This window comes from Camarhynchus parvulus, chromosome 7, assembly GCF_901933205.1.
Source record: "Camarhynchus parvulus chromosome 7, STF_HiC, whole genome shotgun sequence".
NCBI lineage: Eukaryota > Metazoa > Chordata > Aves > Passeriformes > Thraupidae > Camarhynchus > Camarhynchus parvulus.
The window spans coordinates 25,418,192-25,489,702 of record NC_044577.1 but is presented as its reverse complement, the minus strand read 5'-3'; the positions used below and the strand labels follow the sequence as shown (position 1 = coordinate 25,489,702).

Genomic DNA, 71,511 nt, shown 5'->3' with positions numbered 1-71,511 from the left:
TCTTTGGCTCTAGGCTGCAAACAGTCAGCTCCTACTGGCTACCAGTTGCTGGTGCTTTGGATCTAGGGCTTGCACAGGTAGAGTCAGAGCGGATATTGCTGTGCCCAGGTGCTATAGATGTCCCTAACTGAAGCCCAGATAGCTTTTTTCCCAATAGGAGCTGAGAATACACATACATTTTATGTGGCGATATGGCTGCATATTGTCAGAGGCTCTAGGTAAATGCAAGTTTTAAATCACTTTTTAGTGAAGCTTTAATGCTGTGGAAATCCGTGGAGGAAATAGAGGGAAAAGATCATACTAGATACAAGAAAAGCTCGCTCGTGTTTGATCTATCTCTTGTACCCTTTGGAAGCAGATATATTTATTTGCAGCACAATCTCAGCTCCACTGAAGTCAGCAGGAAGTCTCCACCATGTTCACAGGCAGCAGGCTGTGCCCGGAGGGCTGATGGGCTGAGCAGCTCTCCTCCTCTGCTGCAGAGCGAGCCTCTAATGCGTGCCCTGGCTGCTTGCTGTGCTAAACACATTTATCTGAACCATGGCAGCAGAAGAAGCCGTTTTAGTGATTAACCCCCTTTTACTGCTATAAAACTAATCAAACTGCTTCTTTTTTATTTACTAGTGGAGTCCGTTTTAAGCTCCCAGATGCTCAGTTGAAGTGGGGGAAGGTAAGTTTTGCACGTTTAAAATGGAGTATTGTATTCATTTAGGGAACAGGAGGGGAAGGGAACAGCAAGTGATCCTTTCCCTGCCTGGAGACTGACAGCCCCCAAAACAGAAAAGCCTTTGTTTGCTCCTTCATGGCCACAGTGCCCACAGCTGTCAGGTCCAGTGCTCACATACTGGCCAGCCCCTAATATTAGGAAAAACCACAGTATCCAAACAGTCAGGGACAAGCTGAGCAGATCCATCAAAGCAGAGCACAGAGACAACGCAACAGGTCAGGCTGTTGAAATCAGGCAGCTGAGTTCTTGAGATGGGACACCCTGAAAATCCAGGAGGGTTAAGGTGCTCAACACATCTATAAGGCTGTGAACAAATTTTCAGGGGAAATAAGAATTTAGGAAAGCTTTCAGATGTTATGGAGGAGGATGGTTGAAGGTACTGATTCTCTTTGAAGTGGGTTAGCAGCATTAAACGTGCACTTTAAAGATCTGTTAATATCTGAAACTGTAACAGAACTCACTTTCAAACGTCCTTTGCTGTCCGGGGGACATGAGCAGCTGCTCCCTCCAGCAAATTGTGTGGATGGAAGGAGAGGTTGGGAGGTGAGGAAGTCCTAAACCCTGTGCTTAATATTCATATGAAAAGGTCCCAAGAGGTGCCAAGCTGAGTTATCCCTGCTGCACTGACAAGCAAGAAGCACTGCTCTTCAAGTTTCAATAGTAAGAGGCCCTTAGAGCATAACACATCCCATCCTCTGGATTTCTGGCAAGAGCAGTTCAGATGAGCACCCCTGGGAATTAACAGCTCCCTCAGGGCCACAGAGCCCACCTTCCCCCTGCTTTATAGCCCAGAAGAGCGCTGGTGAATCCTCTTGGCTGTAGCTGGTGGCCTGCTGGAGGGGTTAAAGCTCTTTCCTCAGCTCTGGTTCAAGCAGAACCTTGAGCCAGCACCTAAACAAAAGAGCTTTGCCTGCAGCTCCCCTCAGCCAACTTCAAACTGCAGCTTACACAAACAGTCCCTGGCAGCGACCGGAGCAGCGCCGCTCCCGGGCGCACAACCAGGGCCTGCCCTGTGCCAGCTCTGTTAGCTGGGGAGGGCCCCTTTTTGCTCCTCACATTTTCTAAAATACAGGGCACTTCTCCTGCCTCCCTTAGCCCCCAGGAACCACGACAAACATCTACTAGAAATATCACTGAGACTTAACTCGTCAGAGCCACCCCACTGCCCTTGCTGCCCCTCAAGCATTGACCACAGCATTTGTAGCAGCCCTGCTGCTCCTGTGTTCCAGCTGGGGAACCACGTGCAAAACCAGTCCATCAAATACTGCCTTGAAAGTATTAAGGTCATTCCCAAGATTGGGACCTTTCAGAGAGACTCCAGCAAGCAAGCTGAGGGCAAAGATTTGCCTTGCAAGGGCCAATTGGCAAGAGCTCAGGCAGTAAGGTAAGCCCTGACCACAACTGCTGGCTTAGAGTGAGCCATTTGGAGTGCTTGCTAATAAAATAGAACAAAATTAAGTGAAATAAAATAAAATAATCATTAAAGTGGCACAGAGGGGCAGTTAATAGCCCTCCTGTATTTTAAACTCTGGAAATATGGAAGACGACTGATTTAGACCCTGTGTTGTTCTGTCCCCATTGGCTGCAAATGTCAGCAAAACTGATGAAGACAGCAGTGGGAAAGCAGCTTTGTGTGTAACAGTAATTGGTTCTGAACTGCTTGACAATTCTAATAGCTTTCAGCTGACTTGGACAAAGGGCCAAGTTATGGACACTACAGCAACAATGGAGTGAGATAAGGCAGTATGAAAAGGTGACAAATATATTATCAGCCTTCTGCATGAAGAAAACCCTACCATCATTTTCACAACTTTTTTCAGATGTCAAGCAGGTGCCCACAGCAGGGGAGAGGGGTCTGAGAAGCCCTGGTAGCACTCAGGAATGCCTTCCAGGAGCCACGGACAGGGTTTCAGAGAGAGTTTGCCTAAAAGCAGCTGGCACATTGCTTGCTTTTGGGCTTTGAGGCCAGATAGAGGCTAATGAGGCAATGGAAACACAGGTCCATCACCACTGAAATGAGTCTTCCACAAGAGGCAAACCCACTGGGAGTTTGTGGTCCATGCTCCTGCACTGCCCCCTGCAATTGTCCATCTCTTTGTTGCTGCTCCCTGGGACATCCCAAAGAGCACACCCTGCTCCTCACACCTCTCTGTGATAGTTTTACATGTTTTTCTCTCCCTTTTTTCATTTGTTCTTGTTTTTCACTCCACATAACAGCTTCTAAGCCCTTCTAAGCCAACTTCCCAGCTGCCTCCTTGGCCTCCATCATGTATTTTTCCTCTTGCCATGTCAAAAGGCATTATGGGATTTGGCTGAGCTGAAGCTACACAGGGCTAGCTGGCAATCAGCCATCAGCAAGCAGAGGGATGGCCCTCAATTTTCCCTCAGTAGAGGCATTAATAACTTTATCGTCTCTCCAGCCATAGATTTCTACATTGAGCTTATGGAAACTTCTCTTGGAAGCCTCCATTTGTCTGCCTAACGTGTTGATATGGACAAGAAATTCAGATTACCACAGGCAGAGAGAGGGACTGCATGAATACAGTTGTCTTAGGAAGCTATGTTAAAAAGCTAGAATGTTATATTTATGTATGACTGAAAGAAAAAAATCTGTAATAAAATAAAGCAGTCGTTACTAGCTTCAAAGGAAAGATTTCTGGGGAGCTGACAGGTAGCAAATACATTTATATGCATTGTCTGATGTCTGGCACGTGCCCCTAGAGAAACAAAGTCCATATTTTTACATGCTCTGTTCACTCTTTGGGAGACACTTCTTCCTCAGACTGACATTTTGGTTACAGTCATTCCCTGAGGCATTTTACAGGAAAACACAGGAACGTATTTGATTGTTCAGGAGGTGCTGAACTTTACACAGACGAAACTTGGAAACACAAAGAGCTCACGCCTGGGAGCTCCAACTGCTCTGAAAGAAGCAACACTGCTGGGCTCAATTATTTAGAAATGTAAATTTGGGATGGCAGTAATACCAAAACAGGGAGAGAAGTTAGCACTGCTGGATTACACTAACCTCAGCTGCAAAGTGTACTGGAACTTCCCAGTAAAGTGCTAAAATGAAGGTTAGAGAAGACTTCTGTGGCAAAAGCCTGTGTGAGGATGGCCACCTTTCTTTGGCTGTATGAAGCCAAACTCTGAGAGTGCCATTGGGAAAATGTCCTAATGAATGTGAAATACAAATGTTATAGGAAACCCAGGGCATTTCCAAGGTCCCAGTCCCAACAATGAAAATGGAAGAATCAGTCACACATTTTGGATCGTGCCTTGGTTTAACTGGCTGAGCTGGAGCAGTGTGAGGGTAGTGCAGGCACAGACACTTTACCCCTTGTTAGCCCCTGCAGAGGCATGGGTGTGAAGGAGAGGGAATCCAAATAACAACATTTCACAGGTGAGAAAATGTGCCCAGTCAGCCTTTACCCTGTGCTCAGCATTGCCAAGCCACAGAAGAGCACCAGGCAAATAATGTCTTGTGCTGCCAACAGAAAAGAGAAGTACACACCCTGTGAAATGCAGTCACTGGAGAGCTACAGCAGCACAAGGAGCTGGGCAGGCCAAAATCCCAAACCTGCCATCCTGGAGCAGCCCCAGAGATGTTTCACGTGGGTGCAGTGGGGAGTGGCCCCAAGGGGGCTCCAGTGCTACCGCTGAGAGGCAGCTCTGTAGTCAGAGGAAGGTTGAGCTCCCAGGGGAGATGCATCCTGCAGTGCCCAGAGGAGAGGGAGCAGCTGGACAAGCTGGCCAGCTTTGTCCAGAAGATGGGCCATGACCCAGGAAAGGTGCTGGATCACCATCACCCTGCACTTGCTTAAATGATCACTGGGTTTCACCTGCTTCAGGCAAAGCTGCAGCCTGAAAAAAGGCACAGGCTGCTGGCCAGCATGAAAGGTTTTATTTGAGCCCAGTTTGTTCCATTGACAAGCAAATGCTGAGCCTTTGGCCCCATCACCTGCATTTACCCTGTCAGACCTGGAGTGAATGGGAAGGCATAACACAGCACCATGAATTTACAGAAACTGGAGAAAGGGGAGGGAGTCTCAAATGTAAAATCAAGATATGGCAAGTCTGTGTAAAATACACATTTCTCACTTGCACACGCACACACGCACTCCCATATGGTCTCTCTCATTGCATCTTCCAATATATTCTCCTTCCCAGTAAAATCTCACCTCCCTTCTCCCCAGCCAGAGAGTGCAAATGGGTTTGTGAACCTTAGTACATCATTTACAGCTGCTGTAAATCTGGAGCAATGTACACTATCAGATGTGCAGCTTTCATTTATAAAGCAGGATTTATGGTTTCACCCCTTAGATCTGCAGATGGGTTTTATTGTGATTTATGCCTGTGTCATGAAGGACCATATAAAAGAATTACCTGATATTATCGAGGGACCTATTCTTTTTGGCCCTTATCTTTCTTCTGAGAGCAGAGACTACTTAATCACTGTTAGCTATATACTGAATACAGTGTCCTTTGTGAATTATCCATATCCCTGTTTCTAGTATTATTAGCTTGTGATGTTAGGACTAACCCAATGAAATAGTCACAACAGATGCTGAATTGCAGCTATATATACAATTTATAAATGGCTCTTTGGTGACTGTGTCAGTAAATTTAATTACAGTCTTTTTAAAAAAGACATTACATCAACATTAACTGAATGCCAGCCTCAAACTGAGGTATGAAAACGGCTCTTTGAGCCCTCTGAGTAAAATATTTAGGTTTCTACTATTATTGTCAGAGGCTACATCTCAATAGCATAAATCATAGGGAAAATTTCCCATTTCTGAGAAAGGTGGAGGCCAGATTTCTGAAAGCATTCAGCCATCTAAGCACCACTGATTTTTAAGGGCATTGTAACACTCCAGGGGATCTTGCCTGAAGAAGGAGAGTGACACCTAGTAGAGTTTCACAACATCCCATTTATTAGGCTCCCATGGTTTTTACCAGGCCTGGAGACCCAAGGGTACCTTGTCCAAATGCCACTTAGGTTTCCCCATGTTGCCTCCAGTGTTAAGACCCCCAGAGATCACACTGATAACCTGTTTTTCTTTGAAAGCTACTAAGTCAGAGGAGATGTTTTGGTGTCTTACATGCACTAGAATCACCTTTGATGGCCTAGGTCTGACAGCATTAAAAGGATTTGCCAGGAGATGCTGCAGTATTTCAACAGATCTGTTTACTCTCAGTTATGCAAACAGCCAGGTGAAGGCCCAAAATCACGAAGCTCCAGCATTGTCCTATTCTGAAAGCGCTCCTTGGCTATATAGGCCTGATAGTCCTTTTCTCTGCTTTTGATCCAGGAGAGATGGGAAATTTCTGCACTCAAAAACTCCTATAAGCCTGGAGCAAGGCACTGTTTTGATGAGAGGTCTTTGAATCTCCTTTGAATCCTGCTTCTTGCTGATCCCAGCATTAGGAAACTATACAAAATGTGGTATTGCTGCTGCCTTTCTAGCAACTGCAGCTATGTGTTGTAAGAGAAGGGCCCAGGTGTGCCTGTGGCCCCAGCTGCACAAACAGCTCTTGACAGGGACTGGGCTTGAGCCCAGTCTTGGTCTCAAGCACCACAGACCCCCCATATAAGGGCAAACCCCACATCTAATCACACATTCATCTAGATGAGAGGATAATTGGAACAATTGCCCTCTTCCCCCTTCCATTTCTACCTCAGCAGTACGAAATGCTCCCTGGGAAGAGGCTGGGGCAGTCAAAGGAGGAATCCCTCAGAAAGCACCAGGCTGTGAGGTGCCACTGATGGAACTCCTCCATGTGCTCTCGGTTGGCCCTGACTGGTGAGAGCAGCAGCTCTTTGCTGTGCTGCCCCATTTCAGGGAAAGCTTTCAAGTGATTTCAAGGAGCATTTTCCTCCCTTTGTCCCCCAGGATGTTTGTGAGAGAAGTGAGATAAGGATTGTAGGGAGCACCTCCTTATCCCATGCTCCCTAAAGCTTTTTGCCTTGCTGGGAAAGAACTTACCAGGCATTCACCCCTGTTCTTGCCTTGCCTGCCTGATGGTGGCTTCTTCTTCACCCGTGCAGGAAAAGCCCCAGATTTCTGGAAACAAAGTTGAGAATTTGGATCAATCTAAGAGATTGTAGAGAGGATGTCAGTGTCTGATGGAATGGTTCATTTAAATGAATTCAGCTTTAGGAAATGACTCTCATGATTTGAGTCCTGAGGGCTTTTTAACTTCCACGTGAAAGCATGCAATGTGCCAAGACTTTGATCTCAAGAGCTGGCACAGAACCCACAGATTCACCTGATGGTGAAACATCAGGCACTGGGCTCCCCTTGCTGTGGTTCATGTGTGGATGCAGCCTCTAGAAAGTCCTTGAAGGAGCTCAAGGTGGTCTAAGTTGCTCCCCTTTGTCTGAGGTATTCTTAATGCACGCCTACCAGGCTGAGCCTGTGCAAGGAACTGGGGAAAGAAATGCTAAATTTCTGGATCCCAAAGAGCTGTAGATTCACATGACATTCCTGAGCAGCTCAGCCTGGATGGGGTGGGAGTACTTTTGAGACCCAGAGATCAAAATGACTGTAAACATCTGGAGAGCTTTAAACCTTTGGAGTTCGTACACACTGAAAGTCTGGCAAGGGCTGCATTCAGCATCACAGTATTAGATTTAGGCATCCCACTTCAGCTTTAAATCCTTAAGTAGCTCTAATTCATAACACTCAAATTTCCTTCAAGAATTTTCTTATTCTGTGTGCAACTTCCCACTGACTGTTCCATTTACTTTCAGGTTGACAGCCTAAAGCACCTCAGTTTAGATACTTAGCTGCTAAGTAATATATATTTTTCATCAAAGCAAGTAAAAAACTTAAATGAGGTATATAAATTCTTACCAAAAATTCAGCTTCCAGCAGTTATTGTTGCATCCATTAAAAAAAAAAGTGTAGGCAAAAGTCTTTTAAAAGTGCAGAAACTAATTTCTTCTTCAGATTCAAACAGCAATTTTAGAACTACATGACCCATTTTTTGTGCTTTCTATTACATCTCCCTATTTTTTCTCACACACGAAAATTTAAAAGCGAAAGTCTCAGCCCCAGAGGAGCATCCCACATAGCACAAGCACATGAAAACAAGAGACGGTCATGCTCGGTGTTTTGTAGCTTCCTAAATGGGCCTAGAAACATTTACAGCCTTAGCTAATCACATTACATTTGCTTAATTAATGGGAAGAGCCTATGCTCTCAAGCTGACAGGCTTTGATAGATGAATACAGCTGCCCTGCTTTCAGCAGCATGTGTGACTGCTTAATGGGAAGAGGGTGGGGGGCAGCAGGGGGGGCAAAGCGATGAAATAACTGCTCTGTGTGCATCCTATTCGTGCTTACTCTGCACCTGAGATGGAGAGGTAGCTCCAATCCCTGTTTGGGTTAGCTGTACCTGAGACCCACCGTCCCTGCCTGAGGAGGCAGCCCATTCCCCAGCACAGCCCAGACCCATCAGCATGTCCTGGGTCACCAGTCCTGAGGGTGCTCCCACCCAATCTGCTGTTTTAGGCAGCTTGGGACAACCTTACTATGAAAAAAAGATGTCTGTAAATGAGAGCTAGAGGGTGGGGAGAACATCAGTGTTTTCCTAAGCAGAGAAAGAGAAATCCTGCTCTAGGTGGCACAGGAAATCACCTGCCTTTTTCAGAACTTCTCCTGTACTTAAATCAGAAACCAGCCTTGTCTCCTGAATTATCTACCCCGTTCCTGTCCAAGTGACTCCTCGTGTGCTTGCGTTGCAGTACACGAGCCTGAAACACATGATATCAGCAGCTGCCAGGCCAACTGCTCAGATGATAATTGAGCCAGTTGTACACACTTTTGTACATCATACCCCATTGCATCCAACTCTTACTCACCCTGTTGCTGACTGCTTCTTGTCTATTTTCTCCAGGAAACAGACTTTATCAGTGTAATTTGCAGAAAACCCTCCCAATCCCAGCTGGAAAGTCACATTCTCTCCCACCTCCCTTCCACCACTTTCTTCAGGGCTCTAAGTTGCTCAGCAGGGCCAATTAGGAATTCAAACCAGGTAGAAAGTGAATACAGAGTAGTGATAAGAGTCAGTGGCATGATTGATGATGCTTATACATATGCTTCTGGCTTGAAAAGCAGTGTCTGGGTTGATTCCAGGAGTTGGGTCTAATTTCAAAAGGATTTTCTGACAGAAGAAAAAAAAAAGGGTTAGCAGCACATGCTACAGAAAGCAACTTCCACAGATTATTCCATTCCTAAAATATCAACCAATTACTAAGAGCAAAGCATGAGAGAACTAACAAGAGCTTTTACTCATACTGATCCTCCTGCACATTTACAGAAATAGGGCTGAGACTGTTTTTTCCTGTGGGTTTCCCAGCATTCAGAGTTGAAGTGGTCTAAGGTTTTAAATTTACTTTGTTACATATGTTAGGAATAAAGGCTTAAAATTTTGAAAACCTGAATAGCTATTAATCACAGTAAAAAAGCAATCACTGAATTTCCCACTGGATTTAAATGAATCTGTGCAATTTTTGGAGACAACAAGAGATTTTTGTACATCAGCCTCTGATTTTTACTGACATTTGCTTGCAATGCCTGTGGGTCTGTGTTTGTGCACAGCTTTGACATAGTTAAACCAAAAAAAACTCATTCCCTGCCTGTCCTTCCTCATCAGTCAATGGCTCTTCAGTACTGTCCTGGCACATCCCCTTCTGCCAGCCATGGCAGGAAGGGAACAGAAATCCTATGGAAAGATGTTGACCCAGATTTACCCTGGAAGCTGCCAAGCCCAGGAGCAACAGAAAATGAATGCGGGGCGAACGTCGAGGAAGTGTGGGGACCTGCCAGCTCCACAGTGGCACAGGCAGTGAGCTAGTGGATATCTGGGAATGTGCCAGGCAGGCTGCTGGGCATCCGGACATCCTGGGAAAGGCAGAGGGACACTGTGTTCCATGAGCAGCAAGCCCAGTGCATTGGGATGCATCTGCCTCCTTCTGTATGTGCAGAGGATATTCAGAGCAATCTAGTTTGGGATGCTTTAAAACATGCTTCTGGGCCCAAAAGAGTGGTTAGGGTTGTACAGGCTGTGGAGTACTGGGAGAGCCCCAGAGGGCCAGTGCACAGGCATTGGAAAAGTGGTTAAAATGGACAAGGGAGCTGGAAGTCTCCACTAGTACCTGGTGCTGTGATGTGTATTTGCACAGCCCAAGCTGAGGCATTTTGGATTAGAGTCTCCAGAGCCCCTGTACATTCCCTGGAGAGTGGTAGACTTTCCTGCAGCATGATCTGCAGCAGAGCCTGCGTTACAAGGGAGAGGAGCTCATCTCACCCAGCAACTGCAGAGGGAGCCGTGGTAGTTTGGACTCTTCCCTTGCACCCCTAAGCCAAACACAGAGTTAAATGCTGTGACCTGCATATCTGTCCAAGAGGGAAAAGCCATAGTGTTGATGTGTTTAAGCAGATATCTGGATGGGACAGGACATCCTTTGTCCTAAATGTAACCCTCACTGGACTGTATCCTCGTGCTCCAACAAGAACCACTTCCCTCTGGGTCACACCAGCAGGACAGCTGCTCCTGGCCTTGTTCTAGCTCTTGCCAGAAGTGCAAAACACGGTTTTCATATAGTCAAGTGTCTGAATCATCCTGGGATCTGACTGGCACTTATTACCCTCAGTCTGTGTGTGGTGCAACTGGTCCATGGCTCAGATGTGGGAGTTTCATCCTGCTGAGAAATGTTAACCACAGTAAGACGTCCCACCTCTCTAAAGTTGTTTGCTCCTTTGGTGACCTCTACTTCTTTGCCTTTTAAATGGGACTATCCTTAGCAGACCTCTTCAAGTAGGTTTTGAGTTTTCAGGGTGCTGCCTGTTCTCTTATTTTGTAATCACTGAGCCACAGTCAGATGGATAATCACCAATGCTTCATTTAAGGCATTGTTCCATGTGGCAATTCATTAAAAAAGCCCCAGGGAACAGGAATGAGGTTTTTATTTTAAAAGTTCTAATCTCTGGGACATGCACACTGTTCTCTCCCAACCCAGATTTGTCACAGCTTGCTGCTATGAAGTGCCATTCTCTGCTGTAAGCCATCTTCAATGTATTGTCATTATAATTCACTACAGATTTTTTCTTCAAGTGACACTCAAGGAGGATTGGAGGATGACAGCACATGGCAGAGTAAATATAGTTAGGGAAACATAGGAAGAGCTGACTTTTCCCAGAGAGGCTGTGGCTGTCAGGCAGGAGTTTCTTTTTTGTGTCTGAAATGGGATTAAACCAAAAGGCTCATGGGTTTACGGCCATTCGTGCTCTGGTTCTTTGTAAAAACAAGTAAAACTCTATCTATTTTCAATACACTAGATTAAGATCTGAGCTCACATTTTGCAGGGTTTGGGCATCAGAGCAAGTCCCTGGCAGGGCCTGGTGTGCACAAAGGGATTTGAGAGGCTGGGGAGAGCCGCCCACACTGCTGCCCTGGGCTTTCTGGTGTGGTTATCAATGACCACTTTGGCCCTTTCCAGGCTGCTGCATTGTATGAAGGGACGGGGTGGGGGGGTCCTCCAAATTTGGTTTTGGGGTTTAAACAATCTCCCTCTGCCACTTACATTTCAGGAAAGAAGCATTAAGTTCTTCTGTGTAATTACTGCCTGCCCTCCATGTGAAAGGCCCCTCTAACTCATCCAGCTGATTGAGACTCCTCCTGCCTTCAGAAAAAGCCCCTGCTCTGGTGCCACCTTACAGGCACAGCCCTGAGCAGAACTGCAGTTTAGATACAACATTCAAAAGGCTTCAGCAAAGAAAAAACATTAAATGCCAGTAAGTCTTAAACAAATGGAGAATCTGGCAAAACTACAACAGAATACTCCAAAGTACTCCAGAAATGTGATGCAATGAAGAGAGGCTCTTATACCCACCATGATGGATAACATGGGTAGAAGATGGAAAGGTAACAGCTGGAGGAGTAAAAGCAACAGCTAGGAGAAAGGCCGACCAGGAGAAGGAAAGTATGAAAGGAAAATTATCCAGGTGCTGATTTGTGGAGGCTCTTCTCTGCTTGAAAGCACCCTGCAGCAGCAATGCCAAGCATTTTTTGTGTAATGCATGCATTGGTGAGCACTCTGGATTATGTTATAATGGCCTTCCCTAAGTCTCTTAAGAGTAGTGGAGTGTATATTTAACTGTAAAGATTTTATGAGGATAGCAGGTTGGGTGGACTATAGCCCCTGTACAAACCAAGCTTCTTGCTGTGCTCAGCAGATACTACTTGTCCTGACACTGCTGTGGTCTTAGAGATTAAATACATCTCTGTTCAGTTTTGGATGGCACAAATGCAGAAAACTCTTGTTATAGGCTACCTCTGCATGTCACTGTCATATATGTGTGGTCTGGTATTGCTGAGCCAGGGAAGACAGGCTCCCTGAGTGAGCAGGGCACTGTGCACAGCAAACAGAAAGGTGATTATCGAAGCACAAGAAATAACAAGATTCAGAGTACAGGCAAATAATAATAGCAAAACCCTCTTCTGTTTAAGAAAACTCACACCCATAAATAGACAAGTGATAAATTTACCTGCATAAGTGTCTGTCTGGTTTTCAGGAAGGTGTTGCCAGATGAAGACAGGAATAAATCTTGTAGCAGAATTGAACGTTTTATGGAGAGGTCATTTCTTAATTGAAATTGTCCAGAAAGAAGAATGGCCATGAGTTAAGGTGTAATTGCAGGGCCACATGCCTTTTGTATGAATAAAGGAGCTCGTCACAGCTTTTCTGTCAAAATGATTACTGACTTGAAAATTATTGGTGAAGTTGGCATTTTTTGTGGAGTGTGTCTCCTCATACATAAGCATTCTCCATTTCTGTTGCTAGAAGCCTAAACCAGTGCAAGGTCTTAGACACTTCTTTCCCTTATGATGTCTAACTGAATCATATCTGATTTATATTTTGTGTTGCTTGTTGAAAAGTCAATATTTTTTCTGCATTTCTCTCCACTGCTCTTGCCTGCCCACTGCTTATGAAGGGAGAAGCTGAGAAATAAAGCAGCTACAGAATGGAGCCTCCCAGTACCCCTGAATGGACAATGTGCTTTAACAGTGACTGAGGGCTCCTTTGAAACCAACAATAAAAGCATCTTTTCTGTCGAGGAGTACAAGGCTCACAGAGGCAAGAGACTTTAATGACACCATTATCTTTCAGGCAATTAGGACTCACTGGCACAATCCAGCACTGGTAGAGGCACTGTTTTGATTGCACTGCAGTGGCTCAGTGAAATGTAGACTGCTGAGACTTAGCAACACCATAAATCGCTTTTAATCTCAAACCACCATGGATCAAAATGTACCAACACAGGCATAATCAGAATTCACAGGCATATTTTCTCTTTTAAAAACATATGCCTGGGAACAGAGGCCTCCCCTCCTCCCGTCAGCTCCCCACACACACGGGCTGTGTGATGCTGATCCTCGCGCTTCTCTCCCGACACGCTCGCCGCAGAGACGGGTCTGAGCCTGCCAGCTGTGGGCATGTTTGTTGTCCCTTGTGGATTATATTTTAATGACATACCCTAAGCCTCTTAAACTTGAACAAATGTGCATTTAACTGTCTGTGCATTTGTGCCAGTTTATAAGGTAGAGGGTCAGACAGCTTATCCCCCAGCTTCTCTGTGAGGGCACTGTCCAAGAATTTTAATGGAGCTTTCAAAAGCCTCCCGTTATGCAAGGTGTCTTAATGGAGAGTCCTCCTGCCTCTGCAAGTTCCCTCTTGTTGCTGGACACAATGAAAGGCAAGCCATAATCTCTGTGGAGAGTGCCCAGATTTTTTCCTGTCGCAGTGTGTAGCTGGGATGCAAAGCACAGCTTGCTCTGCTCCCCTGCCACAACCAGGGGGATTCATTTCATTAGTTTGGAAAGCTATTTTAGAGCAAAGGGAGGTTATGTAGGTCATCAATTCATCCCTGCTGCCTTGAAAAAAGAATTCATTATGAAATTTCACTTTAATTAATGCAATGCACCAGCTTGTAATAGTATTTCAACAGGACATCTGGTAAAAGCGCATTAGCTACAGTTTAATGTTAAGACATAATTGAACAGAACTCCTCTTGGAGCTTGGCTTTTGCAATATGTTTTACTTCTGCTTCTTCTGCAAGCTGCCAAATAAAGGAATTGTGGGACTCCCTCATCAGAGGGTGATGGATCCTGACCCAAAGCCTGTTTGACATAACAGAAAGGCTCCAGTTAACATTTGCAGGCTCTGAAGTGCGTCCCTGAGGAACAGACCCAGCATCCATCCTGTATTTACATTCCAGCTACTACTGGTACCTCCACTGATCCATAATCCCAAATTATATAAAGTAACAGCCTTGGTGTTTTGTTCCAGTTCTGTTTGAAAGGCTGTGATCAAATGGGCTTTATAAACCATTTTCTACTGGCTTAACTTAGAGCCTTTTCCTGTTCTAATTATATGTCTGCATAATTGTTTGTTTTAATACTTATTTGATTATCTGCTCAAATTAGTGTCAGTGCAGCAGCTTTCCAAATGCAGCATTAAATATTCACATCCAAATGGGATTTCTTTCTGCCCTTTGTTTTGCAGTGATCTGGACTATAAATGTGAACTCTCAAAAGATTACAGTTATTTAGTAAGTACTAGGTCGTGATTATTTACATCTAACTAACAGGCTAAAGAGTGTTTGGAAGATTAATATATTTTGAAAAAGTTTGTGAAGTGTTTGAAATCTGTTTGATTTGAGGCTGCTGTCTCCACTTCTCCTTTTCTTTTTTTGAGTAAGTGTTTGAATAGCCAATAACAGTAATAAAAAACATCCGCCACCAGCACAAGTGCACACTGTAGTTTCTCTATTACACTCTCCCTCTTCAGCATTTTTTTAACCATTGTGTCTGGGACAGTTTTACTCTCAGCCCTCGCTGAGAAGGGACACAAAGACTAAGATGTTAGGGAAGCTTTCTTTGTCTGCTGTTTGGTTGCTCTTTGGGTTCTTTTCTGCACCAATAGGCAAGAGAGGGAGGCAGGACTGATCTGGAAAAGCATAATGTCCTTACTAAAGATCCTTACTAAAGACCCCAGTGCATTCTCAGTGGTGCTGAGCAGTCCTGCTGCCAGCACCTGCCCTGCACACACATGAAGGGGTCCTGGTGTTGCGTGGAGGAAGAGAAAACTCTACAACTTTTAGTTATAGAACGGTATGTTTATTCAGCGCTGGACGCAGGCTAGAGAGACAGAGACTGCTCTCTTTAAAAGGGCATGCACACTTTTGCCAACTCACTGGGCTGCATTGACTTCCCTGCTCATCCCAGATGCCCCCCACCCCGTGTGTGTGTTTGCTGCTGAACGTTTTTGCAAGGGGCAGGTGACTGACAGAGGCTGGGCTGGGACAAGGCCAGTCCACATGGCAGGTAAGGTCATCTCTCATCACAGATGCTCTCCTGAGGTTTAATCTATATATAAGCCACCACTTAATTCTGATACCACCTGAAAACATAGACAAATTGTTCCTGCCCTTAGCTGGTCAATGCAGATAATTCATTTCTTGTAAAGCCAAATTGCCCCAAAGAGATGCTAAGATCCCCTTAATGATAGAGGCATGCAGCAGACACCAGCCCAGGCCCACACAATCAAATTCAAGGCACTTACCTCTCTCCAAGGAGCAGCAGCAGCTCTGTCCCACCTTTACAGAGCCTGTGCTAAAAGGCTGTTGCAGACAAGAGGCAGCTGGGCAGTAACAAAATGTTGTGCTGTGGCTAGACTGACTTTCCAGTGATTTTCCAGTGCTATAAGTCCCATACCAGTCACAGTAAGAGGAAATCCAACTTGGACTGTTGGTAGACCTGACTAAGCCTGCAGTTTGGCGTTAGTTGGCAATAAAACATAAACAAATAGGCAGCAGCCTGGGGCATTGGTCAGGCTGGTGCTAACTCCTGTCTCAAGAAACCGAGGTAGTGTTTTCCACACAGGCATCAGTGCCATTATTTACATGGCCAGGTCTGGTGGCCCTCTGGTTGCTGGGAGGAGCAGTCACTGGCATTAGATAGTGCCATTTCTTTGTTGTTGGCTTAGGACAACAATACCACAGGACCTGTCATTTTAAAAATAAGCAGTAGCCTCCAACCCTCGGAAACCTAAACCAGCAACTTATCTGTGGGCTCACACAGCTTCCACGTGGTGCTCACAGGTTTGATTTCCTCAGGCAGCCCATCCCTGATCCAGTCACTGGTATTGAGGGCTCCATGGGACAAGCAGGAGTCAAGCATTTGTTCTCTAAGAAAAACAAAAGCACTCATGTAAATAAGTCCAAAGGCATTTTACAAAGGGTATTTTTCCCCTAAATAAAGTAGAACTTGTGACCTTTTCCATTTTTAGTTTATCTCTATGATGTGATAATATGAATCCTAAATTAGGAAGGAGATAGATTGCTTAGGGGGAAAATAATTTGAAAATACTGAGAAAATGCCACTTATGAAAGCAGCCTATATCTAGTAGGTATTTACAGATTTTACCAGGGGCTGAAGCTCTTGAGATAGCTGGCCTTAGACCTCTTCTTTTTGCATTTAATATTTATCTTCAGCTAAGTCTATGTTAATTATAGTTTCACAACTTGAAGCAAACTGGTCACAACTCCCAGCAGTATTTGATGTTTGGGCATCTCACTAGCCGCTGTTCTTTGTCTACATTTCAGACGTCTGTGCTCTTGTTTCTTCAGCCTATGGAACAGGATCTGCTGCTTCTAAGAGTCCTGACAGTGAGAGGTTGGATTGTTTCTTGAATGCTTTAAGATCCTGAAGTGAAAAATCATTAGTTCTCTACTTTCATTAGTTCTAGTTCTCTATTCTTTTATGGTAGCAGGTGTCAGTGAATTTTTCCAGAACAATTTTTATGTGCTAAAGTAAAACAAACAAAAACCTAGCTGAGTGCCACCTTTGTCTTTAAGTTTTTTATGCTTATGGTTTGCTTTCCCTGTCTCCTGCGGAACCTCCTCTTCCCCACAAAGCACCTTCTGCCAAAGGCTGCCCAGACAGCCCCAGCACCACTCTTACCCTGCTGCCCAAAGGGTGCTGGGGAGACAAAGAGACTTCAAGCCAAGCAAGGAAACCATGGGAACAAATCTTTGTGACCAGCTCTGTGGGAAACTCAATGCCAGAAACCAGTATAAGCTTTTATGAAAGTTTGGAGACTGGGATGAGACAAGGCAAGGCAGGAAGCTCCCAGGGGAGGGTGAGTAGCACCCTGTCCCCAGCTCACATCATTGTGCTTTGTTCGACCTCAACAATTGGTGTGAGCAAAGCCCGGAGCATCAGCCTTAACTTCGAATTTCCTGCTTGCTGTCGGCTCCATCCCAGGGACTGTTTGAAACACAGCTCTTATTATGGAGCTGGCAGAAAAGAGCTCCCTGCTTTGTGGGGACATGGGCTATTGAGCTGCAGAGAGGCATGCCCAGTATCTGCCTGGGTCTGGGCTGGCTGGGCCTGACTTCTGTAATGAGAGGAGCTGCTGTCAGAGAAGCCACATGATAACCACCTCTGTGTGTGGCAGCCCAGGAGCAGCTCGTGACTCGCTCAGCTGGGCTGACTTCTCAGCAGAGATTGTCTTAATCACAAGCTGTACAATGTCTCTTGCCCAGATTTGCAGAGGATTTGGCTTTACAGAACAGGGTCCTGATTCACAAAGCTCCTTCCTTCGCCTCTTACTCCTGCTCTCTTATTGACCAAAGCCAGGATGTTGCCTGAGTCCCTCTCTGTGGCTCCTGGATCTGACCACATGCCCAGTGCGAGCTCTCAGACAATGTTGTACATGTCCTGGTCAGCATGAGAGAGGCCTGGGAGGAGGGATGGAAACCAGAGGAGCAGTAATGTTTGTGGCAAGTCAGACTGCTGTGTTTGGCTTGGCATGATGTTGCTGATCCCACAGGATCCCCGAATTCAAAAGAATTAAAAATCTGTCCCAGAACTGCCCGGATTAGGGGATTTTGGCTGTCTCTCCGCACTCGGCACTGCTGAACTTCCTGCTCCTGTCATTAGCAGTAACCCCTGCACTCACCCACCTGGCAGGTCCCACTGCTGGGTGTGAGCCTTCCTTCCCTGGCCCCTCCCTTTGGCACAGCAGGGACACAGTGCCCACACACTTCTTCTGCCTCAGGAAGTCCTGACCTGCCTGACCTGCTGGCCGCTCATGAGTGACTTCTTGGAGCTGGAGAGAAGCAGCAGTGATTTACCACAGTGGTGGGAAGCCACCTCAGACCAGAGCCTACCTCTGTGCTGTAACTCCTCCTGCCTCCCCATCATGGGATCCAGCACATGCAGGCATCTCTCTCCCTGATCTCCTGCTGCAAGCAAGTCCTGTGTCATCCCAGAAACCATCTGTGAGATCATCTATGAAATATTTCTTTCCCTTGCATGCAAGAGAAAAGGAAGCAAAAGGCCTGCATAATATTGATGGAATCCCTGATAGCCAAATATTGAATTATTTACAGCCTAATTGTGCAACTGATACTCATGAGATTGCCTGGGCTGCAAAATGCATTTCATACATTTCACAAAATTGGTGACTTCTACTTCAGACTTTGTCTAGATGCATCATCACCTAAAGTACAGGTGACATCACTTTGCAGGAGAAGAACTAGGGTATCTACAGACACTTGAAATATCCACTGACTCAAAGCACCTACTGGCTGCCCAAGGTACACATGTGGAGCCATTTCAGGTGCTCAGGTGAATCCTTGCCTGGCTGGTGGCTGCTGCTGCAGAAGGGCCCAGATTTCCCACAGGTCTTGTGTTACAGCTGAAACTCACAGGTAAATGCCATTGATACCCTCAGGCACCTTCAGATGGCATTAAATACATAAATGCAAGACACTCAATTTAGCCTGTGTGACTGCTGGAGACCTCGCAGCACAGGGGGCAGTGACCAAGAACAGCAACACTTCCCATGCCAGAGCATCCTTCCTCTCCTTTTCACTGTGCACTGTAATGCAGTCCTTAATAAATGCACTAAAGCTCCTCCTTCCTGCCCAGCCTGCAGCAGATAGAGTAGGCTGGCCACTGAACCCAGCCCACAGAAAGCAGATTTCCAGACACAGAGCTCTTCTGTCCATTCCAAGGTACACAGGTTGATGTGGCAGCTGTCACAGGGCCTTGGCTATTTCCCTAATGCCAAACTTCTCTCAAGCCCTCTCTCTGCCTCATTAATAAATATCTGAACTCTGACATCTGGAGTAGACCATAAGTCTCTTAAAGTATCTTCTGTATTCCCCATTATATTCTACTCTTAGCAGAGCTTTGAGGGGGATCACCTTCTTCCCAAGCACTTCAGCAGCATTTAAGGAGCATCCCTTGAAATCACTGGAGTTGAATAAGCCTCTGGGCAGCCCATTTTGGCCTGAGGATGGTAACAAGCTAAAACAAAAAATCTGAGCCAGCATTACAATGCTGTCCTCCCAATAATGCTCATTTCCTCTCCAGACGAGACACACCATGTATGTCTAAACCCCTCAGCCTGTCCTAATTTGCAAATTCTAGTACAGCTGTAGGTTAAAAGAGCCAGCCAGAATTAATTATTGCAGATTAAGGAACCAAGCAACAAATGGCAATGGCCTCTTGTCAAACTGAAACATCTGATCCAAACCAAGCAATTTCAGCCCCTTGTTAAATACTTGCTTCTCTTGTTCACCATCTCCAGTGTTTTGCTGCTGAGCACCATCATCTGAACATTATTTATATGTACCCAGGCTACCACAGAGCAGCTTTGCCAGTGACAGCCCTGGCCTTGGCTGAGGCAGCCAAAAAGCAGGTTTGTAGGTAGCCACCACCTGCAGGCCTCCTCAGCTGTGGGGTGGTGGTGTTTGGTTTTGCTGTTATCAGGCTTTTGTGCCATTTAGAGTTGGCAGGCAGAGAGGGACAATTAAACTCTGCCCATGCCAAAGGAATGTGTATTTATTTCAACCAGGTACTTATTTTCTTCCTTCCCACCCCCTTTTTGAGAGACATGAGGTCAACAGACAAACAGGTGACTTGGCTTGTACAAAAAATGTCCTACACCTCAGAAGCTGGTAAGAAAACAAAGCCAGTGGCTGCCTTATAGGCAGGACCAGAGAGAGGAAACAGCAACATGATTTACCTGATGGCAGTGGTACAGATGCTATGGGATCCCAGGTCAGGGAGGTGATAATACCTTTGCAAAGCCAAAACTTAGGTGGCTTAATACTTTTGCTTTGTTGTTCTACAAATATTATTCAGTGTCTAAAATAGAAAAAGGGAGTTATTCAGTTATTAAATACCAACAAATCTGTAAGGTTTTACCCCTCTTTTTTTTTTTTTGTTTGAAACTGTGTGTTGAAAGCAAGGTCAGCTCTAACATCAGATCATGTTAGGTCACTTGGACCATCAGCTCTTTGGCAATGAGCCCCACGTGTGCCCTTACAGGATCCTCCTCCAGACTGCCCCTGACCACAACAAGAATGTCCCCATCCACTGGATGCTCCATAGAAAAATATAAGCCACCCACAGCACCAGTTGTGTCACCAACTGGTGTCTCCCTACCAGGTCTGTAGGTGCTGTGCTCTCCCCTTATCAACGGCCCTAAATATGACAGGGTGGGTTAGGTGGCAGAAGGCTTTGTATACCTTGCTATTTTCGGCATCCTAGAATTGTCAGAGATACAATCCCTGCTGGAAAACACTCCTTGCTATAAACAAGCTGATGAACATAGAAGAAAACAGCCATGCTTTCCCCACTGGCCACTACTCCATATTCTGTTGTTAATCTGCTCCTTTCCCCTCCTCCTCCTCTCCATTATTCTGCAATAGCTGTTAGTTGCTAAAGGAATTGAAGAAACAATTAAGAAGCTTTAGAAAAAGCAGATAATTTCTCACATGCAGTGCTGAGTACACAGCAGATGTGACTCAAGAGACACACATGCTGTTTTCGGGCAAGCATTCCCAAGGGTTTAGATAAAAATAATAAGGATGAGGTGTTTCAGCAGAAATCAAGTTATTTTTAAGTGGAAGAGCTCTAGGGGGCATTAAAAGAGTTCCCTGAAATTGCCATCATCTTCTTCTGTGTGGGATCCCATAGCATTAGTAGTGTATAATTAAAACTATTAAGCCAGCAGTCAGGCTAGACAGGGATTCTGGTAGGGAAGTGGTTACAGGGGTGATGGTGAAATGGGGTGGTTGCAAAGATCATCAGACAAGTTCTGATTTATTGGAGGTTTTCAAAGCAGAACAAACAAAATGCCTACAGGGAGATTGTCTTCCAGAAGGCAGAGGCAAGTCTCAAGGACCAGAATCTGAAGTGGATGGCTTCAGTTGCTGCAGTTCTGTTCAGCCAGCACAGGGAGAAACGCTGCCATGGTCGGGAGCCACATCTCAGCTGACACAGCACGTTGCTACTTCACTGAAGTGCATGGCCCACATCCAACCTAAGAGTCTGTGAGAGACACTTCTTTCCAATATCCCTCTGCTTAATCCATCCCCAGCACCTGTCACCACACCAAAGGGGACAGAGGCAGCAGAGCCAGCATTACCCCAAGCAGCTTGCTGAGCCCAGCCACAGGCCTTTGCCATCTTCTGGGAATGATGAAGACTGGACAAATTAAGAACGTGTTTCCATTACCCTCATTCACCTGAAAAATAATCAGCAGCCAACTCACTTCTAAAAAGTGGCCTGGCAAAGGGTTAAGAAATGAAATCTGATGGCAAATAGACAAGTATGGTCAACTAAGTTTGTGATAATCATCATCTTGGATGGGTATCTTCAATATTCAATACCAGGATTTTCTGTGCTCAGACACATAAATCCCAGGCATTCATACTCTACCAATATTCTAAATCATGCCCACAAAGCATATTTGAATAGGATTCAAGCTGATGAAAAGCAAGTTGCTACTTTTAAACAGATTTGGTGACCACATGAATGGAGCCAATGGATTCAATCCAGCACATGACATACCATTAAAGACAAATCTGCTACTGCAGTTCTTACTGCCAGGAAAGGTGTGAAAGAACACGTGGCCCCTCCAGGATGTGCACAGCCATATTTCTGGTGCTACAGATGGCAGTTTGAATGCTTGCAGGGTTTTTGCCTTGTCTTTTCATAATGCATATTTAGTCCTTGCTGTTTTCAGGGAGACATTTTAGATACAGTCAGCTTATGAAGAGACCCATCCCACTTGAATCATTTTAAAAACACCTCTTCCTTTCAAGTCAGCGACTTGGCGAAGGAGGGAGAAGAAGAAACATTGAGCCAAACTCCATAAACAGATTTTGTTTCCTGTGTGTGTGAGATGAGCCTGGGAAAAGCAAAACAATTAATCTACCCCTGAGTGGCTTTGCAGGGAAAGGTTAAGGAATAATAGAGTGATTTAGATCACACCACTTTACATGCATTTATGAGGGAGAAATTCAACACCCAAATAACGAATTCAGTTCAGATTTTACTTCCTTTCTCCCTTCCCCTCCACCCGCCTCCCCCAAAAATGACATACCCTTCCATTTGTAAATTACTTTAATTTAAATACTTCCAGGTTAACAAAATGTCTTAAGTTTGACATGTCCGAAGTTACAAAACAGAAACAAAACCTCTTGACAAAGGGTAAGAAAAAAAATATATAATCCAAGCCCAAACCTCCTTTCCTAAACTGGAGTTTTATGGTCTGTGAGCTGGCAACCCTCCAGAGTCTGACACAATGTCTGGAGCACCCAGAGCAGCTGGAATTAATTTTCTTCCTCCAAATCTATGCACTTTCATATGAAGCTGTGTTTTGGCACTGCTGCCCAAGAGAGAGTCCAGTGCAAAAAATCTAAGCCTGACCGTTGTTTCTTTGCAACCCAACACTTGCTGAGCAAACAACAAAAAGGAAGAAGAGGACAAAAAAAAATTAAGAGAAAGAAAAACCCTTTTCCCTTCCCCCACACACACAGACAACTATACCAAATAGGGGGGCTATTCAAGGCTGTTCAGAAATGGGTCACAAAGAGAAATGTTTGCAGATAAAACCAACACTTTTTTTTTTAACTTCTGCCTCGGCTTTTTTTTTTGTTTTTATAAACATCATGGAGGCCCCTGGAAGGTGCTGGGGATGTTTGAGAGTTGAGGTCCTGCTGATCCCTTCTGCCTCCCATTGGCACAGCTCCCACGCTGGCCCTGACGCGCAGCTCCTCTCCAGGGTCCGGACCCTTTGAGCCGCCCGCTCCGTGTCTGAGCCGCCGTAGGAGCCCGGGGGCCACGGGGCCCTGTGGGCATCAGCATCGAGCTGCAGCTCCTCACCCGGGCTGCTGGGGGGTCAGGAGGGGAGGAGGGAGGCATCCAAGGCACTCCCAGGGTGTCCTGTCACAAAATCACACACTGGAGTTTGTGGGAGCCCGTGGCTCTGTCCCCTCGCCATTTGGTCTTTTTCTTCTTCTTCTGACTTTTCTCTGGGATCTGTTGCCTGTTTTGGGAGACAGAGAAGAAAGCAGGCAGGTGAGACATAAGGCTGGGCTGGATCCAGAGCCCTGGGCAGCCTGTAGAGCAGCATCTTGGTGTGCATGTGCATATTTGCATACGTATCTCCATATACCCGTCCAGCACTGCACGGCTTTTCATGCCACACAGCTGGGCCTGGCTGCATTCTTCAGGAAAGAAGCCATTAAGGATAATGGCAGGGATGTATGTCCTGCCAGGGCACTATGCCTCCAGCTGCCCATGGTGAACTGCTGCCTCCTCCCCTGCCATGGGGGCTCCTCTGGGAAACAGGGAAGCTCCAAGTGATGCATCCATTACACTGCTGACACTCCGTAGGGAAGAGGATGAAAGAGACACAGAGAGCACAGAGAAATATACTCTTCTGCCTTTCAGCTGGCATTGCCCTTAGCCAGCTGCACTGATGCAGACTTGATGATGGAGGGCAGCTAAAAAATAAACTGAGTTTGCTGCTGAAGGGGCTCTGGCTTCCTCTGATGTTGTGAAGAGCACCAGTGCACAGAGAATGAGCTGACCCCAGAAAGATGTCCCTGGCTGTCTGAAGTTGCAGCCACCAGGAGCACACAACTGAGAGCCCTCCTGCAGTGTGCCCTGGAGCTGTGAGCAGCCTCTGAAGCATTCTGTTCAGGGCTTCTCCCTGTCCAGTAGGATGAGGCACTGCCCAAATGCCTGTTTGCAGCTGCACCTGGCTGCAGCAGCTACTCTGCCAGCCCAGCAGTGCAAACCCAGTGAAGGCTCTGTAGCTCAAACACCTGACAGGCAGCCTGTAGATGCAGATTTTAGTGCAAGATAAAACATACCGACACCAGCAGCTTCTTTAGATTCAAACCTGAGAGTCTGAACAGTTCAAAAGCAGCCTCTTTGTCATGTAATATGGCAGGCATTAAACCAAGTGTTCATACTAAGTAATCCAGACCAGGATGAGACATCACTGGGGCATAAATCACTATGGCTTTAGCTGGTGTTTCTCTTACAGCTTCCAAATTCTTGCAACCACCTGAAAAACTCAGCTTTGACTAGTAAGACTTTTTCTTAGTGAATATGAAGGCTGGAGGTGTGAAAACCATAAAACTTTAAAGCTCAAAACGACAAAGATGAAATTCAGAAAATACTTTAAATCTGGATAAACACTAAGTGACCACAAGCTGTTCATACTCTTCTGGATCTGTTTTAGAGATCCAGAAACCACACCCTGGGCCTGCTCAAGGCTTCTGCTGTGACAGTTCCTGTGTGTGCACTGCTGCAGCATAAAAGGGGCATCAGGAAATTTAAAACATCCATTGAGTGGACTCAATCACCCTGCTCCTTTCTGGATTACTTCCAGACAACAGTTTCTTGCATGAAGCTAAAGAAACTGGGAATCAGCCAAGTACAAGGAGCACCAACAGTGCAACCCTGATCAAGCATCCTCACCCTGAGAGCTCACAAGGGCTCTGAGGAAGGCCTTCATTTGCAAAGCACTTTGTCAATGACGGTTATGAGGGAGCTGAAATTTTCATTTTATTTGAAAAAGCTTACTTGAAAACCAGAAAAACAATACCTGATGGGTGATGCTACCCTTGACTGTGGACAGTTTGTAATGTCGAAAAACCAAGCAAAGCTGCTTTGTGGCCAATGTCCAGCCATATCACACAGCATCTTCCTGCTCTCTGACTTAACCCAAGTTCCAGCTCTTGTGAACATTGCTGGTGCTCTTGACATCACAGGCTGGCAAAGACTTTCACAGCAGCTACTCAGGAAACTGAGGTGTACCACTTATTTTTGAGGTTATGGAGTGCATTTTCAGGGCTTGAAATTAGTAATGCCTCATTACAATACTCCTTTCAGCCTGCCTGGAGCTGTGTTACGTGGAGAAAGCAAACAAAGCCTTTCCATCTTATTTTGGCTGTTTTCCTTTCCTGCAGAGCAGAGTACATGGTGGTAAGAGCTTGCTGCAACACAAAAGTAATATCCAGCCAGCTAATACTGAGTTAGAGAACAGTTGGGGAAGAGCTTGGGACACTTCCAACTCAGTTCTCCAAAGACTTTCTGCCCTCTGCTTTTGAGACATGTGGGAAGAGTGGGCAGTACCATCTGGTTTTGATGGAGGCTGGCTTGAGGCTCTGCTAGGATATTCACAAGTACAGATATGCTGTGAATAAATGCCTTGTGGTTTAATTGCCGGGCGAGGCACTTTGACTGCGCGGCAGGGAGGAGCATGATTTCAGCTCAGAGCCCTCCCAAAACATGAAAAATGAGGGCCCAGAAAATCTGGCAGACAACTAGTGCCAGAAAAACAAATCTTCTCAGAGAGAACTGAGGTTATCAGCAGAGATGCTGGGAGGTGTGTGCAGCTCTTTTCCTGCAGGGGAGCCGGGCTCTGGGAAGGCAGTCCCTCCCTGCTGGCAGCCCGAGCAGGGGTTCGCCCGGAGAGCGCGTTTGCCAAAACGAGCAAAGGCAGCTCATGCCAGAACTGGGAACAAACCTCTGCAGTCTGAGGAAACCTGGGGCTTAGCCATTAGGTCATGCAGTTTCTCATATAAAATGGCTTCATTTTTTCCATTTAGTGAGCAGAAAATGTTAGAAGTCACCTACAGCATTAGAATGTTGTAGAATTTTTTGCTGGTCCTTTTTAACTTCTAGCAAGGCAAGACCCTGAGAGGACAAAACTAGGAAAATGCTAATTACTGGTCCAGAGCTTTCAGTGCCAGCCTTTTAGAGCTGATCATTATAGTAGGCTTTGCACTGTTCATTGAATAAAAAGTTTTCATTACAGCCACAGCTACATCTTACTGGGCATGGTATTGATGTCCTGCACGGGTAGCTAAGTGCTAGTAACAGACCTAAGCAGATACAGGACAAGAAAGTTAATAAACACCAGAAATATCCCACCCCCAAGAAAACCTGGTTCCCCAGAAATTGGCTCCTGACTCTCTGGGCCATGACTCCTGCATGTCCCATCCACGGGCAGTAAGGAAGGGAGGAGTTTGCAGCTTACCTTATTACCCTCACGAGATCATGGAAGGCCTTGTCCACGTTCAGAGGTGGGTCCTTGGCACTGGTTTCTATATAAGGAATCTGGAGGAGAGAAGTGTATCATGAAAGAGATCAGTGATAATACCAGCTTCAAAATGAAAAGCCTGAAGGCTGGAGAAATGGGCTGCTAATACCACGGAAATACAGGTAAACAAAACGTTGCCATGACACTGCTATCAACACCCTCACGCTTGCAGCAAGGTCAGCGACTGCTTACAAAAGGTCTGGAATAAGCACCAGGCTAAACAGCTGCTATTGAGGTCTGGGTTTGGGGGAGAATAATCCCAGACTTCATGTCATCAGATGTTCTCTCCCCCTGAGCTGTGCTCACAGACATGAAAATAGCCGAAGGTTGTTGAAAGACCAGCACTTGCCAAAAATTCTTGCTTGCCACATTTTATTGGGACTACTGCATGAATATTTCATGACTACAATTCCCCTTCAGTGTAAAATGATCTTCCCCTTCAAAGTCTGACAGCCAGATGGGGCCTCCTAGAGTGCTTGTCCAGCACACTGGCAGATTTATAAAACTGCCTCTGATAAGGTATTTTCATGCATGGCCTTTTCCAAGGCGTGTGTATACAGATGGATACAACATGCTGTGCGGCAGTTTAGGTGTCCTGGCTCTGACAGAAACCAGATTCCGTGGGGAGGGGGGGAGTGAACCTGCCCTGCCAAACTCCCATCGAGGTTTGCTTAGAAACCACCACACACTTGTCCTTTAGGCACAGCAAGCTGCCAAGAGGTCTCAGGCTTGTTTGCCTTTAACCTTTCCTTCAGTTCCACTTCCTAAGGGAGCTGTTGTCTCCCTCTGGGTATTCAGGGCTGCTGGCATTTCGAGGTGATTAGTGGAGCAGCATGTGATCTACACCCATTTAAGACCAATTTCTCAGGCTAAACTAACAGCATGAATAATGTAGAGCTGAGATGGTGGGCCAGATTTATATAGGCTTAACAACCCTGTTAACTTCATTATCTTTAACAAGCTCAGGCACCTGGATACACCTTCTAATGCCTGACTCTGCCTTTTCACTCCAGGGAGGTGCACTTTCTTCCCTCATCCTGAGCACTTCTCAGCACTTTCAGACACCTTGTACAGAAGTCTCAGTGATGGCCACAGCTCTCCTACAGCCAGGTGCACAGCAGAGGTTCTGGTTTCAGTCATGAAGTGGCCCTACTGGAAGGAAGCTGCAGAGCTGCTACTTTGTAGTAGTCAAAAACGTATTTACAAATGTTTCATTGTAAGCTTTAATGCAGCTCCTAATGAGCACAACTTTCGATCCTGAATGCCTGTAATAGGACTTTCAATAAGCCATTAAATAATCCTGCAAACTTACGTTATGTTTTGTTGCCATTTCTCTCCCCTGTTCTCTTGTAATTTTCCTTAAGTGCATTAGATCAACTTTGTTTGCCACCAAAATCATTGGAAAAGACTCCCTGGAAAAAATCAAAACCAACACCCAATTATTACTACACTACAACAAAAATTATGAGCATAAATTTCACTTTTTGATGCTGACATCATCTAGCATATTCAGCTACAGACATACCACATGTGTAAAGAAATAAAAAGAAAACCCCCAGGCTGTGCTATACATATGCCCATATTGTAAAAATTTACTTGACAAGTTGCATGCATGCACACATTCCTTGTTATTTGTAGGGACTTCAGGAACTTATTGTCACAATTTCTGCAATGCTTGATGATAACTAAGCCTGAAGATCCAACTAGGTGAAGAAAGATCTAGAGAATTAGCCAGAAAATCAACTGAGACATAAAGACAGATCTTGGACAGGAGACTGGGACTCTTTCGTATTAGTTAAGGCATCTCAGTAACTGCATATCTTGGCAAGATATTGAGGGATGATGGAAGAATTGGAGTAATTTCTTTCCTGGTCATCTACTGAGAGCAACTGTGGGGGAAAGAAAGATGGGCTCTGGGAGCTGATGCTTAGAGGGGCATCAAATGGTGAAGAAAATGAGTGGGAGCAGAGATGCCTATCAGCTGTTACCCCAAGACAAACTGGGCTTGGCAATGGTAGCTGGAAGCAACCAAAGAGATTAGTTAAGCTTCCAGCGCTATTACCTACCATCACCTGTTTCTAATCCCAGATAAAAATACCAAACCCATCTCTCTCTGAATAATACTCAGTATTTCCTTAACTACCAGGCATGTAAGTGCCTGCCTTCAGCTACCACCTGAGAAGAGATGCATTTATCCACAGCATGTCCTGTGCAAGGCTCTCCCCTTCTCCCCCTGCAGAAAGCTCCACTGTTCCAGCAATAAACAGAACCTAGGTTGGGAGCCATGGGAGGTGTTGGCAGTGCCACACTCTCTCCTCTGGCCTTATGAAACAGAGCAATCAGCTGCTGCAGGGCCTCTTAGCCACTGCTGGGAGGGAGGAGGTCCCTTCTGATCACTGACACTTACTGCAGTATTGTTGTCTTATATTTAAGCCCCGCCTAAATGCTCCCAGTGTTCTCTGCTGTAACAGAGCTGATTTTACTGGGGTAAGGAGCAGCTGGCCATATTCATTTCTGTATAAAACACTTCCCTGGTAACTCTGGATTTTTGAACAGCATTTCTGGGTCATTTTTCATTGAGATGATAAGAGCTCCATCTTCCCTCTGGCATGTTGCCCCGTTGCTCTGCCTGGAAAAATACTGTACTGCACTCTGCATTTTAAATGAGCCTTAGAGTTATTCATTCTGATAATGTGACTGTGATTTAATGTTAATACCTGAGCATTGATATATCTTGACTCTGATCCTTCTGGAGCAAAATATTTGCCTGTCTGGATTATTTGATTGCTTTTTGGCTTGCAGCACATTGATTAGAAAGGGATTACTTTTGGATGGTATCTCATTTTCCTTGTTTACATCAGGCATAAAACTCTACAGGGACTTTGTTCCCTATTGTAAGCTGTACAAATGCTAGTTGGACAAAGCTGCTACAGTTGGAAATTTTACTATAATGAAAGTTGTGGAAAGAAAATGGGAGGAAGGCTTTGAACAGCCCTGCTAACACAGCAGCCTGCAATTCTTTTGGATTTTAAGTTGCCAAAACTGCCTGCCAGACTGAAAACCAGGGCGATGCTCTGCTCCCAGCTCCCTGTGGGTTTAGCAGAAGGGTTTTTACTCACGTTGATCCCACTGCTGCGATTTTCTGCCCCAGCTCAGGTTTTGGTGAAGCATTGATACGCTCCTCACGCTCGGAGCGGCGCTGAGCAGGGAGCACAAACAACCTCGCCAGCCCGTTTCACTTCCTGCCTCTCACACGCTGCTGCAGCACTGCGCAGCGTGTATGGAGGGCAAAAGTTTCAGTCCAGAGCAAACAGTGAACACCATATCTTATTTTCACCAAGTTAAATTAGATAAAATCAGCATCAGATTGGGGCAGGTTACAGGAAATTCTGTCCTGTCTCCTTCAGTTTTTAGAAACAGATTTACTTTGCCCCAAGCTAAGCCAGCAGTGCTGAGGCTGCTGTGATCTGAGAGGCTGACTGAGGGACTGACATTCTTCTTCATTTCAATGAAATCAAAGGGTGGTTTTTCCTTTTCTTTTCACTCTTGTGGGCTACACTTTGGACGTTTTACTGGAAGAGCTGTCAGCTGTGAACCTCACATGATAGGAGTCCACCCTTCCTGTGGGGAAGTTATTCAGAGCTGTGAAAGGAAGCCAGCAACGAGGCCCAAACCCTCTGGTGACTTTTCTTGATGACTTCCATAATTAAAAGTCATTATGAACGGAAGAACTAAGTGATTCAAAGCTGCAGACATATAAGAGCTTAATTCACACCCCACCCAGTGAGAATGGATCCATTGCCTCTTGAACCAGGATGGGAAGAGGGAGTTATCTTGTAGATAAACCAGCAGCTTCCCCTCACTGTGCCAGGACACATTTATTTACCATGATTAAATTCCCAGTGATACCTTTTCCCCTGCACATGCAAGGAGGAGAGAGGCGACCTCTCTTGCTGCATCCCCAGGCACAGACAGATGTTTTATTCTGTGTAATTGCTCACTGCAGAGCACAGTGCATTAACTACATTACATCCCTGGTAAGAAAGTTCCTTCCAGCACGAGTTTTTTCCCCTTCAAGACACTTGCTCACACCCCCAAATAATGCAGGGCCTTCGAAGGTGTGTTTGGCACAAGCCAGGCACAGGAAGATGGTACCACGACACGCAGAATAATTAGGGCTGAATGCTTGCTGACTCCCTGCTGGTGATCCTGAAGTGCCTGCACTGTGCACAGAGCATCCTTCCTCCTCTTCAGAGCTGAGCTGGTCACCTTCAAAGGTGTCTGATCTCTCTTTCTCACACTGCTCTGGCAGAAGTTTCTCCCTTCCAGACACATTTTCACTCCATTGTAACACCACTGACCCTTTCCACACTGAAAGCCCTTCATGCTTATCGGAAGTAAACCACTTCTTATTCACCACACTGAGGTCCACAAATGCCTCATAAGGATTTGTCTCAGGACATGCAGAAGGCAGAAGCTGGGGTCAGGTGTACAGCCATGCCCCAGGATGGTGGGGAGCCCCATGGCACTCACCTGTCCTTGACTCTCAGGATCAGCTGGTGGAACCGGTCCACGTGCTCGAAGCTGGCCTTGTCTGTCACCGAGTAGACGATGAGGAAACCATCTCCAGTCCTCATGTACTGCTCCCGCATTGCACTGAACTCCTCTTGGCCTGCAGTATCCAGAACTAGGACAGAAGAGACAAAGGTTTTTAATTATTGTGAGGGACCTGTAGCTGCTGGCACCACTATCTGTCCTGTGGCCTTTCTGCCTCTGCTGGGCTTCCTCAAAGGCTGAAAGATCTGATGAAATCAAGTTGGATTGACAAGGGGGTTTCTGTCCCAGACCTCACCCATCCTTGTATGCCTAAGATGAGAGGAGGGGAAGATGACACCGTGGATTTAATTTTACTTTTCCAGTACCAAACACAGATCACTGAATTTGGACAGTTGCTGCTCTGGCAAGATACGGCTCAAAGTATTTCACAACCCTCCCAACTTTCCCCTCTCCCAGAAGAAGAAACCCAAGACTAGAAGATTAGCTAAAAGCCAGTTTAAATGTCAGGGATAACCTACAAAATGCTTGGTGAAGCAGAGCTGGGAGACAACCCAAAGTAACAGCTACAAGCATTTTCCTTTTCTCAACACCTGAATATTGTTTCTAGACGATTTTGTCCTTTCAGAGTAAGCCTTGGGGAACTCCCCTTAAATATTTAGTCCCAAATGTGTGCTGATACTAAGAAGGTAACTAAAGGAGATGGAAAAGCTTTAAGTACCTTGCACATCCAATACAGTGATTACGTTTCAGTGAATAAATCCATGCTCAGATCCCCTAAAACGCCTCAGTTGTGACAGCCACTCAGATGCTGTTCCCCACTAGATTAAACTTAATGGAATCATAACTCACTGGTTTTCCATGGATCTGTCTTGCAGGGGGTCCCATCACTTGTGGAACAAGCTACCCCAGCCTTCTGGGTAAGCACCACATACACACATCAGTGCTACCTCCTGAGCCCCAGCTTTGTGCACAGCCAGGATTCTGTCTGGCAGGAGGAGGGTACCAGACGAGTTCATCAGTTTAGGCTGTGCCAGTACCAACATGGGCTGCACTCAGAGTGCACCAGCTGCTCAGAAGTGCTAGTCCTAATGCATCCTTGCACCCCAGAGGCAAACGTGGGACCTTCATGATGACTGGGAGCATTTTCACATCCCAGTCAACTGGGCTGGGTGGGAAAACTGTTTTGCCTCTGCTGTACAGCCGTGGTGTAAACACCTGCTGCCCACAAGTGATGGGGAAAGCCCAGGGTAGCTGTGGATGGAGACAGTGGCAGGAGCATACTGCTGACAGAGCAGCAGGGCTTGATACAGGTTTGTCTGGTCTGAACCATTCCACAGACCCAGCAAGGTGTTCCCTGTAGGGGAAGTGCTCAGGCTGCCCCAGTTTCCAGATGGGACCATGATAAAGACCGTTTTGCAGCATCAGCACAGGTGGACACGCTGCATGTCACAGCGCAGCACACGAGCCAGCCACACACCTCCACTGCATGTCTGGAGGAGAGACAGCTACACTGGAAGACCTGGAGACCCTCCTTTGTGCTGGCAGGCCCTTTACAGCCTTCAGCCTCATTTGTTCTCCTGCCTTAACTGGTGTTAAATGTCTGCTTTCATGAGCTCTTAAAGTAAAAAGAGCTTCCAGGCTCTTGCAAAGACCCTCAGATTTAGGCTTATTTGCCAAGATTGTTGGAAAGTCACCCGAGTCTCTTCATAGCCTTTTATCCTGCTCCTCCCCTCTAAATCTAGGAAACAAGGGTCTCAGCTCAAAGGCATTTTAGCTATTCTTAAGGACTGTACAAAAAAAAAAAAAAAAAAAAAAAAAGGAAATAGAAAACCCAAAGAGACTGCATGTGCTGGTAAATTTCTATGCCCTGGGCAGAATTGCTACCATGGAATAAGGCCAGGGCTCTGGAGCTGGGACAGAAGAGGAAATTAATCTCTCCTACCTGCCCAACCTGTACAGAGAGGCTGGGCTGCCCTCATCTGACTCCTGCAGCAGCTAGACACGGTGTCAGAGCACGGCTGAGAGCTGACAGCCAGCACACAAACCCAACCTGTGGGGGAGTGGGAGAGCTCCCTGCTGAGAGCTGGGCCCTCCTGCCCTCCCTCCCCCTGAGACAGGGCAGGTGCCCCAGCACAAGCTGTGGGCAGGAAGGTGGAGATGGATGTGCTGTATCCTGCATGGTAATTTACTTAGGGACTTCCCCTTGCTATGGCACATTTGCAAACTTCTCATGAAACACATAAGAAGCATCCAGCTGTGCCTTTGCACCCATCAACCCATCTCCAGCTGCTGCCCCTCCAAAGCTCTGCATCCCCTGGGAGAGGGGGCAAGCCCTGGCGGGGGCTGTGGGGATACCCCAGTACACAGGGCTCTCCTACCTTGCCTGGATCTTGGCCATCACCCTAAACACAGACAGAGCTGCTGTGTCAGCAGCTGCTGTTTAAAGGGAATTCACTTGCAGCATTGATAAAAAGGTGAGCAAGTCCAGGCAGCATTTAAAATGGCAATCTGAAAGTGTAAGTAAAAGACACATAGCAGTGAAGGTTAAGGTTATTAATACAAAGTTAAGCATTGTGTAGATGGCCAGAGAAAGTCCTTGTCTTAACATTAAACGTGCTCTTCATCAAGGCAAATCCCCAGCCTAACGCTTCTGTGCTTTGTGAATTGTAAACAACAACAAGGAGAGGGATCTGAATCCTTTGTAGGCAGGGAAGGACCCCATCCTGAAAAGCATCAGCACCAAAAAAGGGACAGATGGAAGTGGCTTTGCTTGTGGTATCTTGTGACATAAAAGCTTCAAGATAACTCCTACCTACAGAAATGGGAAAGAGCAAGGAGAAGCTTGGGAAGGGGGAGCTCAGAAGGTGATTGTCTTCCCAAAGGGATGAGAAGATTTAGCATGTTAGCCAGCATTCACCTTCTTTTAAAATTCCTGTTTCTCCAGACAGGATGCCAGAAGACAGAAAGAACCATGAGCAGAGAACTGTGAACTGGCACACTTGAAACCACCAGTTGCCCCACTGGCAGCACATAAATGCCAGCATGGAAACAAGGACCAAAGCACAGTGGGTTTCTCCTACCTCATTCTTCCAAGAACTGAAATCAGACTCATAGGCTGCACATAGTCAGGGACTCCCAAAAGAAAACGTCGTAAATTTCTCACAGATTTGACCAAAGAAGCAAGGAGGAGTAATTATGAAAGCATTTGGGTAAGCTGAAGGAGAGAGAAGCCAAGGATGATGTATGATGTAGGAACAGACATCCAAAGAGGGCAAAGCCATTTAGAGCTATCATGAGACCAGCTGGAGACTAAACTAAGAGCAATTAGGCTGTGAGAGCCCAGCAGGGAGGTCTCCTGCTTTGCAGGTAAGAGGTTGCTGAGTGAAGAGATGGCCTTTTCGAGTTTCCAGTAGATGTGACCTCCAGCTGCTGTGATGAACTCCTTGCTAATTGAATCCTGCCCCTTTAGAGCTCTCTATACCATTTTTCTGTGAATCCTGATGGGTTATGCAAGAGTGCAGCTGCCTAGAAAGCACTTCTGAGCAGGCACAGGAGCCCAGGAATACACAGGAATCTGTGGTCCAAAATAGAAGCCCTTGGTGCTTCAAGGTGTACCATGTGGCAATGCCTCTGCAACTGACAGTGCTCCAAGTGCCCATCCAGAGACAAAGGCACTTGGTGAACCTAAACCAAGGGCAGAGACACACTGTGAACTCTAAGCCAGCAATAGCATTGCTTTTTCTGGAGCCTAGGCTGGATTCAGTTCAAACACAGCATTCCCAGCCTTCGAGGAGCTCAGATCTCATTGTGCAGGTGAGCTCTTCTCTTTTCATATTTAGGCAAAATGTCCTGCTACATCTTTACCTTGCCAGGCAGCACGGTGTATAGGTCACCTCAAGAGAGTTTCTCCACTGTCCATGGCATCCAGAGGGGATAAAGATGAACTGACAGGCACGTCAACCCATTTTCTGTCCTTAAGCCTTTGGGTTTCACTGCCCTGCAGCTTGGTACCTAAGCTCATGGGAAAATTTAGTTTGAATTGCCAAGTAAAACTAACGAGCCTCAGGCTGAGCAAAGCCACCTCCACAGTCTCTGTCTTCCATCAGCAGCACCGTGGGAGAGGGCACTGCCTTCAGCTGAGGAATTGGTATTCTGGGCACTGCACAGATGGGGTACTGGGGTCACAGCTCCCATTCTGTGTCCCCACACCCCAAGTCACCTTGAAGAGGTATGAGGTGCCCTTGCCATGTGCAAAGCAAGGCAGATGCTTCACTCTGTCACTGATGCTTCTGCTCCTTCTCAGACACAGCCACGCTGCTCCTGGCATGACAGCTTTCCTCAGCAAAAAACACATGATAGGAAAACACTGGGGCTTTTATGAGCCCTTCTTCTGTGCCCTAGCTAAATACACAGATGTTATAACATAGAAAACCCAAGTACTTGAATTCTTGCCCTTTCTTTGAGCAAAAAGAAGACAGGCTTCCACATCAATAAACAGAAAAAAGATGCAAGCCCTTAAAGGAGCCCTTTCTCTAACAAAGGGCAAGTATTCAAAGCCTTGTGTTTTCCATGTTGCAACATCAAAATTTTCCTGGCAGGAAAAAAATCCGACCCAAGACAAAACCCCCTCTTTCATTGTTGCAAAATCCCAGCAATTAAGGGAGGGGAAATACTGTATACACAAATAAAATAATGAAAGTACAAATTTAACTTGAATTTTAATGCTCTCAGTGATGCTACTCTAAATTAACAAAAACAAGAAGAAAGCGAGCCACAAACCAACTCTTCTGCCTGCAAATCTGAAGTGACCTTTGATCTCCCTCTGGCCTCGTGGCTGAGTTGATCTCAAGTTTCCCCAGAAGAAAAGCAGACTGTGTGCCCAGAAATGACTAGCAGCAAAATTTCTGTGTGCCCAGAAATGACTAGCATCCCTCCACAAAAAGGCATGCAAGGGGTAGACAGGTGGGAAGGGTAGACAGAGTGTGGGGGAAGGAATGGAGCCTGGTGTGAGTGCACAGGGGTGCACATCAGGCTGTGCAGGTCCAGCCCAGCACAAGGGCACCCCAGGACTGGGATGGAGGTCTTGGGAAGAGAACTAGAAGGAAAACTGAACCTCAGGAGCAGAGAGACAACTTCTAGGCTGTGAGAGTTTCATCAAAATCATACCAGGGAAAGGAAAGGGAAGAGGAGGGAGACCTCAGCTTCCTTTCAGCCATCACAATTCCTTGTTTGGCTCATACCAATTGGCACAGCTCTACTGACAGCTAAGAGTTCAGCCCAATTCCCCAACAAGACCAAGCTTGTGGTCATCTCTTCATCTCCCTTTGCTTGCCACCTTTTCATCTCTGTGTGATGTATGAACCATAAGGAATTCTGAACCATAGGGAACTTTTTTGCCATATTAAGGTATTCCACTTTTGGCTTCATGCCCAGATTAATAATTTCAGACTGGCATTTGGCAGCCACACCAAAAGAAATTCTCTGCTACTTGCTGTTAGCCTGCACACAGAAAGGAGTGTGCAAAATTAATCACAGCAATGCAACTGCAGCAAGAGCTAATCAAAGCAGATTAACCCTGGCCCCCACTTAATTCTGCCCTCATATCTGTAGGGCACCTATGTGCATTTCACCGAGCACAGCACTGTGCTGATTTCAGCACTACCAGCAAGGAATAAACCAAGATAACATATGCGGAGAAAAATGAAGGCTGGTCCTAAAGCCTCATTAGAGTGGCAGCTACAAAAAAATGGGCTAGCCACAAATTGCCTGTGCATCTTTGATTCAGGTTAAGTGCCCTCTTCCACTCTACAACGCTTGTCTTCCAAACACTGTGTTGATGGTCTTCTAAAGCTGGCACAAGGTCAACAACAAAGAGGGTTTGTGTAGTGTGGAACATGAACACAACAAGCACAGGTCCCACAATCTTCTGGGAGGCAGGGAACTATCACAGACAACTCCTGGTAAGAAAAATAGAGACATGCCCAAGCTGAAGAACAAACAGGTAAAGAAAGATTTTGAGATCTAAAATAGAACCCTATTCCATCCCAGTCTACTTTCACTGAGAGATTTGAGCTAAAGAAAAAAATGCAAGTCAAACATTTCATCATGCAGGCAGTTAGTGCTCTTGAATAAATGTGGGTGAAGGTCTCCATGGAGGGAAGCCAAATGCTTTATGCAAGCTGGCTAGCAGAAGGGTTTTTTTACAACATAATGCTGGTGCAGCTACAAAATGCTTGAGATGCTTTGTACAGAACTGCTCAGGCAACAGCCTGGAAAAGGGTGGGCTGTTTCCCTTTTTTAAAAAGTTGTTGGATGTCTATGTATGTTTTTTTTTTTTAATAATAACTCTTTCTGAAAATTTCAAAATTTATAGAGCCCCTCATGCTATATCCTTACTTGGTTGTTCATGTTCCAAAACTAGTTCCGATTTTGGGGGTGGGCAGCTGCTTCTGCCCACCAAGCACTGCATGAAACCTCAGCTTGTAAAAGCTTTGGTCATAAGGAACAACTGGAAAGTCTAGGATTTATCATGATGCATCTTGACCCTACCTATCATTTCTGTCCCTAATTTTATCCCATAAGTGATTCATGTAGCCACAGAGCAGCTGTCCCAGAATATGGTGACCTCTGAGAATGTCCTAGATCCAAAGCCTGTGACAGAGAGCTGAGGCAAATGACACAAGTGTTAGTCAGTCCTGGTGCCCTGTTTCTTCTGGGCAGATGGAGAAGGGTCACATCCCTTTTCAGGCAAGAATATTGCCTTTCTTCCAAAATTGTGATTTTTCAAAATCTCAAGTGGTAGGAAAGAGAAGCAGCTGCAGTTTCACTTCTCTGGCTGGGAAGCATCTGTGGGCACACAAGCCCTGGAAGTCAGGGATTCCCAAAATGCCATTCAAGGTCACAGCTGAATTCTGTTCAGCCCAAGTACAGCCATTAAGCCCATCTGAGCAAAAGAAATGCTTTTTCATTAAAACAAAGGGTTACGTTTCTGCTCCTTGGAAAACAGTTTCTTTCATCACTCCTACTCAGATCAGGTTGGGTTGGGTTTTTTGTTGAAGTCTTGTTTGTTTGTTTTGTATAAACAAAAATTCCAAATATTCAGTAAAAGACGCCTTTTCTACTTTTCAGTAATTTGCAAAGCCAAGGCTGTTTCAGCCAATATCAACAGGTACAGCAGCTGGTGTATATATATATATATATATATATATATATATCACAACATGGGGCATACCAGTGAAGACAAAGGTCACACATTTTAGAGGGCTGGATTCTGGAGTCAAAATAATGAATTTAATTTACAGCAGGACTGGAGTTCTCTTTTACACAGGACTGGCATTTTAAAAATAAAGGTGCATGTATACATTATGAGATGATTAATTGGGAGCAGATATCTCTAACGCAGATGACAAGAAGAGACATTCCAGCACTGATTTCACAAATACTGCCTCATATCAACTGTTAACATATTCAAATGAACAAATGTTGGCAAGATTAACTTGTTTTGTTGTTTGCTGGTTTTGTTTTTTTTTAACACTGAATAAAAGCTGTTCTTTTAAGGACTTTGTGGCCATTTGTACCGACTAAATTATATCTGATTATATCTCTTAATCCTTAAGAGTGCAACTAAGATCTCAGGTTTCCAGACCAAGCTAACAGTCTTCACAGCAAACCCCACCAGCACCATATTCCACCACTTATGACAATCCCCCAGCTTTCTGTCCCCACACACCAGTGACACTTATGCAGAGACACCAAAGATCTTGAGCACCTTCGTGACTAGAGGGCGGAGGTAGAACTTGGCACAAGTGAGGCTAAATTTAGTTCAGTTATGTTAGTGGCCACTTGCTTGATTTTATGTACTACTTAATTATTCTATAAAGGAAAACAAAATTTACAACATTTAAGAGCAAGACTCCCTTTGTAGCTGTAGTTAGTCTGCTTCATGAAGCATAAATGAAAAAGCTGCAGTTTCAGGTAATACAGGGCTTTCTTCTCACCTGCTAATCAAGGTGGTTGGTTTGGGGATTTTTTTGGGGCTTTTTTTTGTTTTGGTTTGGTTTTTTGCGGGTTTTTTTCCCTTGTGTGTTTCACTGATGTTGTTTTGTTTAAAAAAAAAAAGAGGCAGTTTTCTTCAAAGAACTGAAAACTTGGTTACAACAGATCTCCGGGCTGCTACCCGACCCATATTGAAATGAGAGAGGTAATTACACAAGAAAACATCATCCTGAATGACTGAGTTTAAGAGCTGTAACAATTCTTCACTGTCAGTGGACAACAGTTTTGATTAAATATTCTTTCTGGTTATAACCACTCACTCAGTTACCCACTCACAGTTATTTCCCAGGGGATAAGTTCAGCCTCAATGAAGTATCATTAGCAATAGCCACCTGGCAGGGCTGTAATTCACTGGCTGCAGAAGCCTACACCAAATGTCAATGAGGATCTGCAGCTTTTCACAGGCCTGCAAGAAACATTTCTGTGCAGAACTGGAACCAATGCAACTGGAAGCAGAAGCTTTGCTGGAGACCAGCTGCAGACCATGCACTGCAGCTCCAGATCCTGCCAGCCCACAGCAGAGCAGGAGGGACAGAGACACAACATGCTATGGGAGACACTGAGATCTATTTGCAATTGTGCTCAGCTAGAAGGGAAAAGGGATCATGACAGTAGCTTGCTTACCATCAAGAATTGCCCACTGCCCATCTATTTCCGTGTGCTTCAGGTAGGAGTCTTCAATAGTTGGGTCGTAGTCTGGCACAAAAATCTTCTGGAAAAACTGAATAGTGAGAGCACTCTTGCCCACACCACCATCTCCAACAACGACCAGCTTGTACGTGGGCAGGTTTTCGCTGGGAACGGCACTTGTAGCCATGTTGCCAGTGCGCTGCACCTGCAGGAGAGAGAGAGATCATCTCCAATCACTCAGCAGCAAAGACAACAGGGCAATATGCACTAGGCAGCTTTTACCCACTGCCTAAGAAGTGAGAATGAAGGCAGCTCTGACATCCAGAATCCTTTTGGAAATCCTTTTGGAAAGCAGCAGCAGCAACCCTTCCCAACAGCTCTGCTGCAACTCACGCTCAGTGCTTACAAGTGCAGACATCTCCACCACTGTGCCTTGTTTGTCTGCAAGCATTGCTAATTGTCACCAAATGCACATGCAACACCTATGCCATTGAATACCTTTCCTACAAGGGCTGGGTCCACAGAGCCATGACAAAAATCACCTTGGCTCAGTGCACCTATCAAGCTCCCAACAGTTTCCTGTTGCCAGTGACCAAATCCCATTAATAAGTCAGAGTTGTGCTATTCCTCACTGCTTAACCCAAGGTATAGCAAATGTTAAATGGTATGTTACACCCTAGGGCCAGATCTGCAGGCAGAGCTGCTGGTGATGGATGAAACTGGAGGTAAAGGCCCAATCCTGGCTCTGCCAGCAGACAAAAATGCACTTAGCTGCTTTCTTCTCTCTCACTTTCAATTTTGAGAAATAAAACCAAGAAGGCAGCAGGCCAGGAATAACAGGTGGTTTTTGTTTTGCCTTTTTTTTTTAAAAACCCTCAACCCTGCTGTGGCAGGAAGGCTGGTGCCTGTGGCTGTGACACAGCCTAGAGAGCAGCTTCCCAGCAGCATGGTCACACTGCTCCCCTCACCTCAGAGCTAGCTCTTAAAAGAAAAGTGAAAAAAATTCCCTGGCTGACACTGGACAACGGCACAAGTTTGTGGAGAAGGGAGAAGAGGCAGCCGTTACTGACTGGCCCATTTCAACACTCAGCAGCAGAAACTGCTCATTTATCATTTTATCACTGCTGCTTGGGCAGCAGTGATACTGACTCAGATCTCAGAGGAAACAGGTGGCCATCTCCCACATCTGAATGACCATTCCATTTTCTGGGAGGTCTTTCACACACTTAAAGACAAAATAAAAAAAAATTCATCATAATGATAAGGCTGAAGACAAGGCAGTTGATTTTCCTGGTATTGGTTTTCTTGACAATACTGCTCAATGCAGCAGCAGCTGTGGTGACACCTTCTGCAGGCACCTGCTCCCAGACATTCTGGTTTTGCTGCTGCCCTTTGGGCTGCAGGCATTGGCTGGGGTCAGCACAGAGGTGGGACCAAGACTGCTCTGAGGGGACCTCCATAAACTGTTGGTTCCCAACCTGTATCCCCACCAACTAACACAAGCTTTTGGAGGCTTTCCCAATAAACCCTAGGGATTTCTTTTTCATTAAAAAGACAACTTCAACTTCTTCATCCTCAGAAACCACAAAGCAAGTCTGATGTGCTCTGTGCCACAGAAGCTGACTGTGTTCTTGTGAAAACACAAAAACATAAACCCCTAATCTAGTTTCTGATTTCTCTTGTCCCTTTCTCCGTAATCATTACTTCAGTTTAATCCAAAATATTGAATCATAAAAACACTTTTTACCTGGAAAATTTGGGGGTTTCATGTTCTTTCAGTACACTGGAGACCCCATACCACCTCTAAAAAGAAAAGCCCATAAGGAGACCGAGGACAAGATTTCTGAGTCTAAGAACAGCAAAGGCCTCTTGTCCAAATTGAGACCAGCCAACATTTTCAGAGCAAGAATCATGATCAAATCTGCTTGTTTCTAAACCACCTTTAAAGGAAATTCTTGAGAATAGCAAGAATTTCCACTGCAAGCAACATCTGCTAGATGGGGAGAAGACCAAACCAGCTGAGGTTTCAAACAGTCTCACTGCATTTCCTCACGACAACCCCAAGGAAAAGTTTCTTAGCCCTGTTTTTGAGTAAGCCACTTTCTCATATTTATGAGACCACACATCAATACACAGCAGGCTGGGCTACTGAAAAACCAATGAATTTCAACTAAATGTCTTATTTTGGCTTGAAATACTAAGTTTTATTTTTGTGTAATCCTTCTGGGGTCAGATGATCCTCACAGGCTTTTTGAGACACAGACCCTGGCTAAAGCTCTGCCTCTCCTTCCAACACATTTAACGACAATTTTTTGCTTTGTCCATGGCCAAGATTTCACCCCATCCTTTACACAGCAGAGCAGCTCCAGCCGGCGGAATGAAAGACTGATTGTTACTGACATGGCAGGGGACAGTCTGTGGATGTGAAAAACATACTCCGTTTGTGCACGATTTTTGACCTCCTCACAAAACCACAAGCTGCTGCTTGGCAACAAGCATTACATTTTTACTGACATTTTGTGCCAGCCCTTTAACCCACTCCTAAGAAGCCTCAAGCTTATCTTGCATGAAATGCTCCCCAAAGTGCTAGGATAATGTTTAGCCCATTGTACAAACTGTGTGTCTCTGCCCAGCATGCTTATCGGCTGAATCGGGGCATTTGCTTCCCGTTGTTTCCAGAAGTTTGGTCATGCTGTGTGTCTGAACCACCAGACTGACTCTTACATAGCCTGGGGAAAACAGCAACAACTGAACTGAAAAAAACCAAAATTGAAAAAAAAAAGTCAAGAACTGTAGGCTGGCCTGTTGAGCACAATTCCCTGTATTTTAGGTGATGCTAGCACAACCGATGAAAACTTCAGTGTCAAAAGGCAGCAAGTCTAGATGTTTCTGCAGGGTTGTTTTCTCTGCTCATGGAAACACTCCTCTTTTCATTGAGATGGCAGGTCCCATGCTCCAGCCATGCATGCACATAAAGAAAACCTTCAGAAAGTCGAGCACTTCCATCCCTCTGCCCCTCCATCTGCCCTGATAACCAAAGCACGAAGACAACTCATGCCTTGACAAGATTATGAACTTAACCAGCTCATGATTCAAACCTTTAAAACAACATATATCATTTCCTGGAAAAGACTAAACACTCCCAAAGGTGCACAGAGCTACAGGCAAGTGCAAAAGACTTGGGCTAATTTTCATGTGTTTTTGGCAAGAGTACTGACACAGTCCTCCTCAGATGGGAGCAAGAATAAGTGTGTTTGCTGTAGATCTGACTGAGAAAAGTGAAGCACAAATGTTTTTATCTATTGTCTGAATACAAAGCAGCATGTGGTAATACACTAATAAGGTCTGATGATAATCATCTTACAATTTATATAGTTGTTTATTTTGAGGCAGCCAAGAGAGGGATCCATACCCTACGCTGGCAAATGCCGTCAGGGCTCTGGTTTAGTCACTGGAAGGAGGCTGATTTATACAGCCATTTATACAACCATCTTCATACACACTGGCAAGACTGGTGGCCTGAGAGCACAAGCCACTATTGCTGAGACAGTCAGAAGTGTGGCTACTTCTGGGGTAGGTGGATGGGAAGAAAAAAGAAACATTGGTTCAAGGGTGTCACTGAAACTGAGCCTCCTCAGCAAAAAGTATTTTCTTTTAGGAGGCAGAAAAAACTCTATAAAACCCCATTTACCTGTCTGGACATGGAGGTAGAGTGGAAGGGCTGAGCACTTGGAGCAGCCAAGTAACATAAAACCACCAAATTCATCTTAGTTTGTATGACTGGCCCACAAACTGTAGGTAGGGTATCTAATCCCCACCCTGATGACAAAACTTGCCCTGAATGCAAGTGGGTCTGAGCACAGCCTCTCAGCAGAATTGTGGCCCCATAAGACAATAATAAAAAATAAAATGGACCCCAGATAGTTGATATTCAATGTGCTGGCACCCCTTTCCCTGGTTTCTGCTCTGCTGTCCTGGAGGCTGAGCTCCCAGGGTGAGGCCTTTACAGAAGGTCAGCAAGCTCAGAACCAAGCCCTGGATTTGTAGGAGAGGGTAGTGCAATTAAAGACACCAGCTCCCTGACTGAGAAGACCAGCATGACAGTGATTTACAGTCTCCATGGCAACATGCAACACAAATTGCTTAATTCTGTTATGAAAGCTCCAAGAAAAGCTACAGCAGGGCCTGTGTGGGAACTACCAAACTCCCTCCTCCTCTGCTGCAGCTCTCCAAAGCAGACAACTTCAGGGAGCCGATGTCCACTTCAGCAACAGGCCATGATTTAGCACACACTAACGTATAGGCATGGATGCTGATGATTCCATCAACCCATGGCCAAGGCAATTTTCCTATCATCAGCTTGTTTTGGTCCATGGCTCCTCACCCATGGCCTTACAGAGCTCTGCATACCTGAGGAGGCCAATCTCACCTGAGGAAGACTATCAGCCACCGAGGCTGCCAACTCCTCCTACGGTTGCAATTAAGAACTCTTCCTCTGCCCACAGCTCACTCGATTACACCCTTTTACCCAGCCACTTTGTAAGCATTAACAGCTCCACGCAGTGCCTGCAGGGCTGAAACTCTGCAAAATCTGAACACTTCCCTCTCTGTTCCTCTTGCAGACTGCTGGCTGCAGCCACACAACCACCACGACACACCCAGAGACGCTAGCCAGGTACCAAAATAGTTCAGCCTGATGTGTTGTAGGCAATCCCTTGGGCTGGGAACTACTAAGAATCCTTGAAAGACAGGACATGCCCTTTTAGGAGGCTGCTACTTCCCTTGAGTCATGCTGATCAGGACTGAATGAACTTCAGGAATTTCTCCCTCAAGTAGGCATGACCATGTCCTAAACTATCAAGAGCCAAAGGACTCATAGGTGTATGAAAAAAACCTGCCAATTATTATTAAATAAAGTTGAGTAACTCCTAGCCAGGTTTTCTCCAGTCTGTCAGATTTCCTTCCCAGTCAATGCCTCTGAAAGGACACACTGAACAAAAGCTGGACTGTGTTCCAGTCTTCAGTGGGAAGTCAGCATGGAACAGACCTGTCATGTGGGAAGCCAGAGTCTGATGCCCTTTGTAGCTCTGGCATTAGGTTTTTCAAAACACAAATGAAATTTCAAGTCTCTGAGGTTTTCTAAGAAGGCAGATTCTAACAGGTGCTCCCAACTCCCACCAGCCTCCGGATCTGATGGAGCCCAGCACCTGGTAAGACCTGGACAGGAAATTACAGGCATTTCCTTTTGGAGTAGTGATCAAAGCAATATCAGATTGCTACTAAAAGGGAGAGAAAAAAAAAAAAAAAGAAAGCCTTGAACCAACTGTTGTTTAAAAATAAAATCCTCTACCAAGCAATGAAGACCTGCAATTGGCTGGGCTTTGAATGTGGGGGGAGGTAACTGTGGGTCCTGGAAGTGGCCTCATCAATTCTCCTCCTGTGCAAAAAGATGCTGTACCCCAAGTGTTATGTTCCCTGAACTGCTCACTGGCTTCCTGTGCCAGCCAGACCTTTTTTCCCTTTCAACCCAAAATTGCATCACCTCCCCCACCACACAGATGCTGCTCAGATTTACTGTAAGAGAAAGAAAAGGCACCGGGGGAGTAATGAAGCACTTGAGATTCACACAAAAGGCAGCTAAAGGCAGGAGCTGCCTGATGAATACTTGGTAGTTATTTCAGGAAACACAGAATTATAGCCTGAACAAATAATAATAATAAAAAGCCACGTCACTGGAAGTGGCTTAGGTAGTAGGCAGCCCCCCACCTTCCCCCTCTGTGAATCCCTAAGTGATGTCAGGAGGAGTCCTTGCTGTAGAACTGAGCAGCTTTCCCTGGCCACCCTGGGTTCAGGGACTCACTTGCTTTTACTGGGAAGCACGTGCTTGTCGGTGTCCCAATCTGTATGGAAAGTGCAGCACAGCATGAGTCAATCACACTGACAAATGTCATCCAAAACCAACTCTGCTTCCCTCTCCCAACTCCTCCTCCACCTCCCACAACAACTCCATTAATCTTCAGCCTGTTTCCCTTGGTGACGTAGTGCCCTTTTCAAAATATGTAAGAAGAGTTCTGTCACTGACAAACCAACAGGCAGGTGCAGATGCCAGATTTCTTTTTCTTTTTTTTCATTATTATTAAAAGCAATACTTCAGTCAGATTTGGGTCATTTGTAGTTACAGCTCTGCCACTATCAGTTCTGTAGAAGAATCCAGTTATGTGACCAGAAAGCAGCTACACAAGATCCATTCCTTTATCTCTAAGACCTCAAATAAAACTCTATTGTTGCCAGTTTAGGGGTGTCCACTGGAGGCTGACCCAAGCCTTTTGCCAAGGTATGAAATGAGAGCATCCTACTCAGTAATTGGGGCCTGGCTCAGCTACTCTTACCTCCATTACTTCTTGTGTGCTTAAATCCACCATCCCTTTCCTTACTCAATTATTTCCAAAACTCTCAGGAGACATCAGGGGATGACAGATTCCTGTATTACTATTGCAAATTCTTTGCTAGTGAGGCCAGGAAGGCCTCTCCTATGTTATCATGGAACCAATGAAGCTGACCTAAACATACTGTAGCAAAAAAGCAGATTGCCAAGATGTTCCCCTGCCCTGCCCAGGCAGAGATAACACAGCAAGAACAAATTTAGTGGAGGAAGCGGCTTCGAATTCCAATAGCTGCCCTTCCTGCTCGCACAATCCCTGGAAATGGGCAGCTTCCCTCCTAAACATCCCAGCCTGCTGACACACCAATAGAAAAGACCCCAAATTCACTGCCCTGGGTGGTTTTGCTGCTCTTAATACTGCCCAGTGAGGTTTCTGAAGCAATAGCCCAGTGCTTTAGCAATGTCCTATTTCCAGCCCAGATGTTCTGCTGCCTGCACGTGGCCCTCACACTGGCAATGCAACCAGATGTGCATGGCACAGCCCTCCTGGCCTCAACCAGCATCACCTTGGGCAGGTGGAAGTGGTCCAGGCAACAAATTCCTGTGCTGCATCATGGAGCTGTGAGGGGATCCTAAGCAGCACCAAGGACTGCCCAGCATGGACCTCCTCACTGCTCTACTCTGCCTTCCCCACATCAGTCCCAAAGCCCCTGCCAAAACAAGGGGTGCATCTGCCTCTCTGCCCAGCTGCTTGAAGGGCCACTGCCCTGCAGCCTCACGGGCACCATGCTGTCCACACATGGCTGCTCCAAGGCACAGACTTCATGGCACCTATGGATGCTTTGGAGATGATTAATGGATGGAAAGGCTACAGGGCCACCTCATTCCAGTCACCCTTCTGCAAATCAATCAATGCATTTGGCTCCACATTTGTCTTCCAGTCAGGCTCAATTCAGTATTTAATGCTTTTACATCTCCGGTGTTGCTACCGGATGTCTTTCAGGATGTAAATGGCTTTTTAAAGACTCCCTTCCCTCCTGGCAAACACACTTTGCATCTCTTAGACAGCTGCAGAGATGAAGGCTGTGAAGTTCCCTGGTAATAGCATTTCCACTAGGGGATGGGTGAATCCTACCAAGTCCAAGGGACAGATGAAGAAAGGTGAGGAGAGTAGGGATCTTCAGGCTATTTAAAAAATCTGTCCTCTGCCTACAAGTCTGTTCCAAAACTTGACTCATGTCTATGTCCTTCCTAGGCAAAAAGACTATTGTACATAACATATGGAAAAAAGACACATTGCCTGTTCACTTTGCATCACAAGGTTCCCAGAAATTATCTGTGAGCTGTGGGGCAGCACTGATATTTCTTCAATAGTTCTACACCCCAAGGCACAGGGCAGGCTTGAAAGGCTCTCTATAAATTTTCCTTGGATCAAGGACAGTCCCCCTGGTTCCCCACAACACATCTAATACTCACAAGCACAGAATAACAGAGAGTATGCTGGTCTGTAGTGCTGGAGATTTAGTAGAGCTTCACCAGCATGGACTTCAGAAGAGGAAGGAACAGCTGCCTCCCAAATTTACCCAAATAGGCACATGGCCTATTTTACTTAGAATCTAATGACGCTAAATCCCAGAACTGTGTGGAAGGCTATTCCAGGCATTTCCCAGGTCCATGTCATTACTCTGTCACTTGGAAGACTCCAAGATCTCATCACTGGCCAGGACCCATAACAGTAATTTTTTCCAGGCTTGTTACAGTGTCTGCCAAGAGCATAAGCCTCTTATTTACGAACAGCCTGCTGGGGAGGTGACTCCATACTTGGCAAATCCAACTGCTTGTCTCAAGAGGAGGGTGGGCAGAACTCAGGGCTGGGTACAGGGATGATGAGTGGATGCATGGGCCCCTCCTCTGCCTCACACATAGTGATGCAGGGTTTTGCAAAGCCACAGCATTCCAGTGAACCTGCCTGAGGACAGGGTGCATGTACACTGCCAGCACCCCAGCCACATGCTAGCCTTGCTGCCTCTTCCTTTGGCAAACCCCTTGGCTGTCCCTGTTCAGCTCTTTCCCTGCTATTCTCCTTCCGCTCTGTGCCAGCCTGGACAAGCCATCCTGGTGGCAACCACACACCTTGACACTCAAACCAGTGGGCAACTGGCCAAACCACCCCTGAGGAACAGGGTTTACCCTTGCATGACTCAAGCCCACTCTCCTATCAAGTGCCTTCACCCTGCCAGCACTGGAGAGAAGCATCCCATGAGAATACCCCTCAGAAGAGAGGTACCAGGGCCCCAGCTGGTGCTGCTCAGTACCTGCACTTTGTTGTTGAATGCCTAAGTTACATCCCAGGTGTCGTGACTGGATGAATCCATAGAGCAGCAGCTGAAAATCAACACATCTTTGAAAGCACCCTGTAAGTCAGCTGACCCAATTTTACACCCCCTGTGGCCACCCCTCACCCTCCAGTTTCAGCAGAGATCTGCATCAGGATACCCTAATTCTGGTTCCTTCTACACTCAGCCTAAATTCTCTGCCTTGACTCTTAAGTCATTCAACTTGCAGCCATGTGGGAGGGTATATATGTACATTCATTAACACTTCCATTATGCCCCGTGGTTTGGCAGGTGGTGCTGCATTATGGATTTAAACAGTGCCAGCAAGTGAATCTACAGCACTTCACTGGATTAGCATGTGATGGGAAATCATACCTCAAAAGTGTTCTGCATTCTCGTGAAGCAGCTCTGATGAACAAGGCAACAGCAGGGCTCCAGCCACCACTACACTGTGCAATCACATCAGAAATTCACCCACAACTTCAGGGAAAGATAAACCCCCTCAAAACTCAATTACCATTGCATGGAGAAAAAAAAAAAAAGAAAAAGAAGAAGAAAGCAATAGCAGATTCTCTTGCCAGTTAAAGGAAAAAGAGAGGCACACCCGCTTCTGCCACAAAGCATCTTTCACACACACCAAACAATAACATCTGCTTTTGCACTATAAGCTGTTTTCACATGGGAGAAATACACCACACCTGGTTATACTCATTTCAGCAGTCAGCTTTCAAGGTACTCAGTGCTCCACGCCCAACATGATGCCTTCTTCTGTCTTATTATCAGGCTGACACTGACAGATGTGCAGAAATTGCACAGTCAGATTCCCTGAGGGGATGCTGTCCCAGAGGAATGAGAAGATGTGCTGGGCTGCAGAGCAATACAGGCAGTGAACACATCTCTGAGTCTTGGCAACAGGGCCAGTAAGGACCTTGTATGGGACAAGAGGATAAACATCACTTAAACACTGGTATCACCACACTGCTTGTCACTTTCTGGGGCTGGAGCACACTCACCTTTCCTTCACTGTGAGTGGTACTAGAGTGTCACTGGACACTGCAGCTGTTGCTGAGTGGTTCAGAGCTCCTAGCAGTGTACAGAACTTTGCTTTGCCTGAGCAGTGGGAAGGGTCACTTCACAGGTAAGGCCACGCATGAACCAAATACAGCAAAGTAACCGGACAAAGTTTCTGTGTCTAGACTATTGAGGTAAATCAAGAGCTACCTTCAAACACGAATCCCTGGTCCTTCATTAGCTCTTCCAAATAATTGCTTTGGTTCAATTACTCTGCTCTCCTTCTCCTGTTCCAAACTCAGAAGGATCTGAGCAAGGAAACATGTTCAATCTTCCAAAGACCTCAGCTGAGAAATTCCAAAGGAATATTTCGGTTCTGCCCTAAGACCCATTTTTAATTTCCATCCACCACACAGGTCTGAAGTACAGCTACCAAGTCAAGACACCAAGGTCTCTTAAAACCAGTGGGATGCAGCATTATGTTGCTCTAGCCTTAGGGTAGATCTCATATGCCATTCCTATGCATGTACAGTGCCATTATTTTTAAACACCAAGCAAAGAGATTATGGATTAGCCTTAGTCTTGGCAATCCATGTACATCTCTGATTTGCATCGTATTTTACATACCAGACTCACAGAAACAGCAAAAAATTTGGATTTGACCCTTCCTTCTTTGTACTGCAAGGTTCACTGCAAGGGACACAGACCCTAACACAGAGTTATCCTCTTATACTTCAGCATCTTCAATGACAATTCAGACTACAAATTTTAAATAAAACACAGCTATAGATATTGGTTTTTATATCAACCTAGTGAGTGATAATATAACATAGGGTGATTTAACCTGATGGAATCTCGACACATGCCTGCATATAAAAATATCTCTATTAAAATCACAGATAGAGACAGCATGGATGGCAGTCACTTGAAAAAAATAAAATAAATAAAGCCCCAAAGCATTAAGGCCTTGTAAGGGACAAGATTACTTTCATCCTGCCACAGCATGTTTCAATTTAACCACTGCATCTCTCAGCACTTTTGGTTCATATTCTTTTACCACACAGAGACACAAGTTTGGTATACGCCCAGCCTTAGGAAGGGGAAATGGTATTTTGGGTCACCAGTTCCACCCACCCATTCACTCAACAAGGCTTTTGAAGTGCACCAGTCCCAAACAGGAGCCAGAATACATTAGCCTGGGGTCAGGAGGGCTTGGAGAGCCTGAGGCTGGGAGACATTTCAGGAGTTTTTTGAGTCCAAGTGGCTTTGTCAGCAAGTCCCTCATGTCCTGCTGCCCACAAGGACACCCTGCCCAGGGCTGCTGGCATGTCTGCCCCAACCATGGACCCTAGCAGGCATTTCTTCAGCCCTTTTGTCATTGCCTTGAAGGTGGCAGTCCTCCAATCAGTGCCTAAGTTCAGCAGCTCTTCACTGCTCTGGCTGAGACAGCTCATCTTTGTCCCTTCTCACCTCTCAGCTATGCCAGTTCATCTTCACCAGTCTTCCCAAGCCCACATGAACTGCAGCTCCTGTTACTTTGCTCTATTCTCTTTTACCCCAAATCAGAGAGAGAGCTGCTCCCAGAGTTTTGTGCAGTAGAAAGATTTATTCTTATGCTGCACAAAACCAAACAGATGCTTCGACACAGGATATGCCCGAAAACACAATTTTTCTGCTTTGCTTCGACAGCCTAGCATTTATTTCCATATTCTTGTGAGGCTGGTATGTAAACAACAGAGAGTAACTTGCTGTGCTCAGGAGACCTTAAAATAAGAGCCCTATTTCTCTGTCCTCCTGGATCCAGTAAGTCATCCTCCTGAGGTTCAAGGAGTTTCTGGAACTCATAATTCAAAAATCCATGGAATAAAAACAGGGTTGCTGGAGATCTTTACCAACAGAAAAGTAGGTTGAAACTGTTCTGTTATTTAATAATTCAAATCCCAGTTGCCTAATTAAACAGGCTTGCTCCATTGCAAAAAGAATAAGGAATTATATATTCTCTTAGCTAACTTGGCCGATTAACATGAAAGCCTTTTCATGCTCCACAGGCGTTTGGTCCAAGGAAAACTTTTGAAAACAGACTTCATACTCCACAAGTATGAAGTCATGTAACAAAACCCTTGCTGCTCACAGGACTAGGGTGATGCAGCATCTTGTCAGCATCCTTGTGCTTTCTGGAGCTATTTTGCAGGATGCACAGAAGAAGCAATGCCCAGCAGAGCATCTTAACACAGCATTCAGTATCTCTTTGGACCTGCCCAAAGCTCAAGAAAAGCAAATGGTCCACACAGTTCCTCATGCCTGACATAGTCCCTGTTTGCAGATTAGATCTGAAAGCAGACACAGCATGTGGAGGAAACAGAAGTCTCTCTCAAAGCACTCTGCCCTTGAGCTACAGAATATTTTCTTAGGGAAGTGCTGCAAGTACTTATTCAAGTCCACCTCATCCTACAGCTGATCACAACCTCTGGATGCTTGAATTCCAAGCTATAATCCTTCCCCAGCTACCACCAAGGTCTCTTCAGGTGAAGTGCACAGAGTGGGCTCAGGCAATACCTGCCTTCTTGTCCAAGAGCAGCTGTGCCAGATGCAGGCAGGTACCTTAACAGCGAGACCATGCACTATTCTGAGAGCTACAACAGCAGTGTTTGACCTTGCACTGCTGCACAAAAACAATTCACAACAGCTGAGGGTTTTTCCAGAGCACTGGCGCATGTCTCCTCCTGTTCCAAGGTTAGTTAGGGATTCTTGTCCCTACGAAACACCAGCAGCCACCAAACCAGCCTCAGTCTGCAACTGCAGTCAGCAGCAAGCACTACTGAGCCAAAGGGATTCCTTGAGTGATCTACCCCTCCCAGTTCATCACCCTGCAGCTCTGTGGATGCCCTTATCACTCTTTCTGAGATTGAGTGCTTGGGTATTGAATAACATCTTCCAAAGAGTCCTGCTTTACAGACATATATGTTCCCTACCCAGCAAGTGTTGCATTTAGACTGGGGACACCAATACTTCCATAGCAAGTATTACACAAGACATCAGCTACGTATTTTCTGAAGATCACAATCTCTACTAAACTACCAGCTGTCTATGCAGACCACTCAAAAGCTATCTGGGTATGCTAAGTACAGATGACAGACCTGATAATAGTGTCTGAATGTGACCGAAGAGATTAAATTCCATCTGCATCCTGTTACTTTTGTCATTTGGTACCCCTTCAGAGTGACTGTTTCAACAGCCAACTAGTAAAGAGCTTGTATCACAAGATCACATGTTTACAGGAAAAAAATCCTTTAAATGCTTTCTTGGAGTCACCAGGTACCTGAAGGCATGCTACAGTGGTGTTTTAGTAGTTCTTTAAGTGGGAAGGCCAGTTCAAGAAAAAAGTGGCAGTGATTCCCACTACCCCTACTGATCCCACTACTGATGTCCATTAACATCCTTTTAATCTGAAATGGGTGGATCTTTGTTCCAGCTATTACCTATCATCTGTTGCTCACCATGAGGCTTAGTGCTTCCAGCAAAAGAGCAAAGAGCAGATCCCTATTCAAAAGCCTTTCAACCCCTCTTATATTTGCAAGATGTACAAGTATTTGTTTCCATAAACCAGAGCATGACTTGCCCTGGAAAACAGAACAGGCTGCAATAGTGTACCACTCAAAACTATATCCAAGGAAGATTAAACACATTCATTTTCATACTGATATGACCAATTCTTTAAAAAAAAAACCAAACAAAAAAATCACAAGAAAACAAAATAAAAGTCCAATAAAGCTGAAGATTTCAATTTAATAATTATTTTTTGCTCACTTAAAAACCTCCTCCTTCCAATAAGTGGATTACACAGAGGATCTGCAGAGCCTCTTGCTGTTGCCAAATCTGCATTTTTTGGACACATGGTGCTGTCAGGGTTTGTTCACAGAGTCCCCCTCCATATCCCATTGTTGGCTCACCCACCAATGAAATCCTGATCCCAGTCCTCCCCATAGCTGTGACAGGAGCTGAGGCATGCTGGCAAGCAGACTCTTGGAAAGCTGAATTCACTGGCACTCTCAATCAAGTCGCAATTTCATTAAAGAACTTTTAAATAAAACAAACTCCAACATTTGCACTTCATAATTAAGTGGAATCCAACTGAATTAGTGTCAAGACATGGCGTAAGTGAAAGCATCTGAACCCTGGCATCCCTGTGACCCTAGCCAGCTCTGAAAGGAAAGCTCCAGCAGCTTGTACCACAGCAGACCGTGACACCACATCTCCTTGAGAGTGCAGGAGAAGCTGAGACCTGCCAGGCTCTGCCCGCTCCCATTCAGCGCACAGGTACCCATTCCTACGGTGCTGCAGGCATGACTGGGAGGCACAGCAACATTCCTGCCCTGGCAGCAAGCCAGGAGTGACTTCCCAGTGGCAGAGTAATAACCACTGGGAGCAAGTCAAGCTCCTGCCTGAGCCCAGGGAAGCCGGCAGCACGGAGAGCCGCCGGGTTTCCCAAGAGGAATATTTCACTGTAACCCACACACAGTACATGACATGGGCCCCGAGCAAGGCACTGCATGACTTACAGCTGACTTCAGCAGGCTTTAGTTTGATCCATAAATCCTCTAGACACTTCACAAGAATGTTGCTCAACTCCCACTGCCTTCAGCCTCACAAGAGGTAGACATAAATACTTAGCATTAGCATAGCTCCCCATGACTCATTTTTTCTCCTTTTTAAATATAGCATCCTATAAATGTGGATACATTCTGAGCAATAAAACTCACATTGTTACTGTTCATCATGCAACCATAACAAAAAATTCCTCCTGCCAGCTTTGGACAACTTCCTTCACCAAACTCCAAGCACTGGTGACCCTCACATGGCTGAGATGGAGCAGTGGAAGCTCTCCTCCATCAGGGAACCCAGGCAGCACAGGGACTCAGCACTGTGGCAGCAGATGTGGAGCTGGGCAGGAGGCTCCATCATCAACCCAGCCACTCATATCAACTTTATTCAGAGGAGCACAGCTGGCTCTGGGCACAGGAAGATATGCCAGAGAGGAACATAGTTTCAGTAGCTGAGAAGCAGCCTGTGCCAACCTTGGGGAAGCCACTCACTGAAGAAGTGGTGGTGGAGGCATCTCTAGCTGGGGGATGCTCCCCACTCTTCACCTTCCCCAGACACACATCACCTCCCTCCCTCCATCACCAGGCTTGAGCTTTCTTCCTTAGAAAAGCCAAACACACATTGTCTAGCCAAGCAAATGCCACAAGCTGCTTCAGAAGCACAGAGGAAGAATCAGATGGGAAAAGCATGGACCAGAGCTTGCTGATTTTCATGGGAATTAAGACTGCTGGAGCACCCTTCTGTCTGTCCTGCTGCAGACTTTCTTGTGTGATCAATCCCTGATGCTGTGCTTAGGTTTACTGAATACTTCAGTTCCCTAGCTGTACAAATGAGATAAATAGCAGGTCCCTATCTCACAGGTATGCTGCAAAATAAATAGATTTTGCATTACAAGTGTTACAGGAATGCTTTAAAACTTGCACAAGTATCAAGACTAATCCATCACTGCTCATAAAGAACCCTAGGACTGATAGCAAATGAAAATCTTACCTACACAAACATTAGAGTATGCAAGACTGTTTTCTTAGTTTATCTCCTTCTGCTGATAACCATGTTTGCCCCAGTGACTTGAACTGCTCTAGTCACAAGCTGTTTAAGTGCACCAAATCCTGTCTAGAGAAATACATGCTTTGCTCTGTCTACAACAACAGCTGAGACATCAGTCATCCTCTCAGCTGTCCTAAAGACATAGCTGAAAATGCATGCCCATATCCATCCTGCTGTCAGGTGACTGAAAAGTACACTTTTACCTCTTAGACCTCTCTAGTAAGATTACCCATGAGAATTTATTTACCACAGTATTTTTCTAATTGTTTCTCCAACACTCTTATTTAATATCTGAAATAAGTGGAGTGGCAGAGCTGCCGCTCTCATCCTAGAAACTAGCATTTTAAAGACAAGATAAACAGAACCCTTCGCTTAAAACTTCCAGGAGTGTGTGTAGCTTAAAAAGCTAATTGCTTTTTAAAATAATGACTAAGACTCTCAGGAATCTAACTCCCAAAGTCACACAGGTAGTTTTGAATATGTTACCCTTTCAAAGTAATTATGCCATCAAAGTTCCAGTTAAGAGCTGATGAGCGTTACTAATATATGCTGATGAGAGAGCCTGAATGTGAAAGACTTTCTTGGTTTATTTACACTTCAGTAAATCAGAAAGCACACCAAAACTTATTTTCACATACAAGAGTAACAGACCTGCCCACAGGGATATTTAAGGAGGTTAACCCACAGCCCAGGGAGCAGGTTTACTGTAAACTGCCTGCAAGCTGATGCTGTCGTTCTTGTTTTCACTGGAGATGATAGAAACTTGGAGCAGCTGTTTGGACTTCAGCGGACTAGCACCAGTCACTACATAAAAGAGTGGTCTGGCCCATTACCTGAATCACTACAAGTCACCATTCAGATGCAAAATAGTCCCCAGGCACCTCAGTGACATTTATCTCTAGACCAAGAACTAGGCAGATGCAGTCAAGAGCTGGGATGAAGAAAGAATAAACCATTTTTACCACCTTGTATAAAGTTATATATTTGGTACAACATTCTTTGCAGAAGCATACCTTCTCAAAGAGAAGGCAAGGCAGGCATTGTGTTATTTGGGAGGTGAAAGAGTGCCAGCAGCTTTTTAAGCTGCACTATAGTAGAACAAAGTACAAGAAAGTAGTTGAAGATTTTACTCTTGAGCCTACCAATGTCAAACAAATTCCAAGGTTAACAAAATGTAGCCAAAAATTAATATGTAAATTGTACAAGCACTGAACATTTCTGCTGGTCAGTTCTGGCCAGAAAAGAAGTAGCAGGAAGGGGAATCCCATCAAGACTGTCTCAGATACTTAGATGCCTTCTGAAGTATCTCAGCTATATTTATAGTCCCAACACACCCCACAAAGAAATAACTTCTACTACCCCATTTTAGAAAGAAAAGTGGACTTAATGAAAGGCAGGTTCATTGGTACCTGTAAGAGTTGCTGACCTTAGCCTACCTACCTTTGGCCAGGTTGTGACAGAGAAAGTACCTGGGGGCAGTTTCCCATCCCTTCACCTAGCTCCAGGAATTGGGTGGGTATCTCAGATGGAACCTATCTGCCTGTGCAACAGAAAGCACCACTCACTGGAAAAGCAGTGTCTGAAGCAGTAAAACTGCAGGAGAGTCAGTAATGAGTACTATAAGTAAAGCAAATTACTCAAAAATATTGTTAACCTCCCCCAACCCTGTCCCTACCCCTTCCCTCAATCGTTATTTCAGGAGACATATTTTTGTACAATTATTTCATTATCTAATGGCAAACTGGCTGCCTATTCTATCTCTATGCAAGATTTCCATATATATTACTCTTCCACTGACATTTTCTCACACATACACATGCACAGATCAGCAATTGCTCCACTACATTCTCAAACAGAGAATAAAAGAGCCATAAATCTTGAAAAAAACAGAGTATGCCAAAAAATTCAGCATCTGAAGTTACAGCTGCTCATTTATCCTCTGTTCAGAAAGAGCCAGTCTTGGCTTATTGCAGATATTTTTGAAGTAGACAGTGTTGCTCTAGATTTACTTTGGATGCAGACACTCAGGATGTGACCCACTGGAGCACTGGAACTTTGTTTCCCCGCAGAGAAAAACACAGCCAGTGACATTCAAGTAGAACAGGAAGGCTGTTCTTCCCTCCCCAGTATCTTCCCTCAAGCACCCCTGTAAGCAAGAACAGGAGAAAGAAGCAACAAGTCCACCAAGGAGTGGGCTAATGTTCCTCCCATCTGCCAGTCCCACGCTCATTCTGTTTTCACTTGGACCAAATCCTCCCAAGCCTTCTGCTTTATACCTCGTTAAATTTGGGTGCTTCATACCACAAAAATAGTGTCATCCATCTTTGCAAGGTTACTTTCAAGGCACATTTCCATATCTTTTAACACCATTGTCTTCCTCAGCCCCACATTGGAAGCCGGAAAATTAATTCCTTATTTTTCACATTAAATCTGTCCCCTGAATCCCAATCTACTTATTTATGACAGTAAAAGCTTATACAAACACCTCCACCATGCAAAAACAGTCCCCTCTTCATTCCTGTGGATTCATGTTAATATTCTGCACCTCCGGAATCTGAAGTGGTCCCTGCATTGAGAGCTGCACGTTCCCATGATGAGGTGCAATCCCCCCTAACTCCCCCTGTGCAGGTAAGAGAGGTAAAGGGATGAGTGGTCATGGAGAAGTTACAATGCTGAGGCAAAAGCAGCTCCACAAAGTGTAGGGACACTGGCTGAAGGCCCTGCATGGCTCCAAAGGCTGAGCAAGTCTGAAGGAAGGAGCCACCAGAAGTGACAGCTTAGCTGAAGCAGTGACAAACAAATAAACCAGGCAAAACCAAATTATTAAGACTGGTCAAGCTGAAGTCTGGAGCCTAAAACTTTTACAGGTCATACTGATTCATCCTAATGAACTGACTCACCTGGAGCCAGTAGGGATGCCAGGCTTGGCAGCTGTGAGTAGAGGTTCTTGGCTTGAATCCAGCTACAAAAAGGACTTCACACCCAAGGAAGGAAGATAAAAATGAAAAGGCAGAATTGAATAAAGCTTAACAGTTTTCCTCAAGGAGCCTTCTAGAATTAAGAGAAGGGAGTAGAGCTCCTGCTCAAATGTTGTCAGCCCAGAAACACCACTAGGAGTACATGGAGTAGCTAATGGGCCAGAGAGGACTCGGGTACAGGACACTGCAGTTAAAGAGGAGCCTAAGAAACCCCAGCACAATGACAACAACAATGAATCATCACATCCATTTTTCCTATACCCACCTGCCTTACATTGCCTTTGCCAATTACAATAGCAGCTCATGTGCAGGACTCGTCGTCCTCCTCCTTCCAGTCCCCAAATGCCATTTCTCCACCAGAGCTAAAAAAATATGCGGGGAGAAGGAAGAAAGTCTTCTCTAACCACCTTCTGATACAATGTTATTCCTCCCTAATGTTAGCCTCAGTCCCAGGTTAAGAAAAGAACATCCAATGCAACACATACCAAAAAGTTCCCCCACAAAGAACGCAAGTTTAGTTTCTGCAATTCTTATCATTCTCTGCAAAAAAAATAGAGCTTGTGAAAACACCCACCGAAAACTTCAATAAATAGAACTGTCTCTCAGATAATTTCTGAAAAGATGTGCTGGGCCAGCTCTGACCCAGCTGCTCTCGTTCAGGAGTGATGCTGATGAGGAGTTTGGCCCTCTGCAATCTGGGTATACATTCTATCATATCAGATATTTCCTGGAATGGAGGAGCAAAATCAAAGAAAGACAAATTGATGCAGAACTACAACATGAAGCTATTCAAACCTATTTTCTACATACACTATTATTTTTAAGGAGATGCTGTCAGCTTGGTATTTTGAGACTCAAATATCTGGAAAGAAATCTTACCTCTCAGGCAGTCTGAAGCTCCACTATAGAGAGTTTTTCTTTAAAGCTGTTACTTCGTGCAATTTCCTTGCCACACCCCTTGTTCTTTCTCTTATCTTTCTCCTAGCCTTTCTTAAATTAACAGACCCCGGTTTTGCAAATCCATTTTAACACATTCAGAGCAAGAGACAAGTACCTTTCATAAAGAAAAATAACAGTTTTAGGCATTTGAAATGCATGTCTCTTATGCAAAAAGAGCCAGAGCTAACCAGATAATTTCAGAGTGAAAACTCAGAAAGCACATCTCTAGCTGATACAACTATGAAGTTGATTCACTTTTCTTAACATCAACTCTTGTATGAACAACAGTTTCCAGGTAAGATGTACATAAACATTTGCAGTCAATAGCATCCCTTTAAGCCCGCCAATAAAATCCAAACTCAGACGATTTAAGCTACCTGAGGACTTGGTGTCTTAGATTTTCATATTTCTGTGGCATTACTGGAGATCAGTGCCAGCTGACAGTGCTGAAGGGTTGCAGTTCCCTGCGTTGGGAAAAAGCCTCATGCCGGGGTCAAGGCTCCCCTGCGCGCTTAGCTCTTCCAAGAAAAGCCCTGTCTCCACTCGGACCTGCTGGTGCGAAGTCCCAATTTGTTGCACGACAAGGAGAGTCACTGGAGCAGAGAGTGCAGGATGCTTGAGAGTGATCCACTCGAGGTCTAACACTTAACTTGTTCCTCAGCTTGCAGCCAGCGTGGCTTTATTTTAGTTTCTCTCTGTCTAGGAAGCAGGGCTTTATACATTGTTTCTAGGGCTCTTGAGCCATTGATTAAAGTAAATAAGCAAACAAAAAACCTACAAGTTTTCTTTCTAATCCCCAGCAATCCCAATCACAAGGTCTGAAAAATCCTTGTCCTATCTGTGGATCAGTTTGTTCTCTTAAAGCAGAAAGTATAAAAGCAAAGTAAAAGTAAAGTAAAACCAGAAAAAAAAAAACAAAAAACAAAAAACAAAACAAAGAACCAAAACCAACCAAACCCAAACCCGTACCTCCTCCTCCTCCTTTCTCTGTAATTGAAGATAGCATCTCTATCCTTCTAAAAGTTATGGAAGCTTATACGAAGTACTCAGTGATCCAAGAGCAATTTTCATGTAAGATAAGAATCCTCGCTATACCCAGATCACATCCAAACACACCCGGGGTAGGAAAGTAAAACAATACCGTGACTCTGAATCTGCGGTGGGGGGAACAACCCCTGAGACAAGCAAAACCCAACAAACCCTCAACTTACAAAGATCTTCCATTACGCCGCGTAACTCAGAGCGATCCCCCTCCCCAGCGCTCACCCCGGAGCGGACACGGACCGCACGGCGTTCCGACCATTGCACCACACATTCCCCCTCCCCGGCTCTCGGCGGGGCACGGACCCCGAGCCCCCCGCAGCCCGCCCGCCGCACGGAGCCCCCGTCCGTACCGTCCGTCCCTCGCCCGGCGTCCGGCGCTGCCGCCAGCGGCGGCTCCGCGGCCACAGCGCTTTCCTCCCGACACCGAGCTGCGGCCAGGGAAAGCGGCGGTGCCCGGGGCGCGCTGCTCCCGACGGCGGGGCTCATGCCAGCGTGGGGCGCCGCATTTCAGCAGGAATCGCTGTGGGGAGAGGAAAGAAGCGGAGGGGGAAGCCCCGCCGCGGTTACCGCCGGGTGTCACGGCGGTCCCGCCCCTCCCGCGGGCTTGTCACGCGTGGAGCGCCAAAAGTGCGCGGCGCTGTCCCGCGGAGGACGGGCAGAACGCACCCGGGTTATTGTTTGTTTGGCCGTGTCCCCCCGCCCCGCGCACAGAACAGAGCGGCGCCGCTCCGAGCCCGCTCCCCGCCCGCTCACCCGGGCTGCGGGGCCGCGCCCTCAGCGCCCGCCCTGAGGCGCCCGCGGCCCGGCAGCGCTCTGGCCCCGGCGGCCGCGGCAGCGCAGCCCTCGCCCGCCATCCCTTATATCGCCGCGGCGGCTGCTATAAATAGCCCGGCCCCGCCGCCGGGGCCGGGCCGGGCGCCGCCGAGGGGGATTCGCGGCGGTGCGGGGACCCGCCGTCACCTGCGGCTCGGCGGCTCGGCGGCGGTGGCCACCCGGGCCGCGCGTGGGGGCCGCTGTCCGGCGGGCGCGGCGGCGGCGCGGCTCCCGGGGGCCCGGGCCCGCCGACCCCTGGCGCGGCAATGGGCCCGTCCGCCGCCGCCGCGCGTTAAGGTGGAGCGGAGCGGGGCGGCAGCGGCGGCGGCACCTTAAGCCGCTCGGGCCGCTCTCCCCGCCCGGCGCCCCGGGCCCCACGGGGCTGTGGCTGAAGGGGAGCGGAGCGGACCGACCCTCCGGTCGCCGCGTTTGTGCAGCCGCCAGCAAACGAGGAGGAGAAGGACAGTAAAGAGCCGGTTCTGTCTGACGGACGGGGTAGCAGCCGGAGGGCACGGACTGTCACAAGCGCCGTTCACGCCGCATGAACACGGCACACACCGAACCTCTAAGAACCAGCTACTGTGCGCACACAAGCCCCCTTCTCCCCCTCTCCCATATATATATATATCTGTATATATATTCATACTTAATCCGAGGAAGCCCCATCAACTTTAATCCCAATAAGGGAATTCGTGTTTAATACGCCAGAGCTCATTCTATATAGCACTCGGGGAACACATGGGCAGTGGTTACTTTTCTTAACTCTCATGTGTGCCCCTGGCTGGCACTGGGAGGCAGAACCAAAGCAGCGCTTCCCATGCCACCTGCGGGCTCCTTTGCCACCTCGCACCCTGCACCTGACACCAGCAAAAGCTCTGCTCCCGCACATACTGACACATGCTGCCCTCACAGAGGATGCTAGCAATGGCTGTGTGAGAATAATCCATGGCAGGAAGGATGTGTCCTACCGCGGGAACACCTTGGGCACAACCCTGGGTGGTGCTCAGGTACAGACTGAGTGCCCACATCATCTCAGAGGGTACATTTAGGCAACTGCTGATTTACCGTGCTGGGTCAGGGTTTACCTCCCTGGTGGTGTGCCAAGCAGAGGTACAGGAACTCAAAATGGTTCTTAAACCCAAGTGAACAGTCTCTGTGCTGAATTAACATTCTGTACACTCCAGTAGTCCCCAGAAAGATCTGCCCAAGGAGTCTGGCACAGCGCTGTGGCATGCACGGAATAAGACAGCCTCCGTGCTATCTTTCCCACACGTGTAAGAGGCAGAGAGAACTGTACTGCCATTTTACAAACAAGATACGTGAGTATCTGCCTCAAAACCTGCATTGGCCCAGCAGCATGGAAGAGGTGAGAGGGAACAGACCAGAAGAACCCCACAGGTTTCCGAATAGATGTGTTTTGTTCACACGAATTGACAGCTGGGTTTGTAAGATTTGCATATGTCAAAAGGAGTCACACCTGAATTTGGTGTGAAACAGCTTCTCTGTTGGTTACAGATTTTGTCTCTAGGACAAAACAGGGGTTTTGAGGGTCTCCTCATCTTCCCAGGGCAGACTGCAGTGCAGTGATGGAGGCGACTGGCTACAAGGAATCTGGTTTTTGCTATCAGCACATCTTGGCACCAGGGAGGGCAGAATTGGCAAAGCTGAACATAGCAGGTCATTCAAACACCCTCAGAGGTGTGGAAATGCTGTCACTAAATGCTGGGGACACAGCAGTCCTGGGACTGGTAGGGCAAAGATTTCAGGTTTAGATCTTTAAATCTGAGCATCCAGCTTTCTATCTTAAACAGATTACCCTTCAGAGCTGCACATTTTTGCTTCTGTGGAGATAGCTACATTTGGCAACCAAGCCCAATATTCAGACACCTAAACCTGAAAATCTCTGATGCATTTCATACCAAAGTCAGTAACACTTAACAAGAAAAGTCTGTGGCCTGGCTTCTCTACATCAGGTATCAGAGTTATTGCTCAGTTCTCAGTAGCCTCCCTACCATAATAAATACTAAAATTATGGATGGAGGAAGGCCAAAAAGTCCTCTTTCAATTCCATCCAGTATCTGGAGCAGCATTAAATTTCTTGTAGTGTGTATTAGTTAACAACATTGCTAAAGGGGAATTGCTGCTGTGGTTGAGCGCTTATACAATACAACTCCTATTTAAGTGCATTTTTGTATCCTGCTGAGTCACCCCAAGGTGCCCTCAAACAAAACATCACGTTCAGTTTGACAGCAGAGGCACTGGCATCAAGAGCCTCCCCTTTACCATCCCTCCCTGGGAGAATGTCAGTGCAGACACTTCAAACCTTGGAACGAAATAGAAAGCCAAAAGAAAAGAGTGCCTTAAAATTTCAGCCAACATTTCCCCCATATAGATTTAAGCACATAACATTTCTAGTCTGTTTCAGCTTCAGTGAATAGAATAAAATGACCATGCAACCCCTAAACTCCTCAAGTCAGATTATACTTCAGGCAAGCTCTCACTAAATCAGAGGATGCATTATGTATGTAGCATAGTATTTCACTATTAGGTCTAGATGAATGTGGCTGTTTATTATCCCATATTAAAGCTGAGTGGGTTAGTGCAGCATGAGCCTCTTGGCTTGTTTTGTTGGCAGCTGCCTTTTGGGCTGCTGGGGACACTTCCCTTGCCCAGGCTCTGCAGCAGGAGGTTGCAAACACAAGGGTTTGCACAGCACCACAGTGAGGCAGAGACTAGAAAAGAAAAGAAAAAAGAAAAAATAAATAAATTTTCCATGCAGGAACAGTGCAGTGGGTAAGATTTTTGTCAGTACAAGTTCCTGCTGGTGCCACATAGCCAGGGATAAGAAGTCACTTCAGAGAAGTCAGGGGATGGAGATGGGGTTTGAGGGGATGCAGTGGCCCTCCCAAGAACTAACCCAAGGTGCTGCTGGCATCACTGTCTGGAGGACAGGCAGGTTGTGCTGGAGCAGGGAGCTGTACCTGCCTGCACCCTCTGGAGATAGAAGCACCATCCTGCACCAGATTGGATCTTGCGAGAGCAGAGCCCTGTGGGCTTGACCCTCGGTGTTGAATTTGAAGAAGAGCACAAAGAGACCACAGCCTGAGCTCTGTCAGATGGCACAATCTCAAATGAGCTGCAAAGGAAAACAATGAGGTGTTCCTACACAGCCAGTTGGCTCCAAATCTGCATGAAGCCAATGCAGTAGCTTTGCTGCCACTGTGAGTCCAGTTGGTCAGAGAAAACAGGTCACACTTTCAGGCTATGGATGAACAATATTGCTCTGCTTCTATGGACTAGGAACAATGAAGCCATAACAACTGAGATTGATTTCACCAGATTTCTCTGGTGCTTGGCACAGACCGTGGTGAAGCTGCCTAGCAGTAGAGGACATCTAGTGATATTCCCATGCAACTACATAAACTACATAAACGGATAAAATTTCTCATGTGACTTCCTCAGACTCAGCATGGCTGGAGATGGGACACGGTGTGGCTGTGACAGCTGCAGGAGGGCTGGGACAGGCTGACCATGAGCACCCTCTATAAATGGGTCACAAAGAAAAACCTCCTGAGAGGCTTAGGGAACACACAGTGAGGGCACAGGTAGGAAGCTCAGGGGAGCTGCTGGTGCTACATCTTTTAAGGAGACATTACAGGGGAGTGCAGAGCTTTTATTCCTACAGCAAAGACCATGTAAACTGGGATACAGAGATTAAAATTGGACGTTTTCCTTCATGAGTCTTTGCTCTTATCTCAATTTGCCTTTCATGTGACTCATCCTGAGCACATGCTGCAAACATCAGCCTCAAGATCAAGATTTTTTTTCTCTACTACAAGAGATCAACCCTTTCTCCATACCCTTTTACAGCCTGCTGCTCTTTGTTCTAGGAAGGATACAAAGGATACTTCCCTCCTCCAGTTATTTATAACAAGGGATTCTCTAGAAATGTTTTTCCAGACATACTCCAGGCCTAGGATCAGGAATTTGGCTGTGAAACAAAGAGACTGCCAATTTGGTTTCTAAAAAAGCAAGGATTGGCAGAGATTTAAAAAAGAACACACTTCCCTAAGGAAATACACTCATTTTATCTGACACTTCTTTTGAATGGAATTATTCCCATTAAGATCACCATTAATTTAGGAGTAAGGGCTTCACATTTGAAGGGCTTCACCATCTTGTACTTACTTCCATGTCAGATGCACTCAGTTTACAAGTGTTGAGGAAAGGTGAGACTTTTATTACTCCTAATAAAACACAAGGAAAGTAAGTTTCTGCTGGCCAGATTAGATCCTTGGAAATAGCTGTGCAAAGCTACAATACCTACTCAAAATGCACAGGGTGATGTTGAAAGGCGTCAGTGACACGGGTGAAAGAACAAAGGAAAAGGCTGCATTAGCACCTGCAACAACTGTTGATTTTGCGCCCTTCATGCATTTATGTTATTTATCAATGGACTATATTTAGCAATCATAAGACCAGAGTGTGGAGCAGCCCCAGGTCTTTGCTCTGCTCTCCAGAGGGCAGCTGGTGGCTAGCAGAGACTGGCACAGCTCTGAGAGATCCACAGTAGCTGCTCATACAAGGCAGGAGCAATTTCTGCAGCACACTGAGTCATTGTAGGAAGGAGACTGAATCTTACCCAATTTCCGAAAGCAGAAGAGCTCTAAGCTCTCTTGTGATGAAACAAAAGCTGGCAGAGCACATGTTGTTATGTGGCAGGCAGGGAGGCCACTTGAGACACATTCAGGAGGTCTTCATGTGAGCAGCAGTGAAGGACACTTCAGAGGCTGAAAGCTGCTGGTGTTGAGCAGCGAAGGCACAGTGCAGCTGCTTCTGTACCAGAGAGCCACAAATTAATGTGTGATGTGAGTTTCAAGGCAGAGGAGATGAGGAAATCAATGACCCAGACAGAAGGAGAGATAGTGCCAGATGAAGCCCGATGACGACATTTCCAGGCAATTTGTTCACGCTGCTGGGTGAGCTGCTTGGGGAGAGATGGAACAGATTAGAGATGACTGCATATACTTTGCCCGAGAGCAAGACTGTGAGATTCACAGTAGCAAGGCCTTGGTGGCTGTGCTGCCTCCACGCAGAAATATTAATAACTGCTTCTCTTAACTATCAGAGCATTAGCTCCAGCTGATTTTACTTTTGTGCATGTAAAAAAGCAATTACTTTTCCTCTTGGGGATTTCATCCGAGGGTTGTACAATGTTGGACAATTATGTGTTCACTCACAAATATAGTTTGGTGAAAAAGGCAGGCTCTCAGGGGAATTTGAACCTGACAGGACACATGTCAATCATATCTCTAGCAAAATTTAGCTATGAAAATCATGTTCTAAGGAATGTTGTAAATTCCATTTTACTGGGAGAAAAGTGACATGGGTGTCTTATGTTGCGCTGGCAGTTCCAGGGCATTAACCTGCAGAAATCTGACCTTGAACAGGAAGAAAAACTAGCTAATCTGTCTAATGAATAGATTTGGTTGTTGCTCAGGTTTCTGGCTGGACATTCACCACAAATCAGGAGCTCAGGGACAGAGTTAAGCTCAGGGGAAAGACAAATGGTCATGCAGACTGGCTGTGTGCTGCAAGGCATGAAGACAGGGCATGGCAAGTGCAAAGTGAGGCAACTTTCAGCAGTTTCCATTTTAATGGTCTCAGTTTCACACATAGAAGTGAGTTTATCTTCTGGGTCTGCTTGAGCTTGGGGCAGGTCTGTTCATCACCACATCTGAAATGCAGCAGCGTGGTGTGCTCTGGAACGCACTGTGTCCTGGCCCGTGACTCCAAGTACAAAGCAGGGAACACACATATATGTGTCTGAGACATATTATACTGGGAGAGCTGAAACAGCTGCAGTTGGTCGTGGCTCTGTCCTGCTGCTCTCTAGAACCTCCCTACAAGTTATTTTTTATTCCTAAACTCTTTTCAGTCATCTTATCCAGTGATCTTATGCATCTTTTAGGCTGCTTCCATATGGTTAAAACATAGGACAGAGGATCCCCCAAGAGAAGACACAAGGCAGGCTTAGCAAGGAGACTGAGAAAGACAAGCCCAGGATTTCCCAGATCTCTGTCCTTGCACCTGGAGCTTATTTCTGCTTGTGCTGCAGGCAGACCATAACTGTATGCACAAGTGCTGTGTGTGGGTGACTCCCTGCCCACGTGCTCTGGAATTGCTCTCTCTAATCTGCCCTGCCAGTTACTGAGGGCAATACCTTAATAAAGCTGTTGAACTTGTCGTGGCTGTCAAACCTACACTGGGACAGGGAACCTGCTCTTGTCCCTGTTTGCTTGTATACAGAGCAGAGTGCTGTAAACAGAGCTATAAATACTCCTGTGCCCACTGAATGCTCGAGGTCAGAGCAGATCAGCATAGCAATTCCTTCTGGCTTTGAAAATAAGCTATGAATCAATGCATTCATTGCAGGCTGAGTATCCCTGGAATGAGGCTGATAGTGCTGCTCCAAAACATTGGCATTCTGGGCAAGAGCACAGCAGAGAAAAAAATACACGGTACTGAACCACACAAAGGGCACAAAGCAGCAGGTCCCTAAAACTACCTTTGGCAAGAAGTAATTCACCAGGACATTTGGCTGCCAAACCTGGAAATACCTGGTGGCTCAAGGAAATATTTATAGCCTTCTGAATGGCAGTGATTTTTATTTATAAATGATATATTTATAACCCTTTGAATGGCATTCAGGTTACATTTTGGATCTCCCTGCTATGTCTCAGCCTCCATGCTCTCCACATGAAACTCACTTTATCAGCTTGTAGTTGAGGAAGCAGGACAGGTGAGAAGATGGGAATTGACCTGGAGGTGGAAAGCCAAACCTCAGCCCTAGGCAGGACAGCATATCAGTTACCACCCTGCAAGCCCAGAGAACATTCTCAGGAAGGCAGGACACATCCTACTCAATATTGCCAAGAGCAAAACCTAATGCTCTTCAAAGTCCTTCAAGCTCAAACTCCTTACACTGGAAAAATGTTTTAGGTCCAGAACCCAGCTTTAGATTCATCCAGCTTAAGCCAAGCATGAGAATGAAGGTCCAGCCTTGCTACATCCTTTATGGGAAATCCCTGTAGTTACAGCTAGAAGTGATGCACCCTCTGAATCCACCTTGGATGTCTCCTCCAGGGGGGCAGTTCTCTGATTTCTGAAGGACATTTTTATGTGGTAAGAACAACCACATTAAAAAATCTCCAGTAAATTCTTGATGCTGCTGGCCCAAAGACTGCAGTCACCATGGGAGCTGGTGAAAGGTCTGGAGCACAAGTGCTGTGAGAAGCATTTGAGGGAGCTGGGGGTGTTTTGCCTGGAGAAAAGGAGGCTTGGGGGTGACCTTATTGCCCTCTATAACTCCCTGAAGAGAGCTTGTAGCCAGGGGAGGGTCAGTCTGCTCTCCCAGGCAGCCAGGGACAGGATGGGAGAAAATGCCCTCAAGTTGTACCAAGGAAGGTAAAGATTGGATGTTATTAGAAAAAAAAATTCACTGTTAGGGTGGTCAGGCCGTGATCAGGCTGCCCATGAAGTGGTGGAGTCATCAGCCCTGGAAGTATTTAAAAAGAGGTTTAGATGTGGCACTTAGGAACATGGTTTAGTGGTGGCCTTGGCAGTGCTGGGTTAACGGCTGGACTTGATGATCTTAGAAAGCTTTTCCAATGTAAACCCTTCTATGATTTTTGTGGAAAAACATTTCAGAGAGACTCTCCCTTGAATTCTCTTTCTGATTAATATTGTTCTTCTCCCACTCCTTGCCAGCTTAACAAACATTTCTGTGTCTAAATAGCGTTTTTGGTCCACTGCCTGTTGCAATCAAAAGAACCTTCTTATTGACTTCTGGGACAGTCAGGCCCAGCTATTAGTGAAACATAAAAGCATTCGAACCCCACGCTACTGGGGCTGTGTGTGTAAATGGCATTACTTGCCTCCTCCTGTGGTTGTTCATGAGATCAGGACACAGAGCCTCGTCTTTTGGGAGCCGTCTTTCCTTCAGAAGCCTGTTTGCCTTTCTATCTCATAATGACAGTGAGAAATCCTTAAGGGTTTTCTAACTCCCGTTCCCCAGCAGAGAGCCCCAGCAGGCAAAGGCTTTGTCAGGCAGCATATTAATGAAACAGAAAACATGACCTGAATTTTTATAGCTTGTACTTAGCAGGTCATTTACTTGTCATGAAAAGGGACATTTTGCATTGGTTGCCAATAATAGCTTCAGAAAAGGAGCACTTAGCTCTCATGTTTAATTCCCATGAGGATGAAGGGTGAGAGGAAGAGCCCCCCAGCTGCTCTCTTACTCCCTCCCCACGCTGGGATATTCAAACTATGCTGAGCACTCCTCTCAAATTCTGTTGCAGGAGCAGGGGTCTTGTGTGACCCTGGTGGTGAAGCCCACACACAGGGTCGGGCTGTGTCCCAGATCTCATCCTGGAAGGGTTTCTTATCCTCACATCCCACACAGCAGCAGCAGCCCAGCTGAGCAGCTCCTTGCGGAACTGAGTTTGCCAATTTCCTGTCAGCCCAGCGCGGTTCTGACTGGTCAAGTTATCTCTCCCAGTCAGGCCTGGGTCACTAGACCCAGGCAAAAAAATTGATGCAAAAGTGGGGTAATTTTCACAAGCTGTGGGGTGATTTTCACAAGCTGGAGGGTCAGGCTTTGCTTATTGTGCAACGGGAACAGTGAGGCATGCAAATTCCCTCAGAGATAAGGAAGATGTTCTTAAATGGGCTCTGAATCCAAACTAGCATATGTATCAGCTACAAGATACATGAACTGGGCACAAGAACATTCTAGACCTGTGTCAAACTTGAATCATTAGCTGAACTGTTGATAAGTGCTTTAAGTCTCTTCAGAAGGGACAAAAAGGCCCATTTCTCTCTTCTCCCCTCCCAGGTAACAAGTGACAGGACAGAGGAAATGGCCTCAAATTGCAACAGGGAGAGTTTAGATTGGATATTGGGAAAAATTTCTTCACTGGAAGGATTGTTAAGCATTGGAACAGGCTGCCCAAGGAAGTGGTTGAATCACTGTCCCTGGAGGCATTTAAAAGATGTGTAGGTGTGGCACTTGGGGACGTGGTTTAGTGGTGGCCTTGGTAGTCCTGGGTTAATGGTTTGGCTCAATGATCTTAAATCTCTTTTTCAACCTAAACAATTCTATGATGACATAAGCTTCAAATAATAAAAAGGGTTGGCATGGATCTCCTCACAGGGCCTTTGAGCTCCTTTAGGGGCAACAGCAATGTCCAAGAGCTGACACTTTGTCAGTGATTTCACACACTGCATTTTGAGCTTTGCAATATTCTTTGCATCTCATGGAGAAACCTTAAATCTGAGGCCAAAAATCTTTGTGTGTCCCACTCTTTAAATGGGGAAAACTTCAGACTTCCATAGAAAGCTCTAGGGACATGGAAATATTTGTAGCTTTGCTCTCCACTGAGTATCTCAGTGTTTTGTCTCAGCCTTGCCCTGCTTGATGCCCCTGTTGCCATAAGCCTCTTCAGCACTTCCTTGATGTCTTCAATTAGCAGAGTCCCTTTCAAAGAAGAATACTAAAGATCAATGAAGGAAAAAACCCAACACCATAATATTGTTTCCAGATCTGTAATGATTCCCTCTGTGTATATCCAACAGCTTCTCCCCATCCTTAGATCCCTTTCTTTCTCACTAGAGTGTGAACATTCGTGTGTCATGCAACAGGACAGGGCTCCTGGGCAGGGTCACAGACTCCTGGAAAGGCTTGTTGGGAGGGACTTGTGGAGGTCTGCAGTCCAGCCTCCTGCTCAGGCTGGAAGTTACTGCCAACAGCAGACCAGCAGCTGTGGGTTTGAGCCTGCACACAACAGTGGTGTGTTAATTTCCTGCACTCTTGTGTACGTGAGCCATGTGACTGTTGGTCAATGGCAACAGAATTGGGTCAGGATATTGCTCCGTTCATTCCTTCTGTTCCTAAGCTTACTTCCAAGCCCTGCTGTCATCTATACTATTAATAAACTAAGATAATTTTCTGGAGGGCAATGAAGCTAAAGGCCGGTGGTTTCATGCCCTAATCAATTAGTAGCGCTAATCACTGATTAGTGGTTTATCACTGATTGTTGAACGGCCCTTCACTCTGAAAGAGCCAGGTGTCAGGAAACCATCCTTGCCAAGAGGTGGACCCTGTCCTCAAGAGCTGAAGCAGACCAAGCATTGGTGAGGACACATGGCTGCACGTGGTAGGAGCCAGGAGTACTGACACTGCTCTAACTCGTGTAGTTCCACACACTTCATCACATATTTATGTATCTGAGGAACAAATCCACAAATCTGTCAGGCTGTTCTGATTGATTCCTTTCACAATGAGCCATCAGACTGCCAAATGTGCCCCTGTGCAGGGTCTCTAAGAACCTGGTGTCCAACCCTGTTCACCAGGCAGCACTGGTGAAAGCACTCAGTACAGGAGTTTTAATAAGGGCATGAAAAAGCTGCTGAGAAACAGAGATCATGACCGTGCTTCTGCTAAGCTAGTTTAATTTTAAAATAAAAATCTCTAAAGAAAAAATTTGAAGGGATTTATAAACAAGGCTAGCATGGCTTATCAGATTAATTACAGGACAGAGTGCATTTCAGATATTGATCTGGGTCTGGAAAGGATTTAATAAAATTATTTAGGAGTTACTAGCACAAGATGGAGATATTCATCTGGTTCATAACTTTGCTGAAGTCAGGGTACTTAGACCAGGCAGAAGTGCAAATCTTTGAAATCCCCAAGCAGAGACTACCATGTGCTTTACAAACATCAGTAAAACAAGCCTCACTGGGAAATGGGAAAACAGGTTCTTTGCCCCACTGTTTTACAGGCAATTGATGGAAAACCTTCAAGCAAAGCAAATTTAAGGAGACAACCTTGCA

General features: G+C 45.9%; 1 protein-coding gene across 8 annotated transcripts; it reads right to left on the bottom strand.

The window, feature by feature from the left end:
* Nucleotides 1-22,138: 22,138 nt before the first annotated feature.
* On the bottom strand, nt 22,139-60,825 carry MRAS (muscle RAS oncogene homolog). Of its 8 annotated transcripts, none has more exons than XM_030952302.1 (12): nt 60,763-60,825; nt 60,153-60,322; nt 59,136-59,351; nt 58,699-58,873; nt 58,394-58,546; nt 58,085-58,181; nt 57,742-57,815; nt 39,458-39,668; nt 30,755-30,908; nt 27,534-27,633; nt 26,159-26,238; nt 22,139-23,149 (listed from the first exon to the last, which is right to left on the bottom strand). In XM_030952302.1, the coding sequence occupies exons 5-12, from the start codon at nt 58,532-58,534 to the stop codon at nt 23,050-23,052; spliced, it is 957 nt and encodes a 318-aa protein (XP_030808162.1). In that variant the 5' UTR covers nt 58,535-58,546; nt 58,699-58,873; nt 59,136-59,351; nt 60,153-60,322; nt 60,763-60,825; the 3' UTR covers nt 22,139-23,049. The 8 variants fall into 8 exon arrangements, with proteins under 8 accessions (XP_030808162.1, XP_030808158.1, XP_030808163.1 ...); XM_030952298.1 differs by lacking the exon at nt 60,763-60,825 and adding an exon at nt 60,556-60,650; XM_030952303.1 differs by lacking the exons at nt 58,394-58,546; nt 60,763-60,825 and adding an exon at nt 60,556-60,650.
* Nucleotides 60,826-71,511: the final 10,686 nt, after the last annotated feature.

Excerpts from the sequence above, each read along its gene's own strand:
- MRAS (XM_030952302.1), bottom strand. The coding sequence starts at position 58,534 with ATGATAGAATGTATACCCAGATTGCAGAGGGCCAAACTCCTCATCAGC. Across the intron at positions 58,182-58,393 it reads TCTATTTATTGAAGTTTTCG|CTCTGGTGGAGAAATGGCAT; the intron begins GTGGGTGTTTTC and ends ATATTTTTTTAG. Across the intron at positions 26,239-27,533 it reads AAATGGCAACAAAACATAAC|ATTCCTTATATAGAAACCAG; the intron begins GTAAGTTTGCAG and ends TCTCTCCTCCAG.